General features: G+C 36.4%; 1 protein-coding gene and 1 long non-coding RNA gene across 12 annotated transcripts; both read left to right on the forward strand.

Annotated features, from left to right (window-relative positions):
* Positions 1–23,797: 23,797 nt before the first annotated feature.
* Positions 23,798–29,883, forward strand: LOC149989430 (uncharacterized). Of its 8 annotated transcripts, none has more exons than XR_016502712.1 (7): positions 23,798–24,051; positions 24,623–25,040; positions 25,819–27,029; positions 27,285–27,355; positions 27,537–28,926; positions 29,079–29,197; positions 29,373–29,883. It is a non-coding gene; the product is annotated as an uncharacterized LOC149989430 (long non-coding RNA). The 8 variants fall into 8 exon arrangements; XR_016502713.1 differs by having other exon boundaries at positions 23,802–24,051; positions 24,623–25,911; positions 27,537–27,571; positions 27,747–28,926; XR_016502710.1 differs by having other exon boundaries at positions 23,802–24,051; positions 25,819–25,911.
* Positions 29,884–48,695: 18,812 nt separating this feature from the next.
* On the forward strand, positions 48,696–56,890 carry LOC112280846 (uncharacterized). Of its 4 annotated transcripts, none has more exons than XM_090250035.1 (6): positions 48,696–49,210; positions 49,810–49,862; positions 50,844–51,288; positions 52,096–52,304; positions 52,564–53,753; positions 53,894–56,890. In XM_090250035.1, the coding sequence occupies exons 3-6, from the start codon at positions 51,029–51,031 to the stop codon at positions 56,558–56,560; spliced, it is 4,326 nt and encodes a 1,441-aa protein (XP_090106161.1). In that variant the 5' UTR covers positions 48,696–49,210; positions 49,810–49,862; positions 50,844–51,028; the 3' UTR covers positions 56,561–56,890. The 4 variants fall into 4 exon arrangements, with proteins under 4 accessions (XP_090106161.1, XP_024372496.1, XP_090106163.1 ...); XM_024516728.3 differs by having other exon boundaries at positions 48,696–49,156; XM_090250037.1 differs by having other exon boundaries at positions 48,696–49,036.
* Positions 56,891–57,430: the final 540 nt, after the last annotated feature.

Consider the following 57,430-nt stretch of genomic DNA (forward strand, 5'->3'; position numbering starts at 1 on the left):
CAATCCGAATTTTGACATCTGGACAAGCTCCATATAATTCGCCTCGTGTGTTATTAGCTGCTCGTATTGCCCATCCATGTTCTATATCAATTGGCCATTTTTGCTTCTTATAAAGATCTTTAGACATGAGATTTATTTCAGAACCATGGTCGACCAAAGCAACTATTGGTTCTTCTATATCTCCTACCTTCACCAATACCTCAGTAGTTGCCCTTGCTCAATGCTTTCGAGTATAATGGCTCAAAGTTTCCATTTTCTTGTCACTAGAATCTTCGAAATGTACTTGCTGATTATACCCATTCTTTTCATTTGTTAGTTGCTTGTAACCAATATCAACCTCTTCATCATCTCTACATATTCTTGCATCAATAGCATGACTCATTCCAGTTTCGCTCATTAATTGCTTCTTTCGCTTAATGCTGTCAATGATAACATCATGAAAGTCCTTCTTTGCAATTTCCAAAACTTCTTTCAATGTGAATTCCACCTTAGCATTTAATATACATTCTTCCAACACCCCTTTCAAATTTGTTGCCGCTTCAATGTCAGAAAGTAGTTTATAAGCAATTGATTTGCCCTTATCTTTTGTCTCCGTTGTTTTTTCTTCCAATGATGATGAGGTATCCTTTACAGGGAATTCTTGTGAAGCTGCCTCCCGAGCCTTGTCTCCTCAAGTTTGCCTCTTAAAAGAATTTTCTTCTCTAGTATCATCAAAATTTCCTCGTCTTTTTTCTTCCATCAAAGCTTCATGTTGGCTCTTAGCAATATATGCATGAACTGAAAGAGACTCAACAGGATCCTCCCAACCTGTTGAACCTCGTATTGTAGCTGCAGTTCTCAATAACGCTTCTCGAGGTAATTTCCCTTCTTGTATTGTAGAAACGGCAGAAGCCCAAAACTCACTAGTTTCCGTACTTCCACCAATTTCATCATCTACTCTAGCACCATAACTTGCACTTTCTCGTGCTACTGTTTCATGCTCCTTTAAGTAATCTTGAACCAATGCTTTCATTCCTCCCTTGCCAAAATTGGTTTGAAGAAGATCCTCTCTATTTTTCAATGCTATCTTTCCATCTTTCTAGCAAATAATTCCCTGCCGTATCATATTATTAAATTCATTGCAATCTTTTCTAGTGTGTGAAGCATCATCACACCAAATGCATCTTCGTACATATCCTTGTTTTGAAACATTCTTTGAATTATTTATAGAAGTATTCTCTTCAAGTCTTGCTAATTTGATTTGAAGATCTCGCATTCCTCGTATAATTTCTTCCATACCCATATCTGCTTTCTTTGACAAGGATGTCGAAGGTTGAACTGTAGGCATTGTTGGTGGTGTTGTACGTATTGGAGCTTTGGGTGCTTGTACTGTTTTCGAAATATTGCTCCTATCCTTCTTCCTTTCTTTTTTTGTAAGCAACCCCACCGCATCTTCAACGTTCTTCCACTTCGTTGTCAATCCTTCATCTTCTTCTTTGTCTTCAAGAAGGGGTTCTAATTTCTCTTGCAATTCTCCATCAGCAGCTTGAAGAAATAGATCAACTTTATTTGGCTCCAATGTCAATTTTTCTACCTTCGATAATTGAGAGTACTGCCTCTCAAATTCCCTTAGTAGCTCTGTTGCTTGCAAATTCTTATTGGGCCGTTCAATCCATCCCAGAAACAGCTTCTTAGTAACACGATCAGCATCTTCCAAGAAATATTTGTCTTTCAATGCATGTGAAAAATCCTCCCATGAATTCCCATAATGATCCGTAATCGATGTAATGTGGTCCCTTATCTACGGTATCATGGCAAGTCCAAATAGTGCAACCATTTTCTTCTCAAAAACCCGATTTAATTCCATTTCACGAACATAACATCTTAAATACCTTGAAATATTCCTCCCATCAAATTGATCAATTTTATTGACCACTACTTGCAATGCTTTGGTTGCCAAAGCTTCCTTTCAATCATTACTTTGCTGTTGCTGCATTGACAATGAGAAGGCTTGAAAAAAACTATCAATAGACGGATCCATGTGCATACCTTGTCCTTTAGAAGACTCCCCACCAGAAACTCCTCCCAAAAATCCTTCAAAATTTTTATTTTCGTTTTCCATAAAAATAAAGATAAAATCAACCGAAATCCAATACCATCTACCTCAAGCTTTCACGTCGGGTTCACCACTTTTTGTCGTATTACGTGCTTTCCTGCTCAAGAACGCGCCGGGTGTCTGGCTGTAGAAGGTAGTATGGAGATTCGTCGATAGTCAAGCAGTCTATCAGTTTTGACTGCTGGAATATAAACGACTGCAACAATGTATCGTAAATCTATACGGGTGCTCTTCGACTGCTTATCGAAGTCCTTTTTTGTCCCAGCCGGTAGGTCTCTAGACGTTACAGAGAACCCCGAACAACCCAAACTGTTAATCTTCAATACTCCTTTGTACTTACCATCTTGTATCCACTGACTGTCTTGTTAGATTAACCCAATAAATTTCATTCACTCCGCATACTCAATCCTATAGACGCCCTTTTAATCCTTCAATCACAGACGTAACTCGATTTCACAAAACAGTCAAGAGTATTCAAACCCACTTCAATAAAAATCTCGATTCACCATTACAATATTGACTTCAACAGCGATTGCCTCAGCCTTTCCAAAACTCTACGAAGAAGAAAAATCCAAATTCTCTGTCTTTCCTTCCCCGACCCGAAGCATGAAGCTCCTCTCTCTAATTTTCTTTGATCTTCAAAAACCTCCAATGAAAACCGAACTAGTAACCTTGCAAAAGCTTGAAAACTAGCTCCTCCCGATTCTCCAGAGGAAAAAAAAAAACCCCTTTCGAAACTATATCCCCCTTAACCTTATCCTCTGAATTTCTTCAATCTTCCGTCTTAGATCCGGAATTGGCTCCCACCTCAAGCTTGGATCCGAAATTGGCTCTCGCCGTCAAGCTTGGATCCAAAATTGGCTCTCGCTGTCAGAGCTTTCTCCTTCGTTTTTACCTTTAAAAAATCCATTTACCAAAAACAACGTTCCCTGAAACGGCACAGAGAACAGGACAGCCTGAAACAGAATCGAATCCCGTAATCGGGACCACATTGAGTCGCTCGACCAATTCAGGTCCCATATTGGGAAAGATGCCCGTAGTAACCTGGATGTTCCCGTAATTGGGTCAAATTGGTCCTCGCGTCAGATTGGCTAAGACCCGTAGTAAGACCTGGATTTCCCGTAATTAGACTGCATTGGGTTGACCGGCCAATTCAGGTCTCATATTGGATAAGAGGACCCGGATTGGATTCTCGAAATTGGATCCAATTGGCTCTTCGAACCCGTCATGTGAATTTGTCCTTCTCTTCCTGCTGACTCCCGTTATTGGAATCGAATGGAGCATTTCAGTATGCCCCGGCTGACTGTAACAGAGTGACTGAACCTGACCACTCAGTATTTGTACTGGAGTTGGTCGATGCTCCCAATATTCGAGGTAACTGAATATTAATAAAATTCCCCTTTCTTTTTATTTTCACTCTATACTCGTGTTACAACACGACACCGGAAGGGAGAAAATGTTGGTATTCTTGATTGTTGATAGAATGGGAGATACTTCTGTTGTTGAAATTCAGAGTTGTCTAGAAGGTTGAGTATGCTGAATGCATGCATGGTTGTGTTAATCTGACTATACGGATAGAGGATATCTGCCAACATTTTAAAGAGGTATTGGGAGTTGGCAAATTGGAGGTTGTTTAGGATTTCTGTGATAACTGAGAACCTACTGACAGGGATAAGAAGAATATCGACGAGCGACGAAGGAACATCGATGCGGATTGCAGCATAGCCTCACAATCTGTAAGCGGGGTTGAATTGGAACTTCTTGAGCATTCGAAAGGGCGTGCAGAGATACTAGCAATAGATGTTTCACAATAATTCGGAAAGACACAATGAGGATCACAGCTTGCTGAAGTTCACGGTCTAGGATTAAAAAAATTAATGATAAAGATAAAATAAAAAACATAAAATAAATAAAATAAAATAAAAATGAAAAAAGAGATTGAAGTTATATAGGATCTTTAGGCGTTTTATATTGGAATTAAGCTTTTACATTGTAATCCAATATAGATTGTATTTGGATAGTCAAGAACCTGATAGACTGGTTGAGTACTAGCAAAAAACCATACTATCTCCTATAGCCTGACGCTTGACACGTTCTCAAGCAAGATAGCACGTAATACGACATAAGTGGTGAACCCGACGTGAAAGCTTGAGGTGGAAGATATTGGATTTCGTTTAATTTTATTTTTATTTTTATGGAGAATGAAAATAAAAATTTTGAAGGATCTTTGAGAGGAGTTTCTGGTCGAGGTTCTTCTAAAGGACAAGGTATGCACATGGATCCGGCTATTACTAGTATGTTTCAAGCCTTCTCATTATCAATGCAGCAACAACAAAGCAATGATCGTAAGGAAGCTTTGGCAACCAAAGCATTGCAAGCAGTGGTCAATAAAATTGATCAATTTGATGGAAGGAATAATTTAAGGTATTTAAGATGTTATGTTCATGAAATGGAATTAAATCGAGTTTCTGAGAAGAAAATGGTTGCACTATTTGGACTTGCCACGATACTGGAGATTAAAGACCATATTACATCGATTATGAATCATTATGGGAATTCATGGGAGGTTTTTTTACATGCATTGAAAGACGAATATTGCTTGGAAGATGTTGATCGCATTACTAAGAAGCTATTTCTGGAATGGATTGAACGGCCTAATAAGAATATGCAAGCAACAGAGCTACTAAGGGAATTTGAGAGGTAGTACTCTCAATTATCGAAGGTAGAAAAATTGACATTGGAGCCGAACAAAGTTGATCTATTTCTTCAAGCTGCTGATGGAGAATTGCAAGAGAAATTAGAACCCCTTTTTGAAGACAAAAAAGAAGATGAAGGATTGACAACGAAGTGGAAGAACGTTGAAGATGCAGTGGGGTTGCTTACAAAAAAAGAAAGGAGGAAGGATAAGAGCAATATTCCGAAAACAGTACAAGCACCCAAAGCTCCAATACGTACAACACCACCAACAATGCCTACAGTTCAACCTTCGACATCCTTGTCAAAGAAAGCAGATATGGGTATGGAAGAAATTATACGAGGAATGCGAGATCTTCAAATCAAATTAGCAAGACTTGAAGAGAATACTTCTATAAATAATTCAAAGAATGTTTCAAAACAAGGATATGTACGAAGATGCATTTGGTGTGATGATGCTTCACACACTAGAAAAGATTGCAATGAATTTAATAATATGATACGGCAGGGAATTATTTGCTAGAAAGATGGAAAGATAGCATTGAAAAATAGAGAGGATCTTCTTCAAACCAATTTTGGCAAGGGAGGAATGAGAGCATTGGTTCAAGATTACTTAAAGGAGCATGAAACAGTAGCACGAGAAAGTGCAAGTTATGGTGCTAGAGTAGATGATGAAATTGGTGGAAGTACGGAAACTAGTGAGTTTTGGGCTTCTGCCGTTTCTACAATACAAGAAGGGAAATTACCTCGAGAAGCGTTATTGAGAATGGCAGCTACAATACGAGGTACAACAGGTTGGGAGGATCCTGTTGAGTCTCTTTCAGTTCATGCATATATTGCTAAGAGCCAACATGAAGCTTTGATGGAAGAAAAGAGACGAGGAAATTTTGATGATACTAGAGAAGGAAATTCTTTTAAGAGTCAAACTTGAGGAGACAAGGCTCGGGAGGCAGCTTCACAAGAATTGCTTGTAAAGGATACCTCAGCATCATTGGAAGAAAAAACAAGGGAGACAAAAGATAAGAACAAATCAATTGCTTATAAGCTACTTTCTGACATTGAAGCGGCAACAAATTTGAAAGGGGTATTAGAAGAATGTATATTAAATGCTAAGGTGGAATTCACATTGAAAGAAGTTTTGGAAATTGCAAAGAAGGACTTTCATGATGTTATCATTGACAGCATTAAGCGAAAGAAGCAATTAATCGATGAAACTGGAATGAGTCATGCCATTGATGCAAGAATATATAAAGATGAAGAAGAGGTTGATATTGGTTACAAACAACCAACAAATGAAAAGAATGGGTATAATCAACGAGTACATTTTGAAGATTATAATGATAAGAAAATGGAAACTTTGAGCCATTATACTCGAAAGTATTGGACAAGGGCAACTACTGATGTATTGGTAAAAGTAGGAGATATAGAAGAACCAATTGTTGCTTTAGTGAACCATGGTTCTAAAATAAATCTTATGTCTAGAGATCTTTATAAGAAGCAAAAATGGCCAATTGATATAGAACATGGATGGGTAATACGAGCAGCTAATAACACATGGGGCGAATTATATGGAGCTTGTCCAGATGTCAAAATTTGGATTGGGGATGTTGCGACGGAGCAACATTTCTTTGTTCAAGATACAACGTTGTCGTAATGTGTGAAGTCTTGCTTGAGAATGCTCTGGGCACTTAGCTGTAGAAGGAAGAATAGAAATTGCGATAACAAAATCCTAATTTTAATAGAATACTAACAATGCTCTAATTAGACTATAATAATGGTAAACAAACGTAATCCAATTCAAAAAAACTCAAAGAAATTTCAAACAAACAATAAAATTCTTAAAGAAATATTAAAATGATCACAAATTTTACTCAAATATATGTCAATTCAACCTTAATTTAATCCTAGTTAAAACCCTATTGAATTTCACTCAACTTTAGACCAAACTTAATTAAATCTTAAATCCTAATAATTCCTAAATCTTAAATCAAATTCTAAACAAATCTTAAATTAAATCCTATTCCAAACCCTAAACCCTAAACCAAACCCTAAATCAAACCCTAAAACAAACCCTAATCCAATCCTAAACCCTAAACTAAATCCTATTCCAAACCCTAAACCCTAAACCAAACCCTAAATCAAACCCTAAAACAAACCCTAATCCAATCCTAAACCCTAAACTAAACCTTAAATCAAATCCTAACTAAACCCTAAATCCTAATCCAAACCGTAATCCAACCCTAAACACTAATCCAAATCTTAAAACCTAAAACAAACCTTAAATCAAACTCTAATCTAAACCTTAATCCAACTCTAAACTCTAATCCAAATCCAAAACCCTAAACCAAACCTTAATTCAAACCCTAACCAAATCCTAATCCAAACCCTAATCCAAATCTTAAATCAAACCCTAATTAAATCCTAAACCCTAATCCAAACTCTAAACCCTAATCCAAACCCTAATCCAAATCCTAATCCAAACCCTAAACCGAACCCTAGCCAAATCCTAATCCAAATCCTAGTAATTCCTATAACACATTTAAACCTCAATATCTACTGAATAAACCATTGATCTCAATTCAAAATTTGCATACTTCTTAAAAATCAAATTCAAAATAAGCAAAAAAATTTTGAAAAGGATCGGAGATACCAAATTGACGAAAACCTCAAAAATGTATTTGGGTGTTAGCCGGCCTCCTTCTCCAATCTTATTGCCAACCTTCAAGAGCCAATTTCTCTTCTTTGCGCTGTTCGATTGGTTTCGAACTTGTCATGGACATTGTAAAACAAGTCTTATATCCTCTCACATAAGTTTTACTCCAATCCAACTAGTAGATTGTATGAAATCTTAAAAACCCTCTTTGGACCTAAAATACTACTTTCTGAGACCTTGACTCACTTAAACCTCAATATCTCTGAGTTCATCCGTTAGATCAAACTCAAATTCACAACATGTATTCAACACAACTATAAACATGAACGTAAAAAATTTCACTCGTAGATCTAGAACAAAACTCTCGAAATCACTTCAAAACATAAATCCTATTTTATTTCATAAAACCCAAGTCATCTAAAAAAAACCTCAATTTTGCAAAGCTCTTATAAATTAATATCAACTCCAAATCACCCAAAATCAATGCCCATAGAAACCCTATCTAATCTTCTCTCAAATCCTACTCTCCGATCTGCCATAGAGTTCTAAAGTCGTTGTCAAGACTCGGTTATGTGCCTCAGGGTTTGATTTCGACCCTGGTTCATAATCGGCCCTCTCTGAGTATCAATATCTAGTTTTTCTAAGTAATTTTTTCTAGAATTTACTCTTAACTTTCTTCTAAAGATTCTTATATCATTTATTTTTCTAATCTACTTTGATTTGCCTTACTTATGGTACTACAAATTAATTAGAAGTCACCTTTCTAAAAGGCAGCATTGATACCTTTTAATTTTTCTACCCCTTTGGCTATTAACTATATTTCTAAGATAATTTGTTCTAATACTTTGAACTAAGATCTCTTAAATTATAATAATCTCCACACTCTTTCACCTTTTAATCATGTTACATCATGACAACGTCTTATCCGTTGATTTTAAGACAACCTTATATTATGGCAACACGGATGGAAACAAAAGTACTTGACGATGGTTCTGCTTATGCAAGGGTACATAGCGAAGATGGGAGGAAAGCTGTACAATTTTTAACAGTACCTCCTAACCATGAATGGAATCGAGATAGGTTGATGGAGAAACTATTGCCAAAGATTGTTGAAGGATTTAAGGATTTTAGGGAGGTACCACTATAAAGCGAGATTATGGAGGTACAAAAGAAGAGGTACTCTCGCATGATGAAGGTGCCTTTCATGCGAGTTTTATTAGTATTTTAGAGAATGGAAATATTATGTATAAGAAAGTTGATGATTTTAAAAGAAAAGAAAGAAAAAGATTATATAATATTGAAGGATAATTACGCAAGTTAGGTACATTACAAGATGATGAGAGGATTTTAGGTGTTTATGAAGAAAATGGACTAGAAGATTCATTGGAATTGATTACATCTATTGGGTTAGGGGATAATGATAAGATTGTTGAGATTCATTCAAGAGAGGTTTATACCATACTTGAATCTTTTCAAGCACCAGAAGTCACTATAGAGACGAGATATAAAATGGCAGATAAGAAGGTAAAGCCTGTTGCAAGACCATTACCAGAAGATTCTAAAGAAAAAATGGGAGAAGCATCAAAAGAAGTAAGTTTAAGAGATCCAATAGGTATTGGACATCAGTTTACTAAAGAAACTTTTGAAGAATTGAAGATTGATTCTGATGGTTCTTTATTGTCGAAGAAAATTACTTGCTTCAAAAAGATGTTGGCTAAACAAGATAGATCATTTGCCTTCGAATCTTATGAAATTGGGTGTGTGGATCCGAATATTATAACACCTATGGTTATCTTCACTGTATCGCATGTACCTTGGAATCTAAGACCGATTTCAATACTGAGGAAACATTTACCTAAATTGATGGAACTATTAAAAGAAAAGATAAAGATGAAAATATTGGAACCCTGATTTGCATCGTATTCTAGTCGATGGTTTACGGTACCTAAGAAGAATGGATCACTACGTTTTATTCAAGATATACAACCGGTGAATGCAGTAACTGTCAGGAATGCAGGAATTGGACCTATTGTGGATGAATTTGTTGAGGCGTTTGCAGGAAGGGCGATCTATTCAATAGGTGACTTGTATTCAGGTTATGATCAATTTTAACTTGCCGAAGGAAGTAGAGATATGACAACGATGAGGACACCACTTGGATTGGTTAGAATGTGCACTCTTCCTCAAGGCGCGACCAACTCAGTTGCGCATATGATGAATGGGATGAATAAGGTATTGAGAGATTTTATTCCAGAGAAGACTATGTCTTTTTTGGATGATGTTCCTATAAAAGGGTGCAAAGAAGGAGACAAGGATGAAACTTTAGATAAGAGGGGGTGTCGCAGATATGTTGTTGATCATATACAAGATTGTGAAAAGATTTTAACTCGGCTTGGAGAAGTTCATCTTACATTATCGGGTATGAAGTCCGTATTTGGAATATAAGAGGTTGTGATTGTTGGACATTTATGTGGATCTTACGGAAGAAAACCAGATCCGACTAAAGTTGATGCATTTGGAAGGATGAAAGAGGATTTTGATTCTTTAATAGAGGTTCGCAGGTTTTTAGGTGCATGTATATTTTATCGCATCTGGATCCCTCATTATGCTCACATAGCGGATCCATTATATAAACTGTTACGCAAGGGCTACCGATTTAAATGGGAAGAAAGGCATATTCAAGCAATGCAAAGATTGAAGAAATTATTGATGTCACTTCCAATATTGAGGAAGGTTGATTATAAGTGCAATAGACCAGTGATTCTTATTGTGGACACTAGTCCAATTGCCATTGGATGGGCTATAGGTCAAGAAGATTCAAGTGGGAATAGATTTGTAGTTCAATTTGGAGCTAAAGTTTTAAGTATTCATCAGCGTGCATATTCGCAAGTCAAAAGAGAACTTTGGGGAGTTGTTTCGGCTATGAAAGCTGAAAAGGACTATTTGATTGGGGCAGTAGTAGTAATTGAAACAGATTGCTTGCCATTGCTTGGAATGATTACTAACTGTTCAACGCCAGATATTGCAATGTTGAGATGGATTGCTTATATTAAGTCACTAAATCCAGAATTTAAGCATGTTATTGGAAAGGATAATTTAGTAGCAGACATGCTATCTCGAGCAAGATACGAGAGGGAGGACAAAATGGTTGAAGACATTGATGACGTCGGATTGAAATTCTATTCAATATCAAATCTCAACAGGGAAGACAAGCTATTTCTTGAAGAATCTTATGAAGGAGAATTATTGGATATTGGTCATTACTTGAATACCTTGATTAAGCAGGGAAATTGGTCTTCATAAAAATTCAAATAAATAAGAAAAAAAGCATATGGATTTTTGCTTCGAGATGGATTCTTATGGAAGAGACCGAAGAAAGGAATTGGGATACCACAACGAGTGATAGGCAAAAAGGAAGAAAAACTAAAATTATTAAAGGAGTTTCATGATAGTTTATGGGCAGGGCATAGAAGAATCTGGACTACTTTTGCTAAACTCAAGGAACGATATTGGTGGAAAAATATGTATCGAGATGTGCTCTCATTTGTAGAGTCATGTGAAATCTGTCAATCGTATTCTAATATCCGACATCGAGATGGTCTTCATCCTACGTATCCTCTGGCTATTCATTTTAAATGGGTTGTTGATTTGGTTATTATGCTAGTTGGATTATGGCAGATGAGATATTTGGTCTTAGCTCGTGAAAATTTATCAAATCAAGTAGAAGAAAGAGTATTAAGGACAAAATCTATAGAGGGGATTTGTAGGTTTTTGCTTGAAGATGTCATTTGCTGCTACGGATGCATAGGAAAAATCACTACAGATTGTGGAGAATTAAATACACAAGAAGCTGGTAAGTTCTTGGAAAGATGTGGAGTTAAACTATCACTGACTACTGCCTATAATCCGGAAGGGAATGCAAAAAGCAAACATGGTCACCCATCGATTGTGAAAGCATTAGTTAAAGCTTGTAATGGGAAAGTTAGAGAGTGGCCACGGCTTTTGTCATTTGCATTATGGGCTGATCGAACAACACATAGTTCGATGACAAGATATATGCCAGTAGAACTTATGACAGGTCAAAAACCAGTTATGCCGATTGAGGAAAAGGTACTTACTTGGAGTATGCTACCATAGGAAGATGGATTGACAAGAAAAGAACTTCTGGCTATTAGGATTCGACAATTGGAGCAAAGATCGGAAGATGTAGAAATAACATTGGACAGGTTAAAAAGAGCAAGGTTATAAAACAAGGCACGATTTGATAAGCAACATCGATTGAGACCTAAAGCAATAGAAGAAGATGATTGGATATTTGTTTATGATAGTAGTCTGGACAACCAATATAGCACTTTACGGAAGTTTTCAAAACGTTGGTTTGGACCGTATATGGTAACAACTGTTCATAATAATGCGACTTACTCATTGCGGGAATTAGATGGCACAAGGTTAAAAATATCAATTGCAGGGAAGAAAGTGAAATTGTTTAAACAAAGATATACATAAATAAATATAGAAGACCTTAATGAAGACATAGATATTTCGCAGTGAAAAGATGAAATTGATTGGATAGTAGAGACGATGAAGATATACTAGACGAAGATTTAGAGAATATATTATAAATTAAATGGCAACTATGTTAATTGGTGCATACCAGAGGATGCACAGGTTCAGAGGAGGTGGATGTCATGTTGTAACACGTCTATATGATGAAAATATAAATGAAGAAGATTTATTAATATTTAGTCACTTTGGATGTTAGAAGTGGCAGCCAATTCCAGTGCAAATATTGAGAAGCCAGGTTTAATCACCCCGTTACAGTCAACCGGGGCATACTCACCAATAACGAAATGTTCCGTTCGATTCTAGTAACAGGAGTCAGCAGGAAGGAAAAGGACCAATTCAACGTCGGATGAGCCTAGTTCGAAGAGCCAATTCGATCCAATTTCAAGACATCTAATCCTAGTCCTATTACAAGCTTCTTACCTAGTATGAGACTTGACTTGGTCGGGCAATCCAATGTAGTCCAATTACGGGGCTTCAATTCCGTTTCAGGCTGTTCCGTTCTTTGTGCCGTTTTGGGAATGTCCTTTCTGTAAAAGGATCTCTTAAAGGCAAAAATGGGGGGAAAAAAGTGAGGTCGGCTATTCCAATTCGGAGAGTCCAAGGCGGAAGAATAGGATCTTCTCATGGTAAAAGAGGAGGGTAGGTTAAGAAATGGATTTTTTTTTTTTTTTTTTTTGAGAATTGGAGTTTTAGGTCGGAGAACTAGCTTCATGCTTTCGGAAAAAGATGGAGAATTGGAATTTTTTTTTATATAGGGTTTTGGGGAGACTGAGAAGATAGTTGCTGAAAGTCAGTGTTATATTGGTGAATTAGATTTTTCCGGAAGGAAGAAAAGGCTAGTACTCTTGATTGTTGATGAAATGGAAGATACTTCTGTGGTTGAAATTCAGCGTTGTCTAGAAGGTTGAGTATGCTGAATGCATGCATGGTTGTGTTAATCTGACTGTACGGATAGAGGATATCTGCCAACAGTTTAAAGAGGTATTGGGAGTTGGCAAATTATGGGTTGTTTAGGGTTTCTATGATAACTGGGGACCTATTGACAGGGATAAGAGGAATATCGACGAGCGGCCAAAGAACATCGGTGCGGATTGTAGCATAGCCTCACAATTTGTAAGCGGGGTTGAATTGGAACTTCTTGAGCATTCGAAAGGGCTTGCAAAGACACTAGTGATAGATGTTTCACAATAAGTCGGAAGGATAGATTGAAGATCTCAGATTGTCAAAGTTCACGGTCTAGGATTAAGGTAGTTAACAATAAAGATAAAATAAAAAATATAAAATAAATAAAATAAAATAAAAATAACAAAAGAGATTGAAGTTATATAGGGTCTCTAGGCGTTTTATATTGGAATTAAGCTTTTACATTGTAATTTGATATAGATTGTATTTGGGTAGTCAAGAATCCGATAGACTGCTTGAGTACTAGTGAAACACCATATTACCTCCTACAGCTAGACGTCCAGTGTGTTTTCAAGCAAGATAGCACATAATACGACAGTAGATGTCTATCAAAAAGAACAACTATCATTCCTCTTGGGTGATAAAGTATGGCTATTTCATCACAATATCAAGACCACTCATCCTTATGACAAGTTGGACTATCGAAGGCTTGGACCATTTTCTATTTCTGCACAAATCAATCCAGTTGCATATCATTTACATCTACCGGAGTCAATGAAAATCCATCCAGTATTCCATGTGTCTCTTCTTGAACCATACAAGATAGTAGACATACCAAGAAGATGACAAGCTCCACCTCCTCCTATAGAAGTGGATAATAATCAAGAGTTTGAAGTAGAAGAAGTCTTAGATTCAAGGCGGCCCCAAAATAAATTAGAATATCTTGTCCATTGGCACGGATATGATATTAGTGAACGCATATGGGAGCCAATAAAGAATCTTACAAATGTAGCAAAGGCGGTGGAGGCTTTTCATTGATGATATCTATGAAAATCAAGATGAAAACCTTCTTTATAAAAGAAACAACATCTAGGCAAGTTAACATTCTACTTTCAATCCTTGTTCGTAGCTTCTTTGTAGTTGTGATGCTCAGGAGATGGAGAACCAACAACCAACAGATTTGACTTAAGAGCCTTCATTTGCTGAGCTACTAGACGAGACATTATGATTGTGACAACCTTCAAGACCACGTAATCGAGATAAAGATCTTCAAGAACGACATGTTCTTCTTCGAATAGATCGCGAGATACAATGCGTTTGATATCATGATTTGGAAAGGGACTCCTGATGTTTGGTGATTTTACTAGAGGTAGGAACAACTCTTGATGGTGTTCTAAATGTTCTATTCGAAGGAAGTTATGAAGGCCTCAACAATGATCAAATAACTGGATGGTCTTCCTACCCTGGTATAGGACACTATCGATAGTTGAGAGGCCCTATCAATCATCTTCGAAGAGAACAAAGATCAGAGTATGTCGCAAATATAATTTGTAGCATCATAGATTTTCTCAACATATGATGACCTCTCCTCGTGGAATTCGTCCCTAAAAGGGTAGGTAATGTCACGGACATACTCATGTAAGCTAGTAATTACATATATAAATAGGTGGAAGTAAGTAAAAGTAGCTAAAAGTAAGTTAATTCTATAATATTTAATTTAGAAGCTTCCTAGAAGCTTCATAGATGCTTCTTTGACTTCATAGGTGTCTTTAATTGACTTTTTGGATTAGAAACGTGGTTAGTAAGTTGGCCATGTGCCACACATGTTGTTAGCTTAAAGATCAAGCTAACTATGTGGCCCACACGTAGAAAAACTTGCCTTGTAAGTCAAGGCATGTGTTCTACAAAGTCAACACATATTGGAGGTCCTATAGAACGTCGCCACGTAGCCCCTAGTTAGATAGTATATATAGAGACAAGAGTGAAGCCTTCTTCACTCTTGTCAACTCCTTTCTTGCTTCCAATCTAGTTTCAAGGGTTTCTAGTTTTCTTGTCTTTTGGCAATTGCCATTCTAGTTTCTCTTTCAATATACATACTTGTTTATTTATATTTTGTTTCCTTTCTTTGAGTGAAGACTCACTTGTTTGAATTACTTTTTCATCGAATGCTTGTCCTTGACAAATAGTGATAGATGTTGTTAAAAAATAGTTTAGCTATTTCTTTACCTATGATAGATTTTATACATAGTATAAAATGTGTCATCTTAGTAAAATGATCTATTACCACAAATAAAGAATCATACAAACTTGAGACTAAAAGATCTATGATAAAATCTATAGAAACGGAAGACCATAGTTGTTATGGAATAGGTGATGGCTAAAGAAGTCTATAAGCTCAATGGCGAGGAGTTTTGGATCTTGAATAAATATCACATGATTGTACAAAGTCTTTGACTACCTTCCACATTTGAGGCCACCAAAAATCTCTCAATATTAGCTCTAAAATCTTATTGTATCCAAAATGACTAACTGTTGGAAAGTCATGACAAGTTTAAAGAATATGTAATCATGGCCTACTTTTTGGAATATATAATTGTCCCTCAAAATAGAGTAGGTTGTTTTTAAACTTGAATTTGGAAGTATCATGAGATTTAAAAGAATTATTCTTAATATCATGGAGAAGATGATTAGAAGAAATACTTAATTGAATTTGCTCGACAAAGATTGAATCAACAATCAATATTGATTTTTTTGCTCAAAAGTAAAAATACTTTGACTTCAAGAAAATTATTTTTTATTAATTAAAAGATACATCGCCTTCTTTTGGTGCAAGATAAGAATGTCTAAACAAATATTGTTGTTTTATGAGTTGATAAGTGATCTTAAAATGAAATCTTGATAAAGATATGCTCCAACAAACTTGGCGACAATTCAGAACATGTGTTGACATGAAATACTTGAGGTTCTTGTGATCTGTTTACACAGTGACTAGACTTGAGGCACCTTCTAAATAATGATGCCATTCTTAAAATGAATCTATAATTGCAAGGAGCTCTTTATTATAGATCTTATAATTAATCTCGTTTCCAAAAAATTCTTTGGAATGAAAAGCCACTAAATAGAATTTGTCATCTGCTTCCATTTCTGATAATATTGCATCCAAGGCAAAATTTGATGCATCTATTTTTATAAAAAATGCTTTGAAGAAGTCAACACAATATAAGATTGGTGCAAACATAAACTCTTTTTTAAAGCATCAAACAATGATTTGGCTTCTTTACTCCACTCAAGTTTGTCTTTATAAGTCAAATATATAAGTAGAGTTGCAAGTTGAAAAAAATTCTTAATGAAGATCCGATAATAATTAGTTAAACTCAAAAAGCATTGCATGTTTTTTATTTTTTTTGAAATCTTCCAATCCATAATAGTCTGGACATTTTTCAAATCCATCATTAGTCCTTTGTTAGAAATGATGTATCCTAAGAAGTTAACTTGAATAGTCTAGTATATACACTTTTTTAATTTGACATATAATCTTTTATCTCTAAATTTTTTGTAACACATGACAAATATGAACTTCATGCTCTTTTATATTTTAAGATTAAATTAAGATGTCATCCAAATAAAAGACAACAAAATCATCAAATAACTCACAAAAGACATCATTCATTAGATGTTGAAAAAAAAATTATGCATTCATGAGTCCAAAAGGCATGACATTATATTCAAAATGCCTATACCTAGTTCAAAATGTAATTTTCTATTCATCTCCTTTTCTTATGCATACCATATTATATACTCTTGATAAATTTATTTTTATATAGAACTTTCTTTAATTCAATTGATCAAGAAGTCTTGAAATCAAAGGTAAAGAATATCTATTTTTGGTGGTGATCTTGTTGAGTCTTTGATAGTCTACACACATTTGCAAAGATCAATTTTTTTTTTACAAATAAGATAAGAGCCTTGGTTGGAGATTTAGAATGACGTATGAAATTCTTAGCCAAGTTCTCATCAATGTACTGTCATGGACATACATTGGAAGATTCTTCGAATATTCTTCTAGAATACTCTCTAAAGATTCTCTAAAGATTCCTTTAGAAGGTTCTAGAAGATTCTTAGAATATTTCCTAAAGATTCGCTTAGAAGGTTCTAGAATATTCTTAGAAGGTTCTAGAATATTCTGATAGATTCTAGGAAGTTGCTCGAGAAGTTTCCTAATTAGTAGAAGTTGTTGGAGAAGCGTCCTAGTTAGCGGAAGTAGCTCGAGAAGCTTCCTATTCAGTAGTATATATAAGAGTCGAGGCTGAAGGGTTCTTCAGTCTCGACACCACATCTCTTGGAGTTCTAGCTCACCTTTCTGGTGTTGTTCTTGTACTCATCTGTTTAATCTAGTTCTGCCACTTCTTCTTGAACTTCTTGTTAGATTTCAAGTCTGTATTTTGTGTCCGTGACAGTTTGTCGAGACTGCATTTTCACTGGTATCAGAGCTAGTTCCTTCTTGTTAGAGAGTGGATTACCCCTCTTCTTGAAGGTGTGCTAGTGTTTTAGAGGTTGCGGATTACCCTCCTCTAAACTAATATCTCTTCTTTCTCAATATTGGAGCCTTATTCTTCTTGGAGAGAGTGGATTACCCCTCATCTTGGAGTCTTAAGGCGTTTTAGAGGTTGCGGAGTACTCTCCTCTGAACCAATATTGTCCTCTTGTCAAAACTCTTTTTTCTTCTTTCTGAAGGTTAGCCGAAGGTTAAGACGTTAAAATGGCTGAAAGTTTGGAATCCAAACTAGACGCCATCATAAATGCTCTTGCCTCGTTGTCACATAGGACAACAGAGATCGAAGGAGTCATGGTAGGACTCCATAACAATGGAGCATCTGGGATAGCGCCATCTAAAGCATATCAGCCTCAAACTTCTGCGCCAGAAGAAGCAGTTCTACCTCCATTTCAACAAGATCGAGTAGTCCTACAACGAAAGGAGCCTCGAGTTAGTCTTCCGGATAAGTTTGATGGAACTCGTTCCAAGTTTTGAGGTTTTGTCAACCAAATCAGGTTGATAACAATTTTACAGCCCGAACGTTATCCGACGGAGGAAGCGCGTGTTGGGCTTCTTGGAACCTTGCTTACAGCACAAGCTCTGTCTTGGTTTACTCCCTTGTTTGAGAAGCGATCGCCAATCCTGAGCAACTTTGAAACGTTCTTGGAGGCGTTTGCAGAAGCATTTGGCGAGCATGATAAAGTTCGATGGGCTACAACAAAGATCCGATCGCTACGACAAGGAACACGCTCTGCATCAGTCTATGCCTCGGATTTCAGACAATTGGCAAGTGACATTAATTGGGGTGAAGAGGCGTTGGTGAGTCAGTTTTATTGGAGCTTGAAGGATGATGTGAAGGACTTGCTGTTATCTCTTCTTGATCCTCAAACGCTCAACGAAGCTATTAGCCAAGTTGTAAAGTGTGACAACCGCCTATTCCAGCGTCGCCAAGACCAACGTCCAAGACACCAAATGACTCGTTACGACGTGACTATGTCTGCAAATAGCTTAAACTCACATTCGGAGGCAACAGACATGCAAATCGACACGGCGCGTGTCCGATCTCTTACTCCAACAGAGAAGAAATGGCGTATGGAGGAAGGGTTATGTTTGTACTGTGGAGAAGAAGGTCACAAGGTTGGAAATTGCCCAAAGAAGCAAAATTGGCACCCTGTCAAGACTAGAAGTGCGATGATTCTGGAAAACGACGACGCCCAGCCACAGTAGGAACCGTGCGGCTGGACAATCTAATATCACGACAACAATCAGGTTCCTCCTTCTCTGTCCAACCTGCCCGTTGTTTTACAATTCCTTTATTTTTAGGCCCTCAAAAACAAAAAACTTTAGCTTTATTGGATTCGGGGGCATCTACTTGTTTTTTAGATGAAGAGTTTGCTAAACGCTACAAGATCCATTTAGTACAGAAGTCCAAACCTGTTCACGTAGAGGTGATAGATGGACGACCCTTATTGTTAGGCAACGTTATCCACGAATCAGAACCTATAGAAGTGGTATTTAAGGACCATAGTAGTCACGTTATTTTTAATATTATTAGAACCCCATCAAGCCCTGTTATCCTTGGTCTTTCTTGGTTAGAAGATCATAATCCGTCCATTGATTAGAGGCTACGAAGGATAACATTTCCTGAAAAAAATAATAATAAACCTGTTGGTAGAACCTACATGAAGAAATCCATGTTTATTGGAGCGAGAGCGTTCCTAAGATCGTCCAAGGAAGGCGCACCATTTGTCATTTATGCAGCTCCAACTAGCGGCGAGAATATCTCAACATCGAATATACCAGAGCAATATAGGGATTTTGAAGACGTGTTTTAGAAGAAGAACGCCGATATACTGCCGGAACATCGACCATATGATTGCGCCATAGACTTAGAGGAAGGAGCGCAACCACCTTTTGGTCTAATATACAACCTATCGCAAACGGAGTTGGCAGAATTGCAAAAGTACATCGATGAGAATCTAGCCAAGAATTTTATTCGACATTCAAAGTCGCCAGCTGGAGCACCAATCCTATTCGTGAAGAAAAAAGATGGCTCACTGCGGATGTGCGTGGACTACCGAGGACTCAACAAGGTGACCAAGAAAAATCGCTATCCCTTACCTTTGATCTCCGGCCTCTTAGATCAACTTGGACGTGCAAGAATTTTTATAAAGATTGATTTAAGAGGAGCCTACAACCTTGTGCGAATCAAAGAAGGAGATGAATGGAAGACAGCCTTTCGTACAAGGTATGGCCATTTTGAGTACAATGTCATGCCTTTTGGTCTTACCAATGCTCCAGCGGTCTTTCAGCATATGATGAACGACATCTTTCGGGAGTACCTCGATGACTTTGTGGTCATCTATCTGGATGATATTTTGATATTTTCCAAGAATGAAGAAGAACATGAGAAGCACGTTTGTTTGGTTCTTGAAAAACTACGCGAACGAGGACTCTACGCCAAGTTGGAGAAGTGTCAATTTCACCAGAATGAGATGGAATTTTTGGGCTTCATTGCGACTACAGAGGGCTTGAAGATGGATCCAAAAAAGGTAGAAGCAATTATATCTTGGGAAGTTCCGAAGACGGTTAGAGATGTTCAGTGTTTTCTTGGATTTGCTAACTTCTATCGGATCTTCATCAAGAATTATTCTCAAGTTGCTGCACCACTCACGCGTCTAACAAGCAAAGACAAGCTCGAATGGGGATCACAAGCAGCAAAAGCATTTCAAGATCTCAAGACGGCATTCACTACGGCTCCAATCTTGGTACACCCTGACTTTGCAAAGGCTTTCTATTTAGAGACCGATGCTTCAAATTTTGCTTTGGGAGCTGTGCTTTCACAGATGGGCATAGACAAGAAGCTTCACCCAGTTGCGTTCTATTCACGGAAGTTCTCTGCTGCTGAGATCAACTACGAGATCTACGACAAAGAGCTGCTTGCTATAGTGGATGCCTTCCAAGAGTGGCGTCACTTCCTCGAAGGAGCTGCACATCCAATGATTGTTTATATGGACCACAAGAATTTGGAGTACTTCATGACAGCTCGAATTTTGAATCGTCGTCAAGCTCGATGGAATATGTCTCTATCACGATTTGACTTTATTATCACCTACCGCCCTGGAAAACAGCAAGGATTATCTGATGCATTATCGAGGAAATCGTATCTTGCGCCAAAGGCTGGAGAAGCAGCGTTTGATCAACAATGTACAACATTGTTGAAACCAGAAAAATTCAGGATTTTTGCTACTGTTGCAACTATCGATGACGGCTTCCTCAGCGAGGTACGTACTGCGACCATTGAGGATTCTATAGCTCTTGACATCAAACAACGTGTCGATAATGACAAGTTTAAGGTGGAGGGAGATCTTCTGTATTTTGAGGAGTAGTTGTATATCCCGAAAGGACCAACTCGACTCCGAGTACTTCAATCTCGCCACGACTTTCCAGCTGCGGGACATTTTGGATTCAACAAGACTTTGGAGCTCATTTCACGAGATTTTTGGTGGCCCCAAATGTGGAAGGATGTGAAGGAATTTGTCCTTTCTTGTGATGTTTGTTCAAGATCCAAGATCCCTCGACATCGTCCGTATGGACTTCTCCAGCCATTGCCTATTCCGCACCGACCATGGTCTTCAGTTTCTATGGACTTCATTACGGACCTACCGCCATCGAATTCATTTGACAGCATCTTTGTTGTGGTGGATCGATTTACAAAGATGGCGCATTTCGTGCCTTGCAAGAAAACATCGTCAAGTGAAGACACCGCAAGACTCTTTCTTGATAACATATATCGTTATCATGGCCTACCAGATGATATCGTGTCGGATCGAGGTACTCAGTTTGTATCCAAGTTTTGGAGGTCCCTCTTTGAGATATTGAAGGTGGATATTAAGCTCTCTTCGGCTTTTCATCCTCAAACTGACGGTCAAACAGAGCGGGTGAATCAAGTTTTGGAGCAATATTTACGATGCAGCATCAACTATCAACAAGATGATTGGACTGCATATCTACCGCTTGCTGAGTTCGCATACAACAACACTCTTCATGCGTCAACTCAACAAACACCATTCTTCTCCAACTACGGATACCACCCCAAGCTCGATTTATTGAGTTCTTCAGCAAATAACAACCCAGCAGCTGAAGGATTTGTGAAGCAACTATCGGAGCTTCAAGCAACGTTGAAGCTTCAATTGCAATCTGCCCAAGAGAGTTACAAGGCATCTGCAGATAAATATCGAAATGAGGCGCCTACTTTTAAAGTTGGAAGTAAAGTATGGCTTCTTCGACGGAATATCAAGACCAAGCGGCCATGTGACAAATTGGACTATCGGAGATTAGGGCCATTTGTTATCGGGAAGCAGATCAATCCGGTGGCATATCGTCTGGAGTTACCAGCTACTATGAAGGTACATCCAGTCTTTCATGTGTCTTTGTTGGAACCTTATCGAGAGTCAGCTTTTCTCCAAAGAGTACAAAGTCCGCCACCAAGTATCGAAATTGAAAACCATGAGGAATACGAGGTAGAAAAGATATTAGATTCACGGCGTAATAGGAGAAAATTGGAGTATTTAGTGCATTGGAGTGGATACGACATCAATGAGCGAACGTGGGAGCGTGCCGAAAATCTTGCCAATGCACCAAAAAAGGTACAAGAATTTCATCAACGATATCCTCATAAACCTAAGCCGATTCAACGATAGCTTCTTGCTGAAGCTTGCTCATCAAGTAGTATAAAAAGGGGGGAGGGTACTTCCAAAACCCATAGTTCGATAGTGTAGAACTTTGTTAGCAATTATAGTTTGCTCTCATCATTTTAGCCTTTGGACATGGATAGTCAAGATACTACATTTGTTATGTCATCTCAAGCGACTAGCTCACGAAGACGACCGCGAGATGAAGAACCGCCTGTACCACGACGACGTCGGAGGATACCGAGCAACAGATCGCTAGTAATTGTATTTGAGGTCGAGCCTGCCTACGACGGTCAGCCAGAAGGTGTGTTTGGAGGACAGTTTCACAATGAAGACACAGAAGTCCACGCTTGGTCAGAGGTTGAAGGTGTTGGTCACTACCGTTGGCTCCAAGGGCCGATGAATCATTTGCCTCGCGAACAACAATTGGAATTCATAGCGGATGTGATGCGACAGATTTTCATTTTCTTGCGTTGGTATTGACTGATAACAACATTGCTTCTCGGAGACCTCGAAGTTAGAAGAGGAGGTGATGTCATAGACATACATTGGAAGATTCTTCGAATATTCTTCTAGAATATTCTCTAAAGATTCCTTTAGAAGGTTCTAGAAGATTCTTAGAATATTTCCTAAAGATTCGCTTAGAAGGTTTTAGAATATTTTTAGAAGGTTCTAGAATATTCTGATAGATTCTAGGAAGTTGCTTGAGAAGTTTCCTAATTAGTAGAAGTTGTTGGAGAAGCGTCCTAGTTAGCGGAAGTAGCTCGAGAAGCTTCCTATTCAGTAGTATATATAGGAGTCGAGGCTGAAGGGTTCTTCAGTCTCGATACCACATCTCTTGGAGTTCTAGTTCACCTTTTTGGTGTTGTTCTTGTACTCATCTGTTTAATCTAGTTCTGCCACTTCTTCTTGAACTTCTTGTTAGATTTCAAGTCTGTATTTTGTGTCCGTGACATGTACTCCTTGAGTATAGCCAACTCTTTTTGTAATAGACTATAGATTGGTCCAAATGATGGTTGATCTTCTTGATAAAGATTGATGGAAAAATCATGAAGATAATGCTTTAGAAGAATATTTGCAGTCTTTTTTTCAAAAACATCTTGAAAATCTTGATACTAGCTAGGAATATCACTTGACAATTTTTCACCATCAAAAATGGGCATGGCATATAAAGCAAAAGATAATCTTTCTTTTGTAGCATACATAAAAGCTCTCGCATCTACCTATAAGAGTTTAGATATATTTTAACTTATATATTTTTACTTGACTAACAAGATTTAAGGTTAAACTATCAAAAAAATTAAGGTTACAAGAAATCCAATTTATTTGAAGATTATATTTTTCTAACCAAAATAACTAAATTAGATGGAGATCTTATTGCATTAAATATTACTATGCTATTGTAATCTTTAATTACTACATCTAAAAGAATACTGTCATGTGTAACATCTCCAAAAGATAACAAATGATCATTTATGACTTCTACATGTACATGTTTAGTTTCATTTGACTAACAATATTTCTTATTTTTTGACAAAACCTTTGTCTATAAAATAGACTGAGGCTTCTAAATCTAACAAAGCTAAGACTTTGTGATTTTTTAACTGTAAATAAACTTCTATTAGAAAACAAGGTGTGTTGTCCGCATCATCCACTTGTGCATGTGGCCATGGCCGTCGAGGCCATAGCCAAGTCGGCTAAGACAGAAACCGTGCTGCTGCGATCCAATTCCACGGCCATGGCCACAGCGATGGCTATGGCATTGGCTATGGCGTGCGGGAGCAGGAGAAGGTGGAGGAGACCTCGACACTGAGCAGAAGCGCCAATGTTGCATGCATCTCGTCGTGGCCTCGGCTTCTTCGCGTGAGTGATGGAGGTTTAGGAGCATCTGTCCGCTGCTTGCATTGACCTGGTGCGTTTCACTTTGCTTTGTTTCGTGCATTCCTCTGCCACTTGGTGGTGACGTTGAATGCGGTTTCGTGTTAGGCCATGTTGGAATTACGTATGTTCGTGGTGGTGCTAAGATTTAACTAGCGAGCACGAGTGCAAGAGTGCAGTTTGTGAAGGACTTCGTTCAAACATAGGATTTCGAACGGCAGAGGAAGTCACCATGAGTCGTTCAATCGAGGTGTTTTTTTTTTTTTTTTTTTTTTTTTATAGACGTCAACTGTGTTCTTGTCGTTGATGGATGTCCTCTCGCGGATGACATGGCCAATTTTATTTTGTATCTGATATGGATTAAGAGTTCCTTCATTTGCACAATTTGTTTTTGAGAAAGTGCAATGTGTGAATGTATGTGTGTGATTTTCTACTTGGATTGACCAGAATTAGTCCAATAGGATATGTTATAGATCACAAATCTCGGGTGTATTTGTGTTTTTTTCATTTTTTGTGAAAGTAGTGTCTGCTTTGACGATGATCCTGGATTTTTTTTTAACAAACATGCTTTTTGTTGACATTGATTTGCGATCCTTGATTTACAGATAGAGGAGCTCGGGTCGAATTTTTCATAAAATGCAATCTGTCATGTACGAGGATCCCGAAGTGCAATCTGTCAATGCAGTATCTAACACCTTCAAACAAACTAAGTGAAGGTTTCTAATTTTGCATGTTTCGATTGGTTTGTGGTTACTTAATGATAGTGAACTACGATGCGTGTCCTCTCCCTGCATCAGCAAAAAAGAAAAAAAAAAATGGTAGCCGGGAGGCCAAGGTGGTCAAGTTCTGCAGTGTTTTTTTCTTATTTGAACTAGGAGGGAAGGCGTATGTCGTACACAAGGATGTTACTTAGTGGTAACAGTTTCAGCTCTTCATGAATTCTGAACTCCAATTTGGGCGAGAAGTTTGAAAGCTATAGAGTTGGAAATCCATGGTGCACAAGGATTGAATCTTACATAGCAGGTCTCTGTACACTGGTGCCTTTATTCACCTTTTTTTCTAAGACTTCTTCAATATGTAATCCTGAAGTAATGCACGTACTCCAGCATGGAGCACGAAGGATGCCAGTTACCGAATGTGCAAGTTGTGCATGCTAGGAAGCTGTCTAAATATTGCTCATGTATTGTCAAAGCTTAAGGGTTTGCATTTGATTGCATATTAGTCGATTCTTCAGTTCTCAGTACAGCTTACTTTTCAGTTTTTAAGTCCTTCACATTTAGAAGACTGTCGATATTATTGTGCGAATTTAGTGCCTACAAGAAATCCTGCTTGAAAAATTGGTTCCTTATATTAAGCAGTTAACCTTCAGTGTGGATGAAGTTCAAAGATTCAAGCTTGCTCAAGAGATTTACTAAGATTTAAGAGAAAAAAGGGTCTTAGATTTTAAGTGTGCTGAACGACAATGAGAACGATGGTGTCTAGAATGAAAGACAATCTCCTGCAATTTCTTGTGACGTTTCTGTGAAAAACATAAACGCGTAGTAGTATGTTTTAGAAATTTTCTGTCTGTTGCGATGATGGAAAAGTGCTCACAAATAGTGGGTCTTACAAACAGGTGTTGGTTAGTAACCCTTGACGAGGATTCGTGTGCCTTTTATTCAAAAATGCCTGGATGTAAACATTGCTATCAGTACTTAAGGTAGATGGACTGCATTGCAGTGATTTGGACATACTGGAAAGGTTTGAACTGGAAAACTTTGGATTTATTCCGCTTCTTACGGATTTCATCTACATTGTGTAGGGCTATCTCGAGAGAAATTTGAAAACTGGAGATCTACAACCATTTGAAAATTTTCAAGTCAGCTCAGCTGCTGAAGTATTAAATTATAGACAGGTGAGCTTGTCATAAAGATGCCTGACCATTTTGATGACCAGCTACATTATACAGACAGGAATCAATGTGTTCTTAGTCTCTGGTTCTTTGTGCTGGTCTAAGCTTTAAGCGACACAGCACTCTCCGGTTCACAAACTCAATATAACTCACAGTAGTCTTCTCACAGAACTGTCTATTTGAAATGTGCGCTATTATGTGGAACTTTCTTCTTAATTCATTGTGCAAGGATGTTGAAACATGTGGAGGACATAGACACTAATAACTGCATCAGGGTCCAGTGATTTGTGAAAACTTGAACAGCAATGATGCATAGAGCAGTATATTTATGCGTCTGGAATAGTAATATATATAATAATGCAACGACTGATCTAAGTTCCGACGTTGCGAATGAAAACAGAGCGAAGGCTCGAAGTCATGTAGGACAGTTGATGATCGCATGCTCATGTTCCGTTCAGTTCAGAATGGTTTGCGAATGGTTCATGGAGCTAGGCGAATGAACTCACCTGCTCCAAACATTGACGCATTTTGAAACGCTCCGAAACAGACTGTCACAGAAAAATTAACGTCTGATGTGTTGATGAACTTATTGACGCTCCCGGAGTTGTTGATTTCAGCTTTTAATGGCAGTGCTTTGTCGCAGTAGTTTATGTAGTCGAATTCGGATAGGCACACCAATTAGGGGTATTAGACCGAATCCAACCACTTTTTAGTTCTCTTTACACGGTCAGATTTTTACTGTTTAGTCAGAGCAAACCAACATCCTTGATTGATACACATGTACATGTCGTGGTGTTCTCATTTTCCAATTCGGTTCTGTTCACGTTGCTGCAGGATAAGATTACATCTTGAATTTCGTGTACGCTTTTTCTCGTTCTTGGTGTGGAAATTGACTTTCTTAAGATCTCTTGTTAGAGACAGAGACTTGCTGCATAGACAGCACCAACCAAGTTTTGTGTGCATGGTGAACTTCGTGCAAAAAACAATTAATTTTCTAATGCTAACACGAACTAGTTGAATTTGAGCTGGTTTATCAGGTTCCCACGATTGGGAAGGAATCGTTTTATATCCGACTTGCTCATTAGTTCCAGCTCAATTTTGGGTTTAGCACCTGCATCGAAGTATACCTTTCTAGTCTGTGTATCCCTTGTGGTAGCTTACTTAATAATTAGAAATTTACCTTTTTTTCATTTTATTTGTTTTATTTGTTTTATTTGTTTTGTTTAATCCCTGAATGGTTGAGGCAGATCATGCAATTTCCAATTGAAAAGGGTTATATTATGACATTCCAATCAACTTGTGTCGTACTCCATATTGTTTCGTCCTTGGGCTGTACATTATATGTGCTGATCTTGAGTTCTTTACGTGTCTAACAGGGGGGAATTATTTCCGATAAATCTTATACTTCAGACTTGTTTTTCTTGTGCTGCTCTTGGTGGGATTGTAGGTAAAGACCATATCCAAGTACGCCTCAATATGTTGGGGTGAACCTTTCACTTGTTTATGTCATTGCGTAGTTGACTTTTATTTTAATTTCTGTAAATATAAGCTGATCCATGTATTATTGATCTACATTTAATTGATTTTCATCTTCAGTCTGAATATCTTGAAACCTGTTGTGAACACAGGTGCTCAAAGCCCAAGTTCAAGTTTTAGGGAAAAGGTATGCAGATGTCCATTCTAAAGACGCTGTAGAGGAGAAGTATGTGGAAGAGGTCTCTTTTTGCAATGTATTCATGGTTGACGATTGAAAATTTATAACAGAATCACTTTTAATTTCTTGCAAAATATACATTACAATGTAATTGTTGTGGTGTTATGTGATCTGGCCGGTTCAGGTGATCGATCTGATTATGCAAATCCAAAAAGTTGTTGCTTTTTTAATCCTTTTCAGCGGATCTTCAATCTGAAGGGATGTTTTGGTTTGATCAAACATAACACTTTTGTTGGACAAAGCTCTCTCAACTCCAGAATTGGCTGGAACAATCAGTCCTGGAATTATAAGAAAGAGCCTAATCCAATTAGCACGCAGCCACGATTATGCGATATTTGCTTCAACAAGTGTGTGATTTGATTATCATATATGCTGGTTACCTATGTCAACTATGCAGCTTGCGTGCATGGATGGATTTATCAAAATAAGTAAAAAATAACTGTCTCCATGCTGCCCACTTGCTGTGGACTGCAATACATACTTGGAAGCTTGCACAAAGATGGGAGGCCGTCGAGAGCCTTCTTTTTTATCCTCAAACTAATTTTCAATTTTCCCAGGTCAATGAGCGAGCAGGGACTGGATGATCTACTAGCTGCTGATGAGGTGTTCTGCACTGGAACTGCTGAACCCTAAATCGCCATGGGAAACCATCACATTCGGCACAAGCTGGCAGCGCCAATATTGCCTCAAATGTGATTTTGTTTCTTATAGTTTTACACTACTGCGCTTATTATTATGCAAGGGAGGTTACGTGAATCGTTGTGGCAGAGGGATGCCATTGTCCCCTCCTTGTGTCAATTTGTGAATGAATCAAGCTAATTATGATCATAGCGTTTCTGATTTGTCCATTCTGTTCTTCAGGGTTCTTTGTTTTTTATTTTTCGCCACAAGCAAAGCTTTGTTATTTGACTTGAGTTCGCAATGCAGAATGAAATTGTACATTTCTGTAGCAGCGCTTCTATTCTCAGCTTGTGAAAGCTGCAAGTGGAGCCCATGTGTAATCTTTGGTGGTATTTTAAGAAAAGAAATCCTCGTCAGCCCACTATTTCTAGCTCACTGGTACTTGAGTTTTCCCACAAAAATTGAATACTTTAAGTTCTGGATGGCCTAACACAAGTAGGGTGATAGGCCTTTCAATTGCAAGCACCTGAAGACCGCCTTATGGTGTACCGGAAGCAGATTACATTTCGACAGGGTAGACGATTCCCGCATGTGCTTTATGGACGTGTAATTGGGAGATTGAAACTGGAATTGGGAGTACTGAAAGTTTCATCCCTCTATGTGAACACATCCCCTCACTCATGGTGTAAAGTCAGACCTTGCCTTTGGTGTTGATTCCTTTCCCCTGTTAATATCATGCTCTCTTGCACCATTAATCTCTAACCTCAATTCATAGAAGACTTCATGCTAGCCGTGTGATCTAACTCCCGCCTGGTTTCCACCCAACTCACTGCAGGGCATGCGCATGAAGGCAGCAGGTCCTTAAACGTATTCCAACACTGAAACGAAGCAAGTTCTGTGGTTTAGGATGCAGTATTTCTCAGCCTGGGCGAAAGGTATATCATCAGTCTTCAGGTAAGAATACAGTATCCACGGCCTCAAAACCTGCCACCCTGCGACATGATGTCTGGGTTTTGCTTGCAAACTTGCTAAAACCTGCTGTCAGCTTTTTCATTATTTTGGTTTTTCCTTCCCAGTTTCTGAACGGATGCTGGCTGCATGGGTTAACCTGGTGAATCTCTCTCTCCAGGCTCTTGTGAGTGTTGAGACAGTCGGCCGCCAGGGCAGTACTACTACAGTGGCCTCTGCTGCTAGTGTCCGGCATTAGTTCTATGTGACCCTCCTCTACAATTCTTTTATTTTTATTTCTTATTTCTTTTAAAATGAGCCTTTCTATGAGCTCAACAAGTGGGTTGAGGTGGATGAAATAGATGAATGGGTTACATGGGATGGTCAATTCTATGCAGCCAAGCTGGCCCTACTGAAGACCACCACCAGTACTTGAAGTTCACAGAAGGCCACATGTGAGCTTATGGGCATAGTTCCAGCTTTGCACCTGCTATACATGGTTCTGCAATGGTCAGGCTTTTTTCTTTCTTCACCCTCTTAGCCATGCATACTAGCTCCGAGATGATGTAGGCTTTGGGGCCTCCAGTTCAGCATATGCCACAAGTATATAGATTATTTTTATACAATTAAAAATGTGTTTCCCCTTCCCACAGATGGATGAAATACTACTGCATGGAAACTATTTGAGAACATTGTTTTGTTGCAAATAATTATATATTTAGCTCTTTGATTGTGTGTGTAAATGTGTGTGTGTGTGTGTAAATAAATATATATATATATATATATGTGTGTGTGTGTGTGTGTGCAATTCAAACATCCACTTGCATTGTTCCAAACACAGTTTAGAACATGTATTAAAAGGTAATGCAATCAGTGACATACTTTTAGAGAGAAAATTGTAAGGATTTTTTTTTTTTTTTTTTCAAATCTATAATTTATTTATTTTTCATTTCTTCCTTGAATCAACTTTTCCCACACACAGAAGAAAAAAAATTGTGTGAGTCCAAGAAGTGAGTGTTGAATCCATGCCACAAAATATACAGATACTAGACAGTGGGCTTCAAAAGGCAGCCAGTTCAAGTCAAATTGTGTGGAGGAAACACCCCTTGCAACTGAAATTCATGCAGCTTGCTGAGTCTGGGAAATAGGGTTCCCCTCCAATGCATTGCCTGGCTTTTCGACTGCTCATGTCATCCTTAGTCTTCTCAAAAACAACATGCATACCTTTACTATTCATACCTCTATCTGTCCATTCTTTCTGTTCATTTTCCTACTTACCCCCATTAAAAAAAAGTCTATGTTGTTTGTCACTTTCTTAGTGGTTGGTTAGTTCCATATTCACATAAATTGTCACTTTTAGTCTTTTGAGGGCTTACAATTTTGTAATACAACAAACTTGTGTGTGTGTGTGTGGTTGGGGGATTAATATGGTCAAAAAATGTGTGTAAATGAATCAAGCCAATTGTATATGGTATTAATCACAAATTTAATCCAAAATAACCTAATAATTGAATTCAAACTAATTAAACTTTTACTTTTTTAAAAGATATCTACAATAGACATGCTTAAACTATCAGTAGTTCATTTTAATGTCATCAATACATGGGACAGTATTTTAAAAATAAGATCAAATATAATTGCATTAAAAAAAACTAAAAAATCTAAAAGTAATACAGTTCATCAAATGCGCATTTAAATATTTTGAAATTAATATATTTTATTTTAGAATTTTACTTATGCATGTGCCCTATACCACATTTATTTTATTTTTCTCTGAAAATAAGAAAAATATCACGTGCAAAATAATTTCAATACCAAGTGTGAAAAGTTCATAAAAAACATGAATAAAAGTATTGAACTCTACAAATATCTTTTTTAAATATATATATTTCTTTAGATGAAGTGATTTGACACACTCTCATTGATGTAATGCATTATACATCTTATTATAAAAAATGTCTTAGATGTAAAAAATAAAGAAAAATATATTGTGTATATATATACATATATACATATTTTATTCAAAATTATTCATCTATGTACTTGAGAGTACCAACAATGTATTCATTTTTTCTTTAGATTTTTTTTTATTTTTATTATTATTTATTGTGGGAAAAAAATAAAAAAATAAAAAATCTACATCCATGCTTTGTAGTAGGCACAACATTAGTATAATTTTAAAAGGTATGCATTTATTGTCAAAAACAAGGAAAATTTATGTATTATTATTAATTTCCCTACAAGCATATTTGCCATACTAATATGTTTTCATTAACTTTCCTTACTAAATTCAAGAAAATTAAAAACATCAATAACAACTGGAGTGAGTTTAAATAAGGTTGGCTTATCTGTGTAATGCCTCTCTTTGAAGCACCCCCAAAATGTACCCCCGTGTATGTATTAATGTATATATGTATACATACAACGTATTCAAAACTGAAAGTAACAAATTCAATGGGAATACAGTGACTGGTTTTGTATTTAAACAATCAGTGATTTGAGGAACATATTTCTAAATATAATCATTAATACTTATATATATAAATATATGACATACTGTCGCAAATTCAAACCACAACAAAGTGTTCCAGCACACAACTCATGAATTCAAGCTGAACGAACTGAGAATATTAAATTTAAAGAGGGCCATGCAACATTCATTACACAAAATACATAATGTTGCAAAAAAGGACGGGGACAGGCCGGACGGGGATGGGTACGGGCCGGGTGGAAGGACAGAACGGGGGGGGGGTGTGCACCCGGCGGAAACGAAAAAGACGCGCCAAAAGTACTCGTGTGCCACCAGGGAGTCCAGGTGGCGAAGGGGTTAACGGGAACGCCGCACTGCCGCGTTCCCATATCAAACGGGCTTCTGCGTTCCCTTCCGGCCCCGGAATCTGGTCCCGTGGCATCCGCCAGATGGGATTCAGTGGGATCCGACGCTGACGTGGAGAATCTCTTGTGTCACGTCATTCACGACGATGATGTCACGTGAATTCGGGAAAAAAATAAAAAGGTGTTTCCAAAGCACGTTCTCCTTTCATTTCTATTATTATATTATTATTATTTGTCTCTGGGGAAATGATTCTGCCTTGTTTTGATTCTGCCACCGAGCTTTATCCTAGCCCTCTTCACTCGTTGTGTTATTATTATTATTAGTATTTGCCTATTTTTTAGAGTCACCAGCATGAGTAAATACACTGATGTCTCTCTTTAATATGCATAGTTCACAAAGAGGAAAGTAGCAAAATAAACCATTCCTCCCTACCAAAGCCACAACAGTGCATTCCCTGGGCTATTAGGCATTGCCTGAATTGTGAAATAATAATCCTCACACACTTCAATTTGCTTCATTTGTTTATTTGTTTGTTTGTTGGTTGTGTGGTATAAAACCTAATCATAGTGCAGGAGGTTGTTGAGAGTGTTCCCATTATAGCATGGCAACTCCCAGCTTGCAGCCCATGGCTTTTGAATTTGATATTGTATTCACAGCCGGGTGTTTTGTAACATGTGGGGTTTTGCAACAATGCTTAGAACATTCCAATACAGTTTGGATTTATAAAGGTGGTGTAGTGTGAAACAAAGTTAGATGAGAAAATTGTACCCAAATAAAAAGGCTGTGAGTATGCTGATGAAACTGTGAACAAATCAAGTGAATAAAATAGAAGGCTGATACTTTTTTATTTTGTATCTAGAAGAAAATAAAAAAATTAAAAAAGCATCAAGAAACAACATCCAAAAAAAGAAAAAGATCATGCAGTGAAACTGAAAAAAAACAAAAAAAAAAAACAAAACAAAACAAAACATAATATATATATATATATATATATATTTGAAAACATTGATAATGATCTTCTAACAGACAACATTTGTGAAGCATTCTCTGCCAACAACAGCACAACTTAAACATCTGACTTCAGATTGACACACAGCTCATGCAAGGAATAAACATACACAGCATTATTAAACATACAGTCTCATAGACAACAGTTACCCAAAAGAACAAAAACAGAGAGTGAGTGTGTATGTGTGTGTTTTTGTGTGCATATTAACTGTTTGTACACGTCCCAAAGCATGTGGAATAGAACATCAACCCACCATAGAAAAGCCATAAAAACTAGTCATTCATTTGTTCAATACATTCAATGATGTGGGCTGCAAATCTGCTTCAGTCTGGGACAATATTAGGCAAACAAACCATAGCCCAACAGACTTAGCGGGTGTGCCAAATGGGTGGTGTATGACTAATGTATGAGGGAAAATATAGAAGGTTTCTAGTCCCTCCCATTGGATATGTATGGACAGCTCTTTCCACACATGGTTTTAGGGACCTTGCCACCAAGGCACAATCTTAGTTCCCCTGGTTCATCAAATAATAGGGTTGTGGAATTGGTTTTCATCTGGATTCCCATTCACTCTGGCCATGTGTAAGCTCACCCCTAAATTTGGGTCTTCAATTCCTTTTCACAAGCCCCAAGTGAAAACATGACAAGGGAACATCTTGTTGGTGAAGTGGAATCCCATATGGTATCTTTAACTAGGTGAGATTTGATATCACAAATTTTTTATTTTTCATTTATTTTTATTTTTTAAAGTGATGTGAGTTAATTTGTGTTGGATAAATGAGATTATAATTAATTTTTGGAAGTATTACTGGCAAAGACTGTTTTTCTTCTCTCAAGACAAAGGTGGTATTAGCATATGAATTATATATATATATATATATATATATATATGTTCTTCCTAATTTAGAAGATTTTCACGAACAACAACAAAAATGGAACTTAAAGTGGGATACGTGAAATCCTTTAGGGCTGACTTGGGCTGTTTTGGAATGAAATTGGTGCTTATCCATCCGAACAGAAAAAAGTTGAAGGAGAGATCATCCATTGGAGCCCATAAACAATGCTTCCTATTTTTGCTCATCAAGTTCCCACAAATAGTGCACACTGAGTCCTATTACTACTACGACCCCTATGACCGTTACTGACCCATGTATTTAGATGTATAATTTGTGCATTTCTAAATTTGTATCACAAGTTTCTAAAAAGTATTTGGTTGAGTTTGGATGGAAACAGAAGCCAATAAATCCATTTTGTACAAGGGAGACTGAGAAACTATGTCATTCCTATTATAGTTAACTGGAATTTTATTGCATTTGGCAAGTCTTAGCATGAAAAGGGAAAAGAAAGAAAGAAAGAAAGAAGTAACAATGATGTTCATTTCTACTATTCCATTTAATATCAAACTCCAGTTAATTCCGTTGAAGTTGCATGGAACAACAAGATGTGCAGTTTTTTAAGCTCAAACCTGATACCTGACTTGAAAAGTGTTGATGATTGATTCTCAATATATATTTTTAATTATCAGTTTTTGTGATATTTGAGAGTTTTAAAATCAATCTATGTGGATTTGCATGTATGTATGTATGTATATATATATATATATATATATTCCCTAGCAAAATGCAATGCCGTTGGTCACAGAAAGTTCCCTCCAAGTTCCGCACATTCCCTCATTTACAGCCAATGAGAATGCTTTTTTGTCTCTTTGTGTTATTATTAAAATGCTTTTTATATATATACTAGAAAAGTGTGACTCAAATAAAGAATTTTTTCAAAGATATGTTTGTGAGTCAAAAAATATTTTTCACAATGTTTGTAGGAAAAAAAGAAATAAAATACACAATGGAAGTTTTAGTTACAAAGTGGGATAGCTAAATCCATGCCATTGTCATGAATAATATGCAAAAAGTTAGTTAATCTTATTCAAAGAACTACTTGTTAAATTATTAAAAAAAAACATAAAATTACATTAAAAAAGAGTGAAATTGTATTAAGACATTCAAAGATGTACTAAAGTCAAATCTTAGAACTATGGATAGATAAAATAAAATAAAATAAAATAAAAATATATATTACTAATAACCATCTAATTAAAAATTATAGAAAAATAATATTCAATGTGGAATTTAAATTCTTAGATTGATCAATATTTGTACCTAAGGATATAAATGCATATGCAACATTGTATTGACTGATATTTTCTTGGAACTTCCTTACTCTTGCATCCTAGTCTTCAAATAAGTGTCTCAAAAGCAAAGGCAGAGAAGGTAGAGATGGTAGAAAAACCTTTCCTTGAAAATAACACTATCCAAATAATAGCAACTCTCTTAAAGACCAGGCTAAATGTTTGTTAAACTAATGCTATACGTTACAATTAGGACACAAAACATTCATCCTCCTTAAATTATGTACAGCTTTAGTGCTTGTTATTACAACCTCTCATTGATTTCTCTCTCTATGATCATTAGTAACTATTTTAGCTTCTCTTTGTGCTCTCTTATGTTCTTTATGATGTTTTTGAGCAATTGCTCTTTAATTTATTCCATTCATTGTTAAAGTTAAATTGTTCATAATGACAAGGTTTCCACTAAACAATTGGAATTAGCTTGTAAGTGTCAAAATTGTACCTCTATAAAATTCCAATAAAATCTTGATACTCAAATACTTTAGCAAGATTATATAGTACTTGTAAAATAAAAATGAGCATGTATAACTTAATTAGTCAAAATATAATGCATCAATGCTTATTTATTTATTTATTTATTTATATTTTTCTAAACATCTATGCATTCCTATTGATTCTAATTTTACATATTTTAACAAACTACTTGCTACAAAAAAAACCAAAATAAATGCATAAAATAATAAATATTTATTTTTAATTACTAAATATTATTTATTAAATAATATATAAATATCAATTTCTATATTTATACACATAATATATTACTTAAATTTTTTGTTTACAATGAAGATATAATATAAAATATAAAAACTATAAAAACTATTAATTTAAAACTATTAATTATAAAATAATAAAATAATTTTGATTCTTATAAAATTTTATTTCTTATAAAACTATAAAACTATAAATACATGAAGATATTTGATAAAACTATAAAAATATAAAAATACTACAAATACTACAAATATTATTCGTAATGATTAAATTCAATTTATAAATATTGAAAATATTATCTTTAAATATTATCTTTTACAAAAAAAACTATGTACCTTTTTCAACAATCATGTATAATTATCTCTACTTGGAAGTACTTGTAAGTAGCTTTTTCAGGATTTTAGATTTAGCAAAATCAATCTTGAATCCAGTTACTTAATTTTTAGTTTTTAATAGAAATTAAAGAAATTAAAACAAATTGTAAAATCAATTGGTTATTGATTCAGGTGAAGAAAGGTTTATGAAGCTCTAGCTTGTGAGCTTCTCAATATAACTTTGCTGTAAAAACTTTTTATTAGAAACTTATTAATAAGTTATTAGACTCATAAGTTAATAATCAAAATGAAAAAAAAAAAAAAAAAAAAAGATTCATCATCAAGCAAGCAAACAAAGATGCTTGAATAATATGATTAAATAATTTTCAACACCTCTAGGAACAAATGTTGAAAGATCAACAAAAAAAGTTATTCTTTCAAATTTCTTCTTGCAGCCAACTATTTATGATCTTCAATTTGGCATCTTGTGTAAATAAATAAATAAACTATAATTTAACTTTTAATTTACTTAAATTGGTCATGTTTATGAAATATACTATTCAATAGATGCTTTCAAAAGTCTAAACTACAATGAATGAAAAAAACACTAGAATCTAAGTGCAAAAAGATTTCAATTTGCAAGTCTAATATGTGCTTTGAATCTTTTGGAAAGTTAAGAAAGATTTTTTTTAGATTAACTTTAAAGTGAAGAGGTAGATTGTTGGTGTTATAGACATGCAATAAAAAAGATTATAAGAATATTCTAAGAATATTATATAGTATTTTAAAATATATCTAAATTTTGAAATATAGTATTTTATATTTTGGATCATTCTTCATAGAGAGTGGATTAATCTTCTTCTTGAAGGTATCTAAGCGCTTTAGAGGTTGCGGAATACCTTCTTCTAAATTCATATTATTTTAGAAACTTTTTTCTTTTCTTTTCTAAGATAGTTAGAAGTAAAATTGTTAATATGGTTGAGTCTCTTCAGTCCAAGTTAGATATTATTATGAATAGGCTAAATGCTTAAGATCATAGAACTATTAAAATTGAAGAATTTTTTGTAAGATTTTATGGTAATACAAGATTTGGAGCAGGTTAGCCTATGATGCAATTACTTTTTTAAGCATCTACATTCAAGGACATAGTAGCATCTATACCTCAAGAAGAAAATTTAACTATTCAGGAATGTAAAGAACTTCAAATTGATCTTTCAAAAAGTTTGATAGTATATACTCAAAGTTTTGAGGATTTATTAATCAAATTCAATCGGTAACTTTTTTACAATCTAAGCACTATCCAATAGAAGAATTGCAAGTTGATTTAGTTAGAACCTTGATCAAAAGACAAGCCTTATCTTAGTTTGCTCCTTTATTTGAGAGGAGATTTCTAATCTTGAGCAATTTTGAAGCTTTTTTAGAAGTATTTATAGAAACATTTGAAGAATATGATAAGTTTCAATGGATGACAACAAAGATTTAATTATTACAATAAGAATCATGCTTTACATTAGTTTATATATCTAATTTTAGGCAATTGGCTTGTGACATTAATTGAGATGAACAAGCTCTTATGAGCCAATTCTATTAGAGACTAAAGGATGATGTGAAAGACCTATTATTATCATTATCTATCCCTCAAAAATTTAATGAAGCTATTAACAAATTTATAAATTATGATAATCAATTATTTCAATACCATAAAGATCAATGCTTGTAGACTTTGACAAATCAATGTATTAGAAATTTGTACTCTACTACTTCGAAAAATATATTATTTTCATACTTTCGAGTTGAAAATATACAAATTGATGCAATATAGTTTAAATCTCTTATAGCAAAGGAAAAGAAATATTTATTTCAATAAGATATATGCTTATATTATAGTGAAGAAGGTCATAAATCTAGGAATTGTTCAAAGAAATAATATACAACTAGAACTAGGAGTGCAATTGTTCGAGATAACAAAGAGACCTAGCTATAATAGGAATCGTGCAACTAGACATTTCACCACCTCAAATTCATTAAGGTCCCTTTCTCTCTCTCTCTCCAATCTACTCATTATTTTACTATACCTTTATTTTTTGGTCCACAAAAACTATAAATAAATACCTAATTAGATTCAAGAGCATTTATTTGTTTTTTAGATGACAAGATTTTTAAACTTCATAAAATTATTTTGATACAAAAATCAAAATGTGTACATATAGAAGTAATAGATGGTTGATTTTTATCTTCAAGTAATGTTATCCATAAGACTATATTGCTAGAAATATCATTTGAGGATCATAGTAGCTAAATAATATTCAATATCATTAGAATTTAATCCAATTCTATCATTCTAAGACTTTTGTAGTTAAAAAAATATAATCTATCTTTAAATTGAAGGTTTCATAAGGTTGAATTTTCAATAGAATTCCTTCAGACAAAATCTATTAAGATGTCATTGACAACAAAGCTCTTATTTTTTGAAGCAAGGACTTTTATGAAGACGGTTAAGAAAAAAACACTATTTTTTTATTTATATAACTCCAAATTGTAAAGAAGTAAGTTCACTAGTAGATATCTTACAGTAGTATAAGGAATTTTAAGATGTCTTCAAATAGAAGAATGTTGATATATTACTGAAGTATTGATTGTATGATTGTACCATTGATCTTCAAAAAAAAGACTCAAATACCATTTGGCCTAATGTACAACCTATCAGAAAACAAGCTTTTGTCATTAAAAGATTACATGAACAAAAAATCTTGCAAAGAACTTAATTTGGTATTGTAAATCTTCAACATGTGTACTAATAATTTTTATTAAGAAAAAAAATAGATCTTTGCAAATATATATTTATTATTGCAGCCTCAATAAAATAATCATAAAAAATTATTATCCATTATTATTGATATCAAGGCTTTTTGAGCAACTTTATCAAGCCAAGATCTATATCAAAATAGATTTTTGTAGAGCATATAATTTGGTTTAGATTAAAAAAGGAGATAAATAAAAGAAAGAATTTTGGACAAAGCTTGGATCTTTTGAATATAATATCATGCCTTTTGGATTGACAAATGCTCTAGCTATATTCTAGCATTTGATAAATGATATTTTTTGAAAATTCCTACACAAGTTTGTTATCTACTATCTTGATGATATCTTAATCTACTCCAAGACTCCTAAAGAATATAAAGAATATGTAAGATTAGTCTTACAAAAGAAACAAGATACAAGATTATATGCCAAATTAGAGAAATGTGTATTCTACCAATCAAAAGTAGAATTTCTTGGATATAGTATATCCAATGAAAGCATATTGATGGATCCAAAGAAATTTCAAGCTATAATGGAATGGGCAACTTCAAAGATAGTAAAGGATATATAATGTTTCTTTAAATCTATTAAATTCTATTAAATACTTAATAAAAATTATTTCCAAGTTGATATTATTTTTACTCAATTAATATCCAAAGACAAAGAGCTTTTTAAGATTTAAAGGCAAATTTTGCCATAGTTCTAATCTTAATACTTTTAGATTTCACATAGGTCTTCTATTTAAAGACTGATGCTTTCAACTTTGCATTAGAAGCTATACTACTACAAATAAAAAAAGATAGAAAATTCCACCAAATTGTGTTATATTCTAAAAAGTTTTCAACTACGGAGATCAATTATGAGATTCATAATAAAAAGCTTCTTGCGATTGTAGTTTCTTTTTAAGAATAACATCATTTGTTAGAAGGTACTACACATCTTAAGACTGTATATACAAATTATAAGAATTTGAAATATTTCATATCAACTCAGATTTTGAATTGCTATGAAGCTCATTGAAATATGTCATTATCTTATTTTGATTTTGTAATTATGTATCAACCAAAGAAGCAACAAGGACAATCAAATTCTTTATCAAGGATATTATATCTTACTCCAAAAGCTAGAAAAGTAAAATTTGATCTCTTTCTTGAAGCTAAAATAATTTTGTCTTTGTGCTACTTCTATGATTATACATGTTGATTCAAGTTTTTTTAAATAAATTTATATAATATTAGCTAAAGATTCAAAATTTTATAATATCAAGTAATGCCTTGACAACGACAAATTCAAGTTTGTAGAAGATCTCTTATATTTAAAAGATCATTTATATATTCCAGAAGGACTAATATGACTTTGTGTTCTTCAATCTTATTATGATTTTTGAGCTACATAACATTTTGGGTTTAATAAAACATTGGAGCTTATCTCTTCAAATTTTTGGTAGCCTCAAATGTGAAAAGACTAAGAAAGAATTTATCCTCTCATGTAGCATGTGTTCAAGATCCAAGAATTCCTAACATTGTTCTTATGGACTTCTACAACCACTATCAATCCCAAAGCAACCATGGTCTTTAATATCAATGGATTTCATCACTGATTTCTTGCCATCAACTATATTTCATGCTATCTATTTTGTTGTAGATAGACTTATAAAGATTGCACATTTTGTCCCATACAAAAAAGTGATTTTTGGAGAATAAATAATAAGGATCTTTTTTGATAATATATAATAATTTCATAGCCTAATCAATGACATCATTTCTAATTAAGGATCTCAATTTATATCAAAGTTTTGAAAATCTTTTTTTGAGATATTAAAGGTGGAAATAAAACTTTCTTCTATCTTCCATCCTTAAATAGATGGTCAAATAAAACAAGTCAATCAAATTTTGAAGCAATATTTGTGACGTATCATTAGCAAGATGATTAGACTTCATATTTGTCTTTAGCAAAGTTTGCTTATAATAATATTTTTCATGCTTTGATTCAAAAAATACCATCATGTTCTAATTATGATTATTATCCAAGTTTGATTTGTTATGTATATCAAAGGAAGAAAATCCAAAAATTGAAGATCTTGTAAAATAATTATTACAGCTCCAAATAACTTTGAAGCTCCATTTATAAGCAGCTCAAGATTCTTACAAAATATCCTTAAATATTTTTTTTAAAAAAAATCTTATTTTTAAATTTTGAGATAAAGTATGTCTTCCTTGATAAAATATCAAGACTAATTGGTATTGCAATAAATTAGACTACCAAAGATTGGAGCCATTTTGTATTCAAAAGTAAATCAATCTAGTAGCTTATTAATTGGAACTACATACATCTATGAAGGTACATCTAGTCTTTTATATTTCTCTTTTAGAGGCTTATTTAGATTCAATTATTTCAGTAAGAATACAACCATTAGTGCCTTGCATTGAAATAGATAATTATGTAGAATATGAGATAGAAAAGATTCTCAGTTCTTGATAAAGAAGAGACAAGTTGGAATATTTTATTCATTGATTTGGCTATGATATCAATGAGCATACATAAGAATTAGCAAAAAATCTAATTAATGTATTGCAAAAGATACATGAGTTTCATTAACACTATCTTCAAAAATCTATACATATTTTAGAATGACTTCTTTATGAAGCTACGACTATGATGTTGTATATAACAAAAAAAAACAGATTTGAAACCAATACTCCCTAGAAACTTGGAGATAGAAGTGAAGGTGATTTATAAATATCTAACAAGAAGATTTTAAAAATATTTCTAAAATATTCTATTATCTTTTAGAAGATTTTTAGAAGATTCTAAAAGATTCTTGGAATATTTTGATAGATTCTAAAATATTCTAAGATGATTAAAGAAGTTATTTAAGAAGCTTTCTAGAGTTGTATTGTCTTCAAGTAACATGGAAACTTCTTAAGAAGCTTCTTAAGATTGCTTCATTTTTAAGCAATATGGAAACTTCTTAAGAAGCTTCTTAGTATCTAATATATAATAGAGTCAAGACTAAAGGCATCTTCAATCTCAATAACACATCTCGTAGAGTTCTAGTTCATCTTTCTTGATATTGATCTTATATTCATTTGGTTTAATCAAGTTTTTATTAGCTTTCTTATTAAAATAGTTCTATTCAACAGCTTATTTGGTCTCTTATATAATATATCGAAGATAGTTTGCTTCAAATCTAAATTCTAATTTAATTCTTGTTTATTTAAGAAAGAAGGAATTTTTACAAAATTTGATAAAAAATGGCGTTTATTGGTTGTTTGATAAACTCTTATTAATAACTTTGTTGCAAAAACTTCTCATCAAATTTTTTTGTGTAATTTTCTATAATGTAGTATAAAGCATAATAAACATTTTGTCTCTTTAAATTCTTAATTACTATCAAAATGTTTAGCATGGTCTTAAAATAATAAGCTTCATATCTTTTATACATTTTTTTTTATTTTTTATAATATCACCTATAATATACAATATTTGTTATATCATCCATAATATGTAATATTTTTAGTATCACCTATAATATGTAACAATAATATGATTGCATTATCTAATAGTTGCATATCAAATGAATCCAATTTAAAATTTGACAGAGAGCACTTCTATAAATCAGCTAGATTATTATCTCAATTGCCAAAGTTGTAGTACAATAATTCCAAATCATGCAACTAAAATTTTAAAAAAATAAATTGAAATACATTTATCAATCACAACACCAATCACATCATTGATCAGAATGTTGATCATATTAAAAAAATATCAAATACATTAGGCTTCACCAAGTCTACACTTAAGATAATAAATAATCACAAATAAATGATTGTAATAAACAAATCAGCCCTTGATGCACCTATGAAGATATTACTTTAGAGTTGAAAAGTTTGAAGAGACTGAATTAAGATGGATTCGACCATGCATGCTTGACATGAAACCACACCCTTCATGACATCCTAAAGGCCCTTGAATTTCAAAATCTTCAAACCTAGCCAAATCACTTGTTACATATACTTCAAAACATCTTCAAAACTACCCTTTAAAGGAAGAAAATTGACAAGCTTAGAATTTTGAATATTGTCATTGAAATTATATCTTGTAGATTCATATCATAGTGGGATCACACTTTGTCACAACTCTGATATAACACCGTAAAAGTCCAGATCAGAATACATGAATGAATGTCAAAAACGAAAGGAAGATGTGGATTGACAAAACTTTTGAATTTTGAAATTGTCAATCGCTTTCAAACCACTTGCTTAACAATAAGACACTCACTCTCCAAAAGAAGCAAAAACACTTACTCTACATTGTAAATCTTGGTAATATAAAAATCAACAAAATCTCATAAAAATTGATGTGCATTAAAACATTGAAAGTCCACTCAAAGCCAAAAAAAAAAAAAAAAAAAAAAAAATCGGAATTCCATTGTTAAGTAGAACTTACAAAAAAATACAATAGTGGCTAGATGAACCACTTGATTACAATTTGTCTTATAACTTGTAAACCTTGATACAACTTATGAACTATAGAACAACCTGATGAACTATAAAATGAAATTAGAACTCTAAAGAACATGAACTTTTTTGATGAAAACAAAGATTGATCCTTGCAACCATTGAGAACTACTACTTGTCTGCATTGAGTATTCTTAATATATAAAAAAACTAATCTTGATTTATCCAAAAATAGAATCATTAATTTTTCGTTTTTTTAAATAAAAAAGTAATAATCTTTCATAATCATAATAAAACAACTCATAAAATACATAAATATAAAGAATAAACTCTAGAATTTTTATAGATTTAAAGACACATATGTGAGTATGTTTTATTTTATTTTATTTATTTTTCTTTCTTTCATAATTACAATAACACAACTCATAAAATACACAAATGTAAATAATAAACTCTAAATTTTTTTATAGATATACACATACATACTTGTGTGTGTGGGTATTCTTTTTTCTTTTTTCTTTCTTTGTGTCATGAATTTTATAAATTATCTTATTTATGAAATTCAAAGGTTTTATTTGGTAGTCTTATTCACAATCATGTAGTGAAATTATTAAAAAGAGCCAGGGGCCTCTGATCTTCCAACCATTCAAGGGATTTAAACTTCACATTTAATCAATTAACTATGAAATGTTGTAATAATGTGTTAATGTTCTTATTATTGATGGTCATTCAAATTTTATAATAAAAATTTAATAAAGTGTATATATAAGGGATTGTTATACTTAGAAGTCCACTTTGAAAAGTCATAGCACAAAAGTTTTATAAATATTTTTTGTTTAGTGAAAATTATTATAAATTATTGAAGTTTGTATTTTAGAAAAGAATAAAAGTCAAAAAAAACATTGTAAAATAAATGAGACTAATATTTTAATATTATAAATTTTTAAAAAATCATATTATGATTCTTAAAATTTTAATCTCTTGTCTTGTAATCCCCACTTATCGAGGAAATCTGAAGAAATTCAGCAACTTAAACTTCTAATACTTAAAAACCCTACCCTATCACAAGTCCATATGATTCCCAGTAGTTAGTAATTCCTCTTATTGAATCCAAGCCACTTCCAAAAATCAAATATAAAACTCCATCTTTCACATTCCATAAAATCTGGGGAAAGTTATTCAACATTAAAGAAGATGAGAGTTGAAACAGGTACAGCCTCTTCTCATGGTACTGTAACCGTAAATCTCATTGCCCCAAAAAGCAAGACATTGGAGAAGGAAGAGTTTGCAAACTTCAACACAAGGTGTGGTTGGTAGTGGCCTCCCTTGTTTGCTATATTTCACTTCTATATCACTACATATTCATATTGTTTTCTAGGTTGTGGTGCCATGAAGCACTTGTACAATGACAAATTGACATTGAAACCCATTCTACAAAGAGTAGCATGGAGTGGAGTGTACGCAAAACATAGCCAACCTAAGCCAAGCCATTGTTGCACTTACTTGGTCTATGTCGAATGAAAGTGCTCCATTTGAACAATTTCATCCTTTAGGAGGGTGACTGTCAATCTATGCTTTCAAGTACAAATCCATGCTCACTGAAACTAGGAAATGGATGGGATGTTTAAGAGTGAGACCTCAAGGATTGATGATAGACTTATTCTTGGTTGATTTGACTACGTGGGGTGAGTGAGTCAAATGGCATGTTGTGGATGAACGATGTTATGTACTTTAACATCTTAATTTTTTTAATACTATCACCAAAATTGTTGACTCATCCAATTTTTTCATAATTTCTACTCGAAAAGAAGAAAATAAGAAACTTATACACAAATCATAATAGAAATGTAACAGTAAATTTTATGGATTCGAATAACAAAGATTATTTGGGTTTCATATAAATTCTCTGCAAAAACCCTATCTGAATTTTGTGTGTGTCAAGCTAGTTGTGAACACAAGGATTTCAGGAAATTAATGAAGCAGTGAAGATCAGTCAGTTCTGTAGGAATTGATGCTGGCAAAGCCATCAAATTTGAAATTTGAATTCTAGTAATCTCATCAATACAGGAGTTAAAATACAGGATTGAGATTTTCTAGATCTTTAATATCAATAATGTTTAATTTTGATTTATCATCAGTGATTCTTGTGGTTTTTACTAGAATGCAGTACAAACCTCCAATACAATTGATTTCAACATTAACTATAAATAAGCAAGAGAAAATATTATAACCTATTATATATATATATATATATATATATATGTGTGTGTGTGTGTGTGTAAGTGTGTTTTATTCTGGAGGACAAAAAAGAGTTTTACAGTAGTGAATGTAATAACAATATTATCAAATATTTTGTTTACTCTTATACATTTAAAAAAAATCACAAGGTATAAAATTTTGATAGCAAAACCAAACTATAAAGCATGTAGTGTATGAATCTGTTGTAAATCCAACATTTTAAAATTCAACAAGCAGCACAGGACAAGTTTGGTTACATAAGTACACGTGTAGAGCATGTATTCAATACAATACTTTTATACTTAAATCTTGTGAAGATTACACAATAGACATCTATTTTTCTTGAAATGAGAAATGATAACCAGTTATTTTAATGTAACTGATTATCATTTCTAGTATCAAAATGGTTAACTGTTCTGGAGGTTTTATTTGTTTGGATGATTACAGTCTTTTTTCTTTTCTCATATGGAGTTTATCTGCATATTCTTATTCACAATCATGGGTGAGTATCCACGTGTATTCCTTGTTGATGCCCATCTTTCATTCTTGTCCATTGCATATTGTTGTTTGCTTTGTATTTCAATTTTATCTATTTGAATTGTAATATACTCTGTGTCATTGATCAATATGACAAATCTTGTTGAATGTTCATGTTCTCAATCAATAATTATTTTTTTATATAAGAGTATATAGTTTTTAGTATTCTTAATTGGTATGAATTAAAAAAATTAAATCTTAATTAACCTTTATGCTTTGTATGACCAAAACTCAAAACAAAAACTTAAACAAAACCTTACTAACATACAAGATCATAAAACCAATTTCATCTTACTCAATAATCATGCAACGAAGAATCTATTTTTAAAGGTAAATTTATTTTTTAAAATGTATAATAACTATTTTACTATATTATTTTACAATCTGTGAAGTCACTTGTTATTATTGTGAGTATTATTCCTATCTCCTACCATAGATTATGATTTTAAAGTAGACTGCATTACAAAAAAGAATGAACTTGCAGTTTTATTTTATCATTTTATTTTATTTTGTTTTATCTTATTTTAATAAACTTGGGCGATTTTTAAAAAATTGCACACATTTTGCTGGATATACCTTTTATGGGGAAACTGAGTCAAATTTACAAAAAACATTACAGCTAAAATGAACTTCTTTTTTCAAATACAAATTTGAATTGTATCACAGTTACTAGGTTTTAAGTCATTTTTTATTTTTATAATTAAAGAAGAAGAAGAGAGTCTTGAATATCCATGACTCGAATGTAACACTATCTCTTATATATATATATATATATATATATATCTATGAGTTGGATGGTCTAGGTTAATTCTCCAGTGGGTTCTCAACTATTAATTGCCTCACAAATCTTCAAAAAATCATTTATTATGAGATCATGTGTATTATTATGTTTTTGTTGTTCTTTCATCTGTTAGAATGGGAACAGTTTGATTTGATGTGGGGTAGAGTATTGATTGGCTTTACAATAGTGGAGGGGTAGATGGATTAACTATTTCTTGTTGTTTTTGGTCGTTTGATTTTGGTGCCTTCACACCCCAATAGCTTCTGTTGAAGTCCTATTTCTGTTCACAGCTCCAAACTTTTCATTTTTCAGTTTTCAAATTTACTGAATGACAAGTAATTTTAATGTTTATCATTATTATTCATGTAACTAAAAAATTCTTACATGAAAACACAACAATGATCAATATAACAAAAATAGTATTTGATATTATTATTATTATATAAAAATTAAAAAATTAAGTTTTGAAACAAAAACATGTGTTGCAACCATTGAGAATATGTTTGCATTGTGAAAGAACTTAAGATTTTTGAAGTAGAAAGTATTCAAATTAATTTCAATATGCTTTACTGGCTTTCCAAAAGATTAAAAGGATATTAACATTGGCCATGACCCATCTAGTGCAATTGATTAACAAGAAAAAGGAAAAGAAAAAAAAAAAGAAAAGAAAGAAAAAAAAAAGAAAAAAATAAAGAGAGAAACAAAAAAACTATGTCAAACTTTAACCTTTGTTTCCACAAAATTTAATTAGAGTGAATTATTGTGACTCTACTCTGCATTTTGGATGTCAATAGGCCCTTTCTAAAAATTCCTCAGAGATTTGGATTTGCAAACTCACTCGGAGACTCAATGTTTATGTAGATTTGTTTGACTGCATGGTTTAAAAATAGTGTATCATAAATTTTGATAAAATCTCCAAAATTACAATCTCAATTGGAAAATGTATTCTTTTGATTGTTGTGCTGCCTAGTTGGGTGCACAATTTGATCTCTTTACATTACTGTAGATAAAAAAAACAAAATAAAATGCACAATAACCTATAAAATCTAAAATAACATTTTCATGAATACATTCACACATAATTCCTAACACCTCAATACGAAAAGTAATTCCCACCCTTTTTTTTTCCTCCTCCTCAAACGTTTACTTTTTCCGTTTACTGACTGTTCTCCCATGGAGGAACGTCGAACCCCCGAACAGTGTAACAAGACCCCCATGAAAGTGAGAAAGTAACAATATCGGACAGGGGCAGCATCATCAGGGGTAAATTTTTCCCGAGGAAGCGGGCAGCCCGGCCCAGCCACCATCACCGCGACACATTGAGTGACCCAGTGAGAGAGTGTGAGAGCCTAGCTTGGCTTGGGCTTGGATGGGGGGGGGGGAGCATGGGCTGGCGGTCGCATGGCGTGACTCAGCCTCCGAGGCCGACTCCAACTGCAACTTCAGCAACACCAACAAGCGCGCGCTGCTTCCTCGCCAAAAGTGGGGCCCGCCGTAGCCCCGCTCAGCAGCACTAGCGTCGTTTTGTGGCAAGTTTCGGCCACGCTGCCTGATTCTACTCCCCCCAACCCCGCCCACCCCCAGCTCCACCACCATCCACCCTCCCCCCACCCCCCGCCCGCTTAGCCCTCTGTTTCGCCCTCTCTCTCCCTCGTCTGTGCCCCCATCGCTTCTTCTCTGTCCCATCCTTACCCTCTCGGGACTTGTCCCATCTATTTCACCTCTCTCTCTCTCTCTCTCTCTCCCTTCCTGTCCTCCTTCTCCTGCTGCTTCTTCTTCCTCTTCTTTTTCTTCTCCATTGTCATCATCAGTTGGGGTGGGTGGGTGGCTGGGTGCTTAGCTTGTGTCTGATGTGGTTTAAGTTTTTTGCCTTTTGGTGAGTCGTTGTAAGTTCTGTCATCGGCAGCAAAACTGGCGCTCTCAGTTTGGGTTGAAGGGGGGGAGCAACTCGAGGAGTAGTCTTCCTCAGGTGTGGAGAACAGAGGAGTAGGGCGACAGGGGGTGATAACGGGGGGTGGGATACGACGGATCACCTGGCGGGGCCCTTCGGCAGCAGCTCCGGCCTGCTGCGGGGAAGTGCGTGGTTTAGGTGCGTCGACGAGCTGGCGAGGAGAGTGGGAGGGAGAGAGGTAGTGAGTGTGCGGTAAGTGCAGGATTCGGTGGTGGTGTGGATTTGGAGGAGAGGGGAGGGGATTGGGTCGTAATTTGGAGTGAAGAGTAGTGGGAGCAGGGATTTCTGGGTGTAGTGGCCGGTGTGAGGTCGTTCTCTAGGTTTTTTAGGGGCTCTTTCTGCTGGGGAATCTCTCCCGGTAGCTTAGGTTTTTCGCAGTTTTTCCTTTCTCATGAAATGGACGAGTCTCTGAGGTCGTGGATGGCGGATTTTAGTACGTGGAGATCTGTGTGATGCTTTCTGGAGGCTTCCAGCTCTGGTGCATGCAGTGAAGCGTCTCACTGCAGTGCTGATAATGTCCCCATTTTATTTGTTGTTATGTCCTCTGGTTTTGAGCCACTGTGCTCGTCTTGTCTCGTGTCGTTGTTGGACCGTGGATTTTCCTCAGCTATCTTGGGGAGGGGGGATGGCTTTCGAGGTGAAGCTTTAGTGTGGGAATCCTCAGTTATTGCCCCATTGTCGATGAGTGCCTGTGTTTTTCTTGATTGGGTAGTGTGTTAGTTGCTTATAAAGGCAATGGCTTTTTGAGCGTCAATGGGTTGGCTGACAGAGGCAAAGGTGGGCTTGTGCAGGATTATCAGTTGGAAGCTGGCCGAGCGGAGCCTGAAAGCCGCCCGATTCAAGGGTATGTACTTAGTTTCCTTTCTGGGAAGCTGCACACGAGGGACGTGAAAATTGAATTGGGTGTACGGGCGCTTGTTTCAAACTTGGAGCATACTATTGGCTAGCTATACACTTATCGATCAGAAAAGTTCATCTCCCTACCGGAGCTCTAAACTTGAAATTCGAGCGGTTCTTCCGTCTGTAGTGTACCTTCCACAGGTCTTCGAAATGCAAGGGAAGCGTTGTCACTTGCGCTTGTGGGAGCATTATCGTACAGCTGTATGGGAACTAAAGTGCAGTCTAGGTTTGCGTTGAAATGGCAGCTGTGCTTTGAAGCTCGCTGGGACTTTTGGCGGACATGATGTTAAGATGCCGCGGGAAGTAGTAGAGCTAGCGATTATGTTTATTCTAGGAGAATATTTATGTCAGTTTTACCGGCCATCTAGCGTGTCCTACACTTTCCCCTCTCCCATGCGTGGTTTTCAGTAAACGCTTATTACTTTTGAATTGGAGTGACAGCTCTTTTCTCATGATTTAGCAGGGGCTCTGTTTGAGAATCGCACATCATTGTGCACATGAATGATGGCGGTCTTCTGTCCAGACATGTCTTGTTGCATAGATATTGCAGAATCGGAAAAGGACACAAGATGTGCAAATAGCCTGATATTGGTCGTTTCGTATTCGTGTTCTGCCGAGCATTTCTAAGCAGCTCACTTGTCATATTTTGATGTGGCGGAATATCGGCCTTGGCGGACGTCTTCTTTACCAGCATATGGAGACGCATTTCTGTGTGCAGAAGCACTAACTGTCCATCCATAATTTAGCGCCTGTTGAGGCATAGTTTCGGCGCTGCAGTTTGATGATTGGGGTTGGCTGTTATGAGTTGAATCTTAGGCAGTGGGATTGTCAGCACGTAATGTCTAGGTTGGCTAATACACGACCTAAAATGAACATGGATAGGTACTGCTGTCTAATACTGTTTTCTTCATGTGGATACATTTAGGTGATGGAGGTTTGTTAGAAGTGTTTTGGGGGAGCAGGAGAACTGAAGGATGAAAAGTAACCGCGCAGGCAGTGTTTGGAGGAGATTAGCTACGACGACGGAGGAGGTGGTGCAGTTCCAGTTCGGGTGATGGTGCGGCTGGTGTTTTCTGTAGGAGATACTTGTAACAAAGTTGTGGCGCGGCTATGGCAGTTTTAGTCTCATTTTTGTTGACGCAGGCAGTTCCAACGCTCCTGTCATGTCTCGCGTTAACTTCTCTCTCGCCCCTGTTCTTTGTGGGGTCGTTTCCTTTCTCATTGCTCTTCGTATCGCTCTCGGTCCTCATCAGCGTGGTCTCTTGGTGCTGGGGCTTGCACGATGGAGCTTGTCTAGCGGAAGATAATGATGCAAATTACAGTAGTCTTTGCGGCGATCGCTCCCGGGTGAGCTCGAAGCAGGGACGCCGGTAAATTATTCCCTCTTCTTTACAGCATTTTTTGATTTTAGAACCAATACTAGTGTAGGGCAATCTTGCTAATTTAATACGAAAATGGAGCAGCATTATCTTAATCCCGCATGTAGCAGGTGTCTGAGCATTGTATACCAGTGGAATTCAATTTCTACAAGTTTTTCCTGCATTCGACATTTCATCTCTGCCTGTGACGCGTGTAGAACAAGGACTTGATTTAGTTTTAGTTTTAGTTTTAGTTTTTTTTTTTTTTAGTTTTTAGTTTTTAGTTTTTAGTTTTTTTTTTTTTTTTTTTTTTTTTTCCCCAAATTGTGGTGGCCAGAAGCCGAATGGGTGCAAGGGCTGGTGGTAGGTGGCCGCGTACCTTGGCACTATAGGGTCCATAGCCTACGGAAATTAGATTCTTGTATGAGTTATTAGGAATCGACTGCGCTTGATCTAGGTTCAGCTAGGTCGGCCCTAGTTAGTGCATCTGGTGTGAAAATGTTCTGTAGATTGAATCTATTATTTTGAGATCATCAAACTAATTTTACAGTCACCGGGATTCAGCTTGTTAGGTTCTCAGTTACTGGTGCCGGTTGTACTCTGTTGTCTGCCGGAAGTTGTTCGGTGCAACGCAGTTTTAGTCTCGGAATAATGTTGTTCGGAGTATCAGTTGTTTCCTCGTACGTTGAACATGTAATTATCTGTTGCTAGTTTTGATCTCTCATAGAGTTTCGTTATACAGTGTCATTTTTCCACGGTGCAGAACCCATCCTTGGTTATTTTTCTTGATACCTTTGTAACGTACTTGAGATTTCTCAGATCATGGTGGTGCTGCTGTGAAGCGTTTGGCGGGTTTCAGCTGGCAATGTTTCTCACGTGGGCGCTCCTCTTTCTGTTACTTTGCATTCCACCTATGGCAAATGCTGAGAGCAAAGTGCAGCTAAACATGGAGCAGCTACGATCCATTGGTGACGATCCTGAAATCGACTCTCCCTCCGAAGGGGTCGTATCTGAAGTCATTTGGAAAGGTAATGTTTTGTGCAGCATCATACTTGAACCGAGTTACCTTTATTTATTGATCAGAGCAATAAGGATGTTATCTCGCCTGTAGCCTTAAGGGCCTAACACCGAGTTCTTAATTCCTTGTAGACAAGAAAATACAACTTGTGCGTACTTCTAGGATTCACGACTCAGAATATTAAGTTCATGCACATTTTTCTGTTTTGTGTGACTTCGAATATTTTTTCTCGTAGAGAAACTTACTTCTGTCATCGCTCGGTTTTGCAGATTCGAGTCGAGTAGACCCAGACTCCCAGAGCTCCGATAATGGAGGTTCTTTCGGGAGGCAGGAGGGCGGTACCAGTGAACAAAAATTAAATAATAATATTGAAGAGCAAATAAGTCAGCAGAGCGGTTTTCACTCCTCTGTTAGTTCAGGTCAGTCGGGCCAATTCGTGCAACGTCCAACTGATGACAAGGTTGAGCTACAATTATGTGGTGCCCTTGTTCGAATCGGACAACAAGTCGCGTGTTACCCTCCTGGGTCCCTCGAGGCCCGAGATAGGCTTGCCGATTTTCGTGATTGTTCCGAGGTTTCTCCGAGAGACCCAAGTACAATGCTGCGTTTTGAGAATGTTGTCGTCACTCCTCCTCAACTAGTTTGGGTTCAGCAGCCTTTGTATCAGCGCCAGGTTGCTTTCCTGACTATTATCAATTTTTGCAATAGCTCGGAATTATCACTTGTTGCTGCTATGAGTGATAATAGACAGTTCTTTATCTCCGATTTCTCTGAGAAATCCGTTGCTCCTGGAGGATCGCTTACGCTCCCTGTGTGTTACTTACCTCAGTACACGGGAGCAGCCACAGGAAGACTAACCATAGAAACCAGATCAGACCCAATTGTAGTGCAGTTACAAGGGGAAGGCGTTGCATCTCCGTATCAGATGCACGTCAGGTTGCATAAGAACTCGCATTATGTACTTTCTCTCTTCAACCCTTTCAATGAAAACATGTTCGTGGAGGAGGTTGTTGTTTCCCTGGAGGAGGACGAGGGGCTCACCTCAAGTTCATCCGTTGAAAAGAAAAACGTGGATCGTGTTAGTGGATCACCTTTAGATTCCATTGTGATTGAAGCGAGGGAATTTAGCCTCGACTTTGACAATAGTCATCACAAACATGGGCTACTAATGAGAGCTGGTGCGGCATGGGAACTACCTGCTCAGGCAAGTAGAGATATTTTAGAATTCAACATAGTTCTGAAGCAAGAGGAAGTGTTTTCGGGAGCGTTCCAGATTCGGGTCACTGGCGCGAATTTCGGGAGCAAGGGCGATATTCTAGTCTACCCGTTCAGCTCACGAGTACCGCAGCCGTCTTCTGTGTTTTCAGTTCCTGGTATGGTAGATTTCGGTATGATGGTTGGGGATCAGGTGCGGTCGCAGCCTTTGGTGCTCCAAAATTCTGGCGATCAATTAGTACAGGTCAGAACATTCTAAGTCTTATTCCTGACGCTCTTGCAAGAATACCCGGTTGAAGCCAATTATTTACTTCACTGCTTGTAATTCGTATATTTTTTCAAATGCTGTGTTGGTGATGAATTTTGTTTTCTCATCTGGTGTAGGTTGAAGAAATATACGAAGTAACTGGAGATCCAAGAATTGCAATCGAGTACAAGAAAGGATGCGTTCTGCTCCCAGGCTCCGAAACCGAAGTTGCTAACATTACATACAGAGGCCTTAACCAGCCTCACGCGCTGAACGCATGTAGTAGCTCTCAGAAGATCATGGTTCGCACCAACAGTACCATTGGTCACTTGATGGAGATTTCTTATAGAGCGGTGGTGCTGCCGTGCGTGGATCCTCCTGCCTTGGCCTTTCTTCCTGAATCGACGGGGCGAGTAATAGGAGATCTGGTAGGGTTTCATGCAGGCCAGGGCATTAGTGACTTGATCATGGATTACAGGCTGTTTCTCGGGCTCCTTTTCTGTGGACTCATGGTAGGTGTGCTACTGTTGTTTCAAGTGGTTGTGCGCGATAGCGTTTTGCCTACGTCGTCAGGGGATTTGAGTATAGTGGGATCTCATCGAAGAAGCTCTAGTCGAGGCAGTCCTTTCATGAAGAGAAGGGATAAACTGCTTAAGATGTGGGGCTGGGGAGCGCTGGCAACTGTGGTGGACGGTCTGTGGGTAGCTTTTGGATCCGCCATATGGCGAAAGGAGTGCAATGCGTCTTCTGCGGATTACAGTCTCCCGCGATCCGTGTCGCCTGCGCAGACATCCACACAGACTGGAGTGCAGGCGACGAAGGCAACTGGAGGAGCTGCGGTGTCTGCTCCAGGAACAATGCAAGCAGCAGGACGCAAAGGAGGCTCAGATAAGAAGCATAGTAATGCTGCTAAGGCTGATCAAGCACGGAATTCTAAAGGTAATATTGACACAGCGAATAGCTCCTTGCCTATGACCACTAAAGATTCGCATCATCACCCACAGTCCATCAAGCAGCCCAAGACTTCGAAATACTTGAAGCCGGAAAGTTCCAATGCAAAACACACCATTTGCATGGAGTGTCCGGCTGAGGACGCGGAATCTGTTGTGAAAGAGGTGATAGCGTCAGATGAACCGAGAAAATCTATTGAAGCGGTTATGTGCGCACAAGATACAGGTCCTTCAGGCGAGCCTTCCCTCAAGGAGACGCCCAAGGAGGAAGTCACCTTAAAGACACAGCCTGTTCCCCCCCCTGAGCAACCCTCACTACCAAATGAACGGGAGAAACGTAGGCGAAAGAAGAAACAGGGGAAGCATGATGTGGCTGCGAATTTGGGTACGAGTGGGGGTGCGTCGCCGGGATCTCCTGCCTCTCCCGTGATGATATCCAGTTCAGCTTGGTCTGTTAGTCCTCCTTCTCCTTCCGATAGTACACCGACGAAATCAACTTCGTCCACCTCTGATCAGTTAATAGTTCCTCTCAGCCCAAAGAATTCAGGTTCTGTCGAACAGGCTGACCCCACCCATCTTCCCAAACTTAAGGTTAAAGTTCTGAACTCTTTGAAAACCACAAATTCTGCCCCAGTTCGCTCAGTAACTGGGAGCCCCAGGCCTAATGTAAGCTCTGCTCCAGTGCAACAACAGCCCAGGCAGCAAGGGAAAGTAGCAGATGCACGTAAGCAGCCCGCCGTGGAGAGGAGTTCAGGTGTAGGTGGGAAAAAGAGTAGCAATAGTGAATATGTAGCACGTCATCCACGGAAGACGCCAGTCCCTGGACATAACAAAGGGGTGGACTCTACCGATGGAGGCCACTCATATCGAGGGAGTCGGTACTCTCACCGAGAAGGTAACGCGTTTGCAGTGTCGGAAGATGGACCTGCAGCTCTCACTTCCTCGGCTTCCTTTCCTTGCCGGAACTCTCGACTGGGAGGGTGGACTAACAACTCCCCTTTCGAGTTCGGCGTCGGAGAGCGTATCAACTCCGTAGACGTTGTACCCCCACCCGCCATCCCCCCCACTCTTCGAGCTCCTGGGGCGAGGATATCAAAACAAGTTAGTACTGTAGAACCTTTCTCCTCTTTGAGTAATGCCACGAGTGCAGGTTGGTCAAGTTCCAGCTTCACCGCAAGCCCTGACCTTCACGACGGCCGCTTAGACCAAGACCCACGTCCCGGCAGTCCTTGGCACTCAATCAGCTCCTTGTCTGAGCAGAGCTCTGGAGAGCTAGTGTATGATATCTGGGGAAACCATTTTGGCAACCTTAGTCAATGCAGCTCCCAAAATGATTCCTCTTTTCTAGGGACAGGGTGTGACAAGCAGGAGGTCGACTCTATCAGTGGCTTTCACCGCCTGTTGGTCCCCGATCACCTTCACTTTGAGCCTCTATTTTCAGGCTCTCTTACTGGTGGCTTTGCAGGTGACATAAGCCCAACTGCTCAAGCCCTGTACGAGTCATCGTTCTCTGGATTTTTTTCCAAGGGTTCCACTTTGGCACTGGAAGATCACAGCCGGCCAACCACTCCACCTGCGAGCGAGTTGCCTGATCAGCTGTACTCAGATTCACCAAGAGCCAAATTCTCCAAGCTGTCTTCTTCAACCGTGGGGACGTTTGCAGCGAAACCACGAGTGAGAGTCCCCTACTCTCCACCCATGGGTTGTGTTACCAGTACTTTTTCTAGTCCTCTGAGCACTCCAACTGCTGCTAGTCAGGCTGCGATGACGAAGGCGCCAAGCTGCTCGTTCTGGGCACACGAAAACAGCAAGCTTCCGGAGAGAGCATTATCCCCTTCTCTCTCTCTGACGTAGTCTAGTGATCTTTTCAGCCCATAACTTTTGGTGGCTGAGCCATTAGTATTGCCTAATAGGTATTGGGAGGCCTCTGCTATGCCATGGATTGAGCGGAGGACAACAATCATCTTCCCTCGGGAGGCTGAGGTAAAATGTTCATATACAGACGTAAACTTCTTTGTTGATGTGCTAGTATATGACTTGGTTGGAAACATTGGAACTGTAATCCTGTTCCCAACATGCTTCTTGTTGAACGTCCTTGCTGCTAAACGGACTGCCTAACCAGCATTGAGACAATTTTTGTTCCTTATTTTGGTGGATCGTATCCTTCAGACTTGTACATTTCAACACCATCCTCCACATTGTGCAGCTTTTAAATGTTCTGAGACCTGGATCTAGTGCTGACTTGTGTAGGTTTGTTTCACGTGTTTTATTTCATGTTAATTTTGTCGTGTAAGTTCGTTGTTGTGCAGATGATTACAATCATCTTGCCTTCGTTTATGGTTATCTTGTCTGTTTAAAGCATCCAAAGTTCTGCAGTTTTTTCAAGTGCTGACTTAGAATTTCACTACTAAAATGCAAGACCCAGCGGGTACTCTAATCAAAATGTACTCTCGTTTTGACGTTCTTGAGGTTGACAATGCCAAATTAAGCTGCATTGCTCTGTTTTGGTTTCCTCTGCTTCAGACAAAAAGCATTTTATGAAGTACTAGATAGTATAATAAGTGATATACTAGGTGCCTTGCAGAAACAAATGGATGGAACAAGAACCGTCTAATTATCACTACGTTGTTATGCATATACGTACAAATTGTTGTTCCATTTAAGTAAAATATAGAAATGTATGACCAAAATATCTAATTAATGCCTCACCATCTAAATAAAATG

This window comes from Physcomitrium patens, chromosome 4 (genome assembly GCF_059467195.1).
Source record: "Physcomitrium patens ecotype Gransden chromosome 4, ASM5946719v1, whole genome shotgun sequence".
Classification (NCBI taxonomy): domain Eukaryota; kingdom Viridiplantae; phylum Streptophyta; class Bryopsida; order Funariales; family Funariaceae; genus Physcomitrium; species Physcomitrium patens.

What these genes read in the sequence shown, in the direction of transcription:
- LOC112280846 (XM_090250035.1), top strand. Translation starts at nt 51,029, where the DNA reads ATGGCAGTTTTAGTCTCATTTTTGTTGACGCAGGCAGTTCCAACGCTC. An exon ending in ATCTGAAGTCATTTGGAAAG is followed by an intron (nt 52,305 to 52,563) that starts GTAATGTTTTGT and finishes TCGGTTTTGCAG; the next exon opens with ATTCGAGTCGAGTAGACCCA. An exon ending in CTGGCGATCAATTAGTACAG is followed by an intron (nt 53,754 to 53,893) that starts GTCAGAACATTC and finishes CATCTGGTGTAG; the next exon opens with GTTGAAGAAATATACGAAGT.